The 72,089-nt window shown below is 48.1% G+C and overlaps 1 protein-coding gene across 1 annotated transcript; it reads right to left on the bottom strand.

Moving 5' to 3' along the window:
* Positions 1-62,894: 62,894 nt before the first annotated feature.
* LOC123446316 (pentatricopeptide repeat-containing protein At1g09190-like) lies at positions 62,895-65,091 on the bottom strand. The gene has a single exon (XM_045122981.1). It carries the CDS (start codon positions 65,041-65,043, stop codon positions 63,469-63,471), a length of 1,575 nt encoding a protein of 524 aa, XP_044978916.1. The 5' UTR covers positions 65,044-65,091; the 3' UTR covers positions 62,895-63,468.
* Positions 65,092-72,089: the final 6,998 nt, after the last annotated feature.

Here is a 72,089-nt window from a genome sequence, read left to right as displayed (position 1 = left end):
TTTTACTATTAAGTTTTGTGTGGGGTTTTAGCCGAAGCGACGAACAAGTGATTGCTAGCATTTGTGTTCATCAACAGCTCTCTTAAATTTCATGCCTTAAGGTGGGCTGTAGCTATTTAATTACTCTGAGTAAAGTGGTAATATGCTGGATGTGGACAGATTGTGTGCTATAATGTTTTGGTCTTTGTGTGTGCTATGTTTGATCGATTTGTGTGTTATTTAGATCTATTCCACCTGGAATGTGTTTCTTGTTCTAGTGGCAACCTTGGAATGCCAAGTGGACTCCCATAGCTACTCGTATTTTGCTATTATATCTCAGTAGCCCTCGTAACTTGTTTTGTAGTTTCTGAGATCTGCGTAACTCGGTTCGGGACGTTCTTTATATGCTTTTCCACTGTCTTCGCGTGTTGCATTCATTCCTGCCATGTTCATGCATGTCTAAATAAGATAACTTGGGGTCCTGTCCAGAATAGTAATAAATCAAGTAATGCATGAAAGATGACTAGTGTAGAAATTCCATGCTTCCTTTCATGCCACACATGCATCATATTGCTTGTAGAATTGTCATTTGCTTGTGTTTATTTGCTGCTTATTTCTTTTCGAAGCATCAGGAGCTGAGAACGAGTTCGAGGGTTCGGTTGAGTACGTTCAGGAAGATCAAGAGCAGTTCCAGTCTGAAGATCTCACACGCAAGATGATCGTGACCTTCACACCGTTTCGAGCTTTCTTATGCCTAGTTGAATCGTTTCTGTCGTTATTCATTGCTTCCTACCACCTGATAATTAGGCCTCCAAACATTTCCATGAAACCTCTAACCCTTCACCTCCTAGCAAATATTGTTTGTCTAAGTTAGTGCTTGCTCAAACACTTGATAGTTTTGCTAGTTGCAGGTGCAAGCTGGTCCATGTGATAACTTGGGCAATTTGATTATCATCTTCTTTAAATGCTATTTAATTAATGCACCTATATACTTGGTAAAAGGCAGAAGGCCTGGCCTTTTGCCGAGTTATTTGTTCCGCTTTTGCCGCCTTAGTTTCGGCTATCGGTGTTTTATTCCATAACTGAGCGCTCCTAACACGTTCAAGGTTGTTATGGGGACCCCCTTGGTAAATCGTTTAGTGTTAAGGCTTGTCTGGAAAGATCCAACTTTGGTGTTTATTTGTTAATAACTCAGTAATAAAATCATAGGGAATAGCTACCCTGAGGAGACTTAGTCAACAACCCGGGCAAGTGCTCCTCGTGAGTGTTGGTCCAAACTAGAGCACCATGCGGGGCCAACTCGGGGCAACTCGGGAGATTTCTAGCAGGCCACCGTACGCTTCGCTTATCCGGCGTGTCCTGAGACTAAGATACGCGGCTCTTATCAGGGTCGTCACCACGTCGGGTGGTCTTGCTGGACTTGTCTTACCTTAATGATATATCTTGTGCATTGGGATTCCGGTGAGACTTTGGGTCTTCTCAGAGGAGGTTTTCCACTAAGGAATACGATGAGATCGTACGTTTTGTGATCGCGGATTTCTATGCGGCATGTGGTAATTGGTGTTGGATTAGTTGGAGCACCCCTACAGGGTTAAATCTTTCGGAAAGACGTGCCCACGGTTATGTGGCAAACATGGAAACTTTGCTAACATCCAGTTCAAGATAACTTGAACTAACTTAATTAAAACCTACCAACTGTATGCGTAACCATGATTGTCTCCTTTAGAGTTCTTTCTCTGATCGAGAACATGGTGGTGTTATGACTAATGTAAGTAGGTGTTTAGGATCACTTAGTGATTATCCTTAGTTAACGAATGTCATGCGTAGACCACCATATATTTAATTCTTGTTCAACATAAGTTAGGCACCCTAAATGCTTAGGTTGGTACAACTCAAACACATACCCCATCCTCACCTAATGACTTAGTTAGATTCAATACCAAGTTCATGAGATTGCTGAGTCCTTGTGGCTCACAGATTACTACAACCACCCACATGTACACGTACCCCAGATACATATGCTTCCGAGAATACCAGCTGAAGTGGGAGTTTGACGAGGACAGTGGCAGGCTATACGTGATCGTGGGCCTAACAAGACAAGATAACATTAGCTTTTGTCATTTCTCTTGTTCATAGTCGGACCCTGTTTTCTATTTGATTAATGAATGACTGTGTGGATCTGTAACTTAGCTTGTGGCGAGCATAAGCCAAATCTTATTACTCTTCCATCTATTATGTATTGCAATGTTTATCCTTCTTGTGAAACGCTTAGGTGCGACTCTTTCCCCTTTTGAGGCCTCACCCCCAAATAAGGAAAGTGACGCATCTTAGACGTTACACTACTATTTTTAAAGATGCTCGTAAGTATGTCCTTTCATGTGATGAATATCGAAGAATTGGTAACATCGGTAGACGTCAGGAAATGCCTATGAATTACTCACTTCCTATTGAACCATTTGATGTTTAGGGTTTTGATTATATGGGACCTTTTCCTTCCTCGAATGGGTATACTCATATTTTAGTTGCTATTGATTACATTACTAAGTTGGGAGAAGCTATTCCAACTAGTAGTGTCGATCACAACACTTCTATTAAAATGCTTAAAGATGTTATTTTCCCGAGGTTTGGTGTCCCTAGATATTTAACGACTAATGGTGGTCACATTTTATTCATGGTGCTTTCCGTATACTTCTAGATAAATATGATGATAATCATAGAATTGCATCACCTTATCACCCTCAGTCCAGCGGTCAAGTTGAGTTGAGTAACTCAGAAATGAAATTGATCTTGCAAAAGACTGCTAATAGATCTAAATAGAATTTGCCTAAGAAACTTTATGTTGTTTTATGGGCTTATATAACTCCTTAAAAAAATCATGTGGGAATGTCCCCATATAAAATGGTCTATGGAAAAGTGTGTCATTTACCTCTTGAGATAGAACATAAAGCTTATTGGGAAATTAAAGAACTTGATTATGATTTCAAACTTTCTGGTGAAAAGAGGTTATTTAATATTAGCTCCTTGGATGCATGGAGGCAACAAGCTTATGGACATGGCCAGTTGTCTAAAGAAAATGTTAAAAGATGTCATGACAATAGAATCCAAAAACGGGAATTCAATGTAGGAGACCTGGTTCTTTTGTACAATTCTTGATTCAGATTACTTTCAGGTAAGATTCTCCCCAAATGAGAAGGACCTTATATCGTCGAATAGGTTTATCACTCTAGTGCTATTAAGATCATTAATGACGAATGCACAAACCCGAGAGTGGTAAATGGGCAAAGAATTAAACATTACATCTCAGGTACGCTCATTAATATTGAAACTAGTATTACTCAAGTGATGGCACCGAAAGAAGACAGAAGAGAGATGTTCCGTAACACTCCAGAAACCTAAAAAGGGGGTAGGTATGTGATACCGTAAGTAAACCGACTCGAAAAATTCCATAAAAATATTTTCTGTTGGTTTTGGTATTTTTGAAAAAATATAAAAATAAAAATCACCAAGGGGGACCCACGAGGGACTCCCAAGCGAGCAGGGCGCGGCCACCCCCCCCCCCCACCCCCTGGAGCACCCTAATGGCTTGCCAGCACCTCGTGTGCCTCCCGGACTCTTTTTTTCTTCCTGGACAAGTATTTCGACCTTGAAAAAATCATTATATATACCCCCTTAATTTTGAACACTGCATCGCAAGTTTCTCCTTTGTTCTTGTTTCGAGCTATTTTTCGACAGATTTCGCAAGGTGTGAAATCTATGTGATCGTCCTCCTCCAACAACATTGAGGACGAGGCTTGGCTGCTACATATGGAGCACGAATGAGAGGGAACTAAGGAAGTCATCACGGGACATGAACCTATTGATTCCATGTAAGTCTATCCCCGTGCCTCGGAGCGCGGTGGTTAACTCCCCCAACGTCCCCCTAGGGGCATGCGGTTTGTGCTTTGCTTCGAGAGAGCTAACAGAGGACACAATAATTATATGAGTTCTTTGTGACTAATGTGATTTCGTGGATTGTAAGAACTTCCATCCTTACCGTATTTTGCTAGCCTCTTCTGTACAGTGCATTGCCCGTTCTCACCTCGAGATTTGGCACCTACTTCGCCATTGCATCCAAAACCTTTGATATACGCGCTATCACACATAAGCCTTATTATACATTCCTCAAAAAAATCCACCATACCAACCTATCATTGTATTTCCATAGCCATTTTGAGATATATTGACATGCAACTTCCACCATCATCATATACATGACTTGTGTTCATTGTCATATTTCTTTGCATAATTGTAAGATCGCTAGCATGGCATTTTCATGGCTTGTTCGTTTTGTGGTATCTTCATTACACTAGATCATTGCACATATGGTACACTACCAAATGCATTCTATGTAGTCATAGGATTTTTTTAGTTTTATTGAGTTGTAAGTAAATAGAAATGTTATGATCAACATTATTAGAGCATTTCCCGGGTGGGGAAAAGGATGATGAGACTAATGATTTCTCCAAAGAATGAGGATGATGTTCCGGAATTAAAAAAAGAGGCAAAACATGAAAAAAAGAAGAAAAAAGGAGAGAGAAAGAGAGAAGGGACATGACACTATCATTTTGTCACACTTGTGCTTCAAAGTAGCACCATGTTCTTTGTGCTGAGAGTCTTCATCATTTTTCACTTTCATGTACTAGTGGGAATTTTTACATTATATAACTTGGATTGTATATTCCGATGACGGGATTCCTGAAATACCCGAGGCTTCACAACCAAGCAAGTTCGATGCACACACACTTAGTTTTAGAGGGAGCTTTCATACACCTATAGATCAAGTGCATCCGTTGCATGACAATCCTACTCCTCACACCGATATCGAGTGAAAGCCATCTCCATAGCCTAATGATCCACCTAGTTGGTGTGAGACCATACTTATTTTTATATTCTCCTATGAATCCCTACCATCATTCTATTCCACCTAACGTGTTGAAAGTTCATGGCTCATGCTCATGTATTGATTAAAGTTAAACATGTTGAAGCACGTATGAACAAGTCAAGTGCTTGGTTTGGCACCGGGGTGCTCATGATTTGTACTTTATGCTAGGAGCACTAAGCATGATAGGACATATGATTTTATAGAAATAGTGTTTTTTAGCATCCATTATTTTGAAGGGAGTGATTGTCGGCGTTCGGGGAATGGTGATACCCAGACCTACCTGCATGTGGACTAGGGTCGGCACACTTCATTAAAAAACCAACGGGCTCGGCGCCACTCAAGGAAAGGCCCTCGTGAGGGGCTAAGCCTCACGAGGAGGAACAGCATCAAGACCCGCAGGGGGCCTCCTCAGGACCCCTCCCGAGCGGCACATATTCTGAGGTGAGGCTCGGTCTCAGGAGTCAAGGGTGACGCAAGGGAAGGACAGGCGAGCACCAGACAGGAGGGCGGTGCGGTTTCCCCTTTAGTGCAAAGTGGGCAAGGACGTACTGGGGCTACCAATCCATCTTCCAAAGTTTCCTTTTTGGAGCAACAAGGCCATCGCCGCCCGCCAGTACGACAGATGTCATCCCCGGGCCCGGCCCTGCAGCGCGGGTAGCCACTTTGCAGGCGAAGACCACCTTTGGGCAGGGGGAGCATGTTCCCGTGTTCCCCTTCAAAATGGGCCGATGTGGGATCCCTTCCAGCTAAAACGATAAGAAGAGGACCCGGGCCACCACTACAAATGGAGGATAGGTTTCCTCGTAGAAGGGGATCCGATCATCGAACCATTCATTCACCCACTAGGACCACGCAAGGTCACCCAGCCATCGGAGGCGCCCAAGCAGTGTACTAGTTCATCCACCAACCTCCGTGAGAGGCAATCCACCAAAGCAGGAGTAGGGTTTTGCACCTCACAGCGGCCCAAACCTGGGTAAACTGCTGAGTTGTGTGTTTCCCTCACCATCGAGTGAGTTTCTTGCCATCCGAAGCGAGTAGCAAGCTAGGTGAGGCGGATCAGTGAGAGCTCTTCGTACACGCCCCTGAGTTTGAATCTTGCCTGAATATTGAGCCCCAAATCCGACAGTGATTGTTTGTTAGTATGCCTGAATATTGATGTCTTTATATCAAAAGATAGACTATTTCCTTGAATCATTTCTATCTTAATAGTCATGTCATGTTTATATTATCTGATCAAGATTGAGATAGGTAGCATTCCACATCAAAACGTATCTTGTTTTACCATTTGCCTACTTGACGGCGAGCAAGAATTAAGCTTGGAGATGCTGATACGTCTCTGTCATATCTATATTATTGATTGTTCATGCCGATATTTCACAACTTTCATATTCTTTTGGCAACAATTTATATTATTTTTCAACTTTCATATACTTTTGGCAACAATTATATTATTTTTGGGGCTAACGTATTGATCTAGTACCCAGTGTCAGTTTCTCTTTTTTTGCATGATTTTGTATTTACAGGAAATTCATATCAAACAAATTCCAAATGCGATAAAATGGTATGGAATTCTTTTGGTAATATATGTGATTTTTGGAAAAAGAATCAATACAAGACGATGCTTGAGGGGTCCACAAGCCCACACGATGCACCACTACCCTAGGGCGCACCGGATGAGCTTGTGGCCACCTCGTAAGTCGCTTAGGACTCTCCTTTGGTTGCAAGGAAGCTAATATCCGAGAAAAATCGTGTTGAAATTTCAGCCCAATCAGAGTGATAGATCTTGAGATATTAAGACATGGTGAAGGGTTAGAAAACAGGATCTCGAAACAGACAAGAAACAGAGTGAGAGACCCCATCTTGGAGGGGTTCCTCCCATCCGGAGCCATGGCGCCCAAGGACCAGAGGGGAAACCCTTCTCCCATCTAGGGATAAGGCCAATGAAGAGTAATAAGGAGGGGCCCTCTTCCCCTCTCTCCCGGTGGAGTTGTATCACCGCCAGGGGAACCATCATGACATCGATCTATACCAACAACTTTGTCGTGGTCACCACCAACTCTCTCCCCCTCTATGAAGTAGTGTAACCTTCTTGTCCCTCTACAATCTCTACTTAAACATGATTCTTTATGCTTCATACTATTATCCAATGATGTGTTACCATCCTATGATGTTTGACTAGATTTATTTTGTCTTATGGGTTGATTGAAGATCGTGATTGGTTTGACTTGCATTTTTATTATGGTGCTATCCTATCGTGCCTTCCGTGCCACGCACACGAGGGGGGTTACCGCCATAAGGTTCTACAATATTTTCATGACTTTCTAATTGTGAGGGTTACGTGAGTGACAGAAACACAAACTCGGATAAGTGGGTTGTTGCATATGGGATAAAGGGGACTTTATACTTTAAGCTATGGTTGGGTGTTACCTTAATGATTTTTAGTAGTCGCAGATGCTTTCTAGAGTTCCAATCATAAGTCCATGTGCTCGAAGTACGAAAAGTGGGTTAGCTTATGCCTCTCCCTTAGATAAAATTGCAACGACGATGACCAATCACTAGTAGGAGAAAGCCTACTATTAGCGCTAGCTTCACCCCTACCAGTAGCGCTGGTGGCAGTGCTACTGCTAACTTGCTATAGCTAAGTTTATAGCAGTAGCGCTTTTCAAGCCAGCGCTACTGGTAAGTGTAGTCAGCAGTAGCGCTTTTCCAACCAGCGCTACTACTAACTATTTGTAGCGCTTCTCTATAAAAAGCGTTGCTGATAACCAGCGCTGCTACTAAACCCCAACCAGCGCTACTGCTAAGGTTTCCTGATTTCAGATTTTATTCCTCCTCTACATATTTGTGCATGCTCTATACAGTAGTTTCATCATATCATAGTAAACATACATTGTTCTCATCATATCATACAGATACAATACTTTCGTCAAACCATCATCATTATCCAACACAAATATCATCACTTCTCGAAAATAGCGATACACAAGTTATCGCACACCCACAAGTTTCATCATCCCTATCTAAACCATGATGTATAAGAGAAGAGCGATCAGCATGAGCAAGAGTTCGCCTATGTAGCACTTATTGAGGCACCGGTTTTGCTCCCTCTCTTGTCGTAGCATCCACCTCAAGTAACTATTTTCCGCTTCGGCTCTGCTGTCGAACCCTCTGTGGCTAGCCCCCGGGTACCTGTCCACCTCGACCTGAGCGTCTGGCCAGTGGTCGTACACTCCTGGAACCCTCCCAATGAATACGACCTAGCAGTCCTTCGCCATCTCCAATCAATGTACTTGCATCGTAAGTTGATGAATTGAACGAAAATATGCAACATAATGTACTTGAGAAACACAAAGAGGCATAGTTAGCAAAATACAAGCAACCTATAGTAAACATAAAAACGAAGTTCCTCATATACAAGCTAATTAACTAGAGTGATGTATAAGCTAGTTCATAGAAAGCTGGCAGTACTAATTATAAACACACATTGTCATCGTCCATCACTCCTCCATGTTGGCCTCCCAATCTTCATAGTCAGGGATGAATGACCCGAGCTTGTTGAAACGATTCAGGTGCAGACGCTGAGCTTGTAGGAATTCTCGGACATTCTCTCACCTCATTGGCCCATGGAAGAACATCCCTGTTTGTTCGACCACCTCCTTCATGATCACTTCGGCAAGTTCACACTGTATGTGATAAAACTCAACTCGGATTCGATGATCCAGTGTCCTTCCTATGCTTGTGGCCCAGCTGAAAATCTCGGCATCGCTGAAAGAAGCTGACATGCGAAGGCGTTATATATCCCTTCTATACTCAATCATGTGATGTGTGAGGTAGAATCCATCAGCCTTACTAACGTTCGGTTGCTGGATGCAGCAGAAGTCGACGCTTGATTCCTATACTTTTTGACCTGGATATATCCACCAATAAGGTTGAAGGTTAAAATGGCAATATCGAGAACACTCTTTATGTGCGTGTAATATTTTTTCTTGATGTTCTTCGATGAGTCCAAGTACAGAGGATGGGAGTATTGTGGGTACAGACATATGAGGACGCCCCCCCCCCCCCCCGTGCGCACTATGCAAAATGGGTACACCTCCAATTAGCATAAATGTTTCCAAAGGAATGATCAAAACTTACAAAAGGATATCCATGGATGACTTACGTGGGATGATAAGGCAGGAGAATCGTTTCCTTGTCCTTATTAGCGATCATGAAATCGGATATGTACTTGCTCGCATAGTCACGGTGCTCTTTGCAGACTACCAAGAAGCTCTCGTGCATATAGTACGGATCTGCGATGCAGATATATTCTATGTTCTCGCGCCTGATGATGTAGTTGAGATATTGCGCATACGGGCGGATGCAGTGAAAATCTAGCTTGGTCATGTGGAACATGTCGTAGATGTAGTTAAATCGCAGGATGAACTTATTCGCGGGCCATCTGTCAACGTATGACATTACACCCATAACCTGAGCCGCGTAAAGCGGGTATCCTCGTTTTTCCGTGCTGAGAAGTCTTCTCTCTATGGCCGGCACATCATCATGAAATCTCCTTAGATCATTGTTCGATATGTTTTCTAGCGCTTTCTGAGTTAGGATCGGGTGGCCGACGACAAAGAAATGATTCCTGCCTACGATAGGTATTATGTCTACCTCCCGGGGCTTCAGAGGCGGCTGACTGCTTGAAATAGCTCTCGCGCCTTTAGAGCCTTTCTTCTCCGCTCTCCTCCTTTGCTTCTTGGCGGGTGGCGGCAGTGAGCCCACCATACCTTCCCTAACCACCACCCTCAGCGTCGTCGAGCTAATTACCAGTGGACGGCCCCCGTGTTGTTCTTGCTGGGTAGATACGGCATCTAGAGGCGTCTCCTGCGAGCATCGCATGAAGAGAGACTTTTTGCAATCAGCCATAGGACGTTGCGGCTCCGGCAATTCATCCATCATCAAGTCATCTCCATGCTCATAGTGTGAGTCATATTCCCCAGCATCGTCATAGTCGGTATTTATATAGTGGTTAGGGTCATCAGCATCCTCCTCCATGACATCATCAGCATTCGCGTCTTCGATGGGGGCGACGTCAGCTGGCAATAATGGACGCTCTCCCTTGCCGTGTCGACCGCTATCAACCACCACGACAGGTGGAGGTAATTGGGTAGGTGGGGTGGCGTACGTACCTTATTGAGGAGTTGTCGTTGGTGTGCTACCCGGCGCCTCGACACGAAGGTGAGTCTTCGGCCAAGGCAAGATCTAGCTCTTGCATGTGGCAATCTATTTAGGGGTCTCATCATTGTCGACTCGTGTCGAAAGAGGCAAATCTGCAAAGCCTTCTTTCACACTGGCCACGCAAAATTTGAAGAAGCCATGGGGCATCTATCGGTTGTGGAGCATGCGGTCATTCGGCTTCATGAAAGTGTGTTATATCGACTAGAGGGGGTGAATAGGAGATTTTTAGAAATTCATCACTGAGGAAATTCCTTTTGAGGAAATTCCTCACTGATGACAAAACTTGCAGCGGAAACAGCAAAGGATGAGGAGTGCAAAGTTTCACTACAGTAGTTTGCACAGTATGCACGCACACAGAAAACAGGTGAATAATAACTCGCGTGAAGAATTTGGGGTTGAGGAATTTCAGAGAAAGTCTTCAGTAAATTCTTCAAACAGTGACAATGAAAATCTTGAACATACAATATGAGGAATTGAAAGAGTTGAAGAAATAGGACCCGTTTCACAGTGAAGACAGTGGTTGATGACCCAGTTCCAACTGCTGTGACAGTTGTACATATGGTTTGGAGCGGCTTGGTATTGAAACCAAAAGACACACAGTCCCTGCCGTATTCTCCTTGGGCTAACAACACACAGTCCTCGCCCAACACTCGTGGTAAGTCTTCAGGGCAGACTTCCAAACCCTCACAAACTTGGTCACCTGGGGATCCACAATCGACTGCTGGATTGCTCTACACCATGACGCCTAACCGTCTGGAGGATGCACAGTCCTCAAAGGTAAAAGGCTTCAGTCCCACACAGGAAAAACTTCTTCACTGATGCTCAATCACTTGGTTTTGGTTTGTGGTTTGGTGTTATGGGTATTTCCTCAGTGATGAATTACTCTCGAAGACTCTGAGGAATTTGAGTTGCTCTTATGACAAGTGTCAGTTTCTAACGGAGCAGCCAACCAACAAATGGTTGTGGGGGGCTATTTATAGCCTCGGAGCATCCCGACATGATTTGACATTAATGCCCTTAAATAACACGACCTTTGGTGTGGATAAGATCAGTGATGTGGCGCGACCTGCGGTAACGATCGGGACCCTCAACTGTAAGAGTCCTCATGTCTCTCATATTCCTCACTTGAGGCTTTTGGTAGGGTTAGGCTTGGGTTGAGCACCATGAGGAAATTCATATCGACGTGTTACTTTGACCCCCTTTAACAGTATGGTGTTCCTATGACTCAAGAGTGAATAAAATAAAATAAAATTAAATTAAACAGTATGGGTTGAGCATCATGAGGAAATTCATATCTTCATGAGGAATATCAATTTCATCGCATTTTCTTCGCAATTCATTTCTTCAGCTTCAGACAAATTTCTTCAGCCGAAGATATACATATTTAGGGGTGGATATTCATCGAATATTTCAAACTCCTCAACGACTTATAGATCATGTGTACACTCATGAACACATTAGATACTTAACCTATAAGTCTTCAAACCACCAAAATCACTAAGGGGCACTAGATGCACTTACAATCTCCCCCTTTTTGGTGGTTGATGACAATTAGGTTAAGTCTTCAACGGGGATAAAAATATGAATTGTAAATACTCATTTGAGGTTTTTGAAATCTAGATCCAGAGAGACTCCCCCTGAAGATGTGCATATCTTTGAGGATTATGCTTTTCACAACAAATGCACATTGATGATTTATATCATGGAGATCTCCCCCTGAGTCTTGTAAATCATGCATACATATGACATATAGTATGAAGAAATTGAGAATGCATGATGACAAATGGTATCTGATGAATTCCAGCCTGCGTGCATTAATATTTTGAGGAATAAGCATGTGAAGAAAAACGTTCAAAAGCGTCAGAGTACCATCGGGCTTAAGTTACAACTCATTACATAAAACACTTCAGAAGAGCCAAGAGTTTGTAACTTAATAAATTTCATAAGCCCCCAAAATATATCCCGCGTGAAGACTAACTCTCGGATTTCTCCCCCTTTGTCATCGGGTGACAAAAAGGGACAAAACTGAGGAATAACGCCGAGTGAAGACTTTCACTTCTTGGCAGTTGAGGAAGACGCGTGAGGATTCTTGGGAGCAGGCTTCGTCCTTGGACCAATGGAGTGTCTTGTTGGTCTTCATCTGATTCTCCAGTGCGGAATGAAAAAAAGAACTGTCCTCAAGGTCTGGAACTGGAATTGGCCGGAATTTCTTCTTTGGTGGCCATGACCAGCCGAAGTCCTGTGTAAACTCCAATTCTTCAAGTTCAGCTCGAGTCTTCAAATGAGCCAGTGTGGCCCAGGTGCGATCAAAAACCTCATGAAGATAGTGATGATTAATCTTCACTGCATTCTGAGTCTCATTGAAGGTTTTCACAATGGCGTCGAACTGGCATTTGACCCACTTGTGATTGCGATCTACCTTTTGATGAAGACTAGGACTAGCTCTCTGGTATTCATGACCCTTGCAGCAACGGGACTTGGCGGCAGGGTTTCAGTATCATCCCATGAAGAATATGCATCTGGCCCACGAAACTGGCCATCAAGGGTCCAACTGCCTTCATCGATCACAGACTTGCCTTTTCCTTCAACTGGCTCGAATGTCTTCTTGTTGACTCTGGTCAGAGGCATATATCCAAGGTGATTACTGAAATCAGCATGATAGTTGATGCTTGACATGCATCTCATGAATCTCATGATCCATGGACCGTAAATCTTCAAGTCAAACGGTGACATGGCATTGTCAGCCAGAGTCCTCAAGAAGAAATCATGAAGGTTTATGGGGATGCCATGGATGATGTTGAAGAGGATATTATTCATGATGCCTACGACATCTTCTTCATCATCATGGCCCTTGATTGGAGCAAGGACACTGCAGAGGATTCTGTAAACTGTCCTGGGTTCATACTTCAGTTCATGGACCAAGAAAGTTGTTCTTGGTGGTTGGTCCTTGGCCAAAGGCTTCATGAGGACTTCCATGAGCTTATTGGGCAGCTCCCGTTCATCATACATCTTCACGGCCTGTTCTGAAGGAATTGACACAGGAAGTTCTCGCAACAGCTTATTCGTAGGGGCCTTGAAGTGTGTGTGCTGCGTCATCCAATCCAGCACCCAAGTGTTGATATCTGTTGGATCTCCTGAGATATGTAGAGTGGCATAGAATTGAAGAACAATGTCACTGTTCCAATCGTAGATATCAAAGCACAGGGGGAGCAGTCCTGCTTCATGAAGGACGTTGAGGACTGGGGCGAAGCAAGGAATTTCTTCAAGCTCAACATGAGCAATATGCATGTGCTGAAATTTTTTGTTTCTTCCACAAAGCACAGATGCATAATAGTTGAGCTGAGTCCTGGTCCAAAACTTCATGTGCCATATGCGAGGCTTGTCATAAGTATTTTCTCTGATTAAATACATGCGTTCTTCATAGAACGCTTCCTTTTGAAACTTTAGCCGCTTGGAGAACGGCTGACGCTGCATGGGCTGAAGGTTTTGCTTCTTCCCTTGAGGAGAGACAATCATTGCAGTCTCCGGATTGACAATTGTCGTGGGTATAAGTCTGACAGTAGAAGTACGGGGTACGAAAGTATATGGGCAGAGCCTTAGCTACGGCGAGGATGTATGAGTTCAGGCCCCTCTATGGTGGAGGTAAAAGCCCTACGTCTCATTGCTCTTGTGAGCTTTGTGTCGAGTGAATAAAGGGATTACAGCAAGTGTCGACCCCTGTACCAGTGGTGAAGGGCGGCTTATATAGAGTGCGCTGCCCTTCATAATGGTCCGGTGGACAGGGGTGGAGTAGTGGCGAGTAAACGCTGGCGTTACTGGTAACGTAAGCCTTAAATGCTAGTTGTGGTGTATGAAAACGTATGACCGTTGCCCTCCTGGGAGGTTACGACGTTACAGAGTGGATTCCAGTCGGTACGTTAGATATCCTCCGAGTGGATCGTCGCCGACTGGATGATGGGGGCGTCCTTAGTTCAGTCGGAACTGTCTAAGGGCCTTGTCCTCTATGAAGGGTAGTCTTGGGTAGGACCTATAGGGCAGACCTATGACCCTACCCCGGGACTATAACCCCATCATTAGTCCCCGAATGGAGTGGGGTTGCAACGATGAAGTGATGTCCGGAGTTTGGAGCCGACTGGTATTGAGGTGATCTTAGCGTTGTCTGCCTCGATCCATTTTATCTTTGCGGCTAGTGATTCGAGTGAATATGCAAGCGAAACGAACCGTGAGGGACCGATTGCTTCCATGGAATCTTTCGACGTGACCGGTCATACTGACAGCGCCAGATTTTCCGGGATTCTCAAATTTCGGTTGCCATGCGCTCAGCGGGGATGACGACATCGCCATCGAGTAGATTTCGCCTCCTTGATTACCGTGTCGCGATCTTCTCCACTAATCTTGCAGCAACCGGTTGGGAGGATAAGATCTTGGGCCCACCTGTAGGTGACTCGGTCGGAGGCCTATTAAAGCCTTCCCGGCGGTCCTTCCTATTGCGCTGCTCTTCTTCCTCCCATCGATCTCGCCCCCCCCCCCCCCCCCCCCCGCGCGCAACTCCCTACACACCTCTAGCCACCTCCTTCCCCTCCTCCTCTGCGGATCCGCCGCCCTCCCCATGACGAAGGGGTAGACCAGCAAGCTTGAGGCGAAGAAGAAGAAGAAGGGGGCAGCCTCCACTCAGCGGCGGCAGCGGGCGTTGTCGTCGGGCTGGATCAAGGGGGACTTCCTCCCCTCCACGGTGAGGGAGAACGACGTGCTGGAGCTGGTGGAGCATGGCATAGTCGTCAACAAGTCTTGGAGGCTGCCGAAAGGTGAGATGGAGCCGGCGTCGAAGGAGGGGGAGCGTGTTCTGCTGCTCAGCCACGTGACCAGAGGTTTCTCCCTGCCTCCCCATCCTTTCTTCCGAGGTATCATGAATTACTTCGGGGCGCAGCTCCATCACTTTCCGCCGAATGTGATAGCTCATCTTTCCGCATTCATCACCCTCGGCGAATGCTTCATAGGATGTCCTCCCCACTGGGGCTCTTCAAATATGTTTTCTCTGCTAGATCTCAAACAGTTAAGAAGCTTAGCCAGTCTGATGATAAGACACACATCCTCCAGCTCTGCGGGGGTTTAGGATTTCAGAAGAAAACGAAAAGTAGTTATCCCTCCCTTCAGCTATCCGAGTCGGTTAGGAACTGGCAATCGTCCTGGTTCTATTGCCAGGACATTGCCTGCCCGAATGCTTCGAGTGGGTTACCACCCTTTAGTTTAGACCGTCCGGGCCCTCCGAGGAAGCTAGCGCTCTCTAAGGGAGAAAAAACCCAGATACAGCCTTTGGTCGACGCGTTGATAGCCGTCGTCCGGAAGGGAGCCACCGGCCTGGACCTGTTGGAGACCTTTCTAGGCCGACGCATCCAGGCCCGAGACCACGCAATGTGGCATTACACGAGGCCTTCGTATACCACTCGGTCCCATCCTGAAGACGTGAGCGAGGAGACCGTGGGTGCGTGGGTTCGCAGCATCACGGGCACATGTGATAACCCCGTGGGAGCTCGGCGGGTGAAGGCCTTCCGTGCCCAAAATCCTCCTCCGAATGAGGTGAGTACATGTTGTCGAGTGCTTTTAACCTTCTTAGTTTTATTGCTTTTCTTGTCTCGCCGACTGACGTTGCCGACTGTGTTTTGTGCAGGAGTGGACGAACTGGCATTCTGCAGTCTCAGGTGGGGATCCGGTCGAGGAAGAAGAAGGCAGCATGGAGGGTAGCACAGGTAGTGCTGAGTACGTCTCTGACAGCAGGGAGACGGAGGAGGAAACAGAAGAGGAGGAGGAGGAGAGTGAAGAGTAGAGCTCGTCACCCTCACCACCAGAACACCAAACCAAGCACCGTCATGACCTCACTGTTACGCCGGCTCCTCCCGTGGCCCCGAGTGCTCGGAGTGTGAAGAGAACCAGGGGTTCTTCTGCCGAGCCCGTGGATCAGCCGTCCAAGGTGGCTAAACCCAGCGGGTCTAAACCTCAGAAAGCTTTGCCCCGGATGAGGATCGTTGTTCCGGTCGCCTCAGCGTAAGTATCTTTGCTCTTCCAACTTCCTTTAGTATCCGATTGGACTCTTCTTTTTGGGAATTCATGTTTACCCGTCGAATGGATTTCACTCAACAGAGCAGCTACCTCCGCCACCTCTCTGCCGCGTCAGGGTGACGATCCCATGGACACTGATAACGCCACCATGTCCCAGCAAGGTACGTTGTCACGACTCTGAGAGTTGTATTACCGTTTCGCGAGTGCTGTCTTTGATCTTGATATTTTTCTGTATTTTTATTTTGTTCAGTCGGGCTTCCTTCGGAGGTGATCCATCTGGACGACGACGACCAAAGGAGGTCGGAACCAGCTTTGGCGCCTGTCCCTGGGGTTATCCAACCTGCTGCCAACCCCATCATGATTGTGCCGCCGACTGAGACGGTGGCCTTCACGGCGGAACCGACTGGAGCGGAGCTCGGCATGCCCAGGGAGCTCGGGATACCTAGGGCGCCTTCTGCCACGCCGGGTCCTTCGACTGTTCACTATGCTGCCCGGCGCATCCCAGAAGATCAAGTAGGAGCCGCCAAGGACGCCATGGTACAAGTGGAGCTGATGGTGGGCGAAGCCAAGGGAGCATATGACTCCATCGCGTCCCCGTACAAGAAGAGCTTGGAGCTTCGGGACGATATCCAAGTAAGTGCACTAGTAAGTGTTTACATTCCTCTTGGTGCCCACTGGGGGTTTTGGCGAGATACTCGGATACAGTAGGTTAATTTTCCAGTGGGTTCACTCCGAGTAAACCCAGTGGGTGTAGTCCCCGAGACTTCTGCCGAGTGTTTGCACCGGCAGTTGTCTTTATATGTATTTTCCATAATCTCTACAGATCAGAGTTGATCTGCCCGAATGGTACCAGTGGGGGCACGCCGAGTGCACCCACTGCGTGTAGTCTCCGAGAGTAGTGTTACTCGGGTCGAGTAATAGTAGTCTCATAGTGTTGTTGGTTTGCTATGGAGCTCAACGGGATCGATCTGTTCGAGCTTCATACCAGTGGGGTCACTCTCAGTGTACCCACTAGGTGTAGTCCCCGAGACTGCTGTCGATTGCTTGCATCGGCAGGGGTCTGAAGAATCTTGAGTTTTGATTGTTTTGTCATATCTGTCGAGACTTTTTCCTTGTTGAATCTGGCTGATCCTCCCTTGGTGTCTCTTTGATAGAAGACTTGTGAAGTGGGATCGGCCTATAATGCTCTGATGGCTGAGAAGACTCAACTTGCTGCCGACTTGGAGGTAGCTGCGAATGATATGGCTGGCATGAAGAAGGCTCTCTCTGAACGAGAAAAATCTTTGGAGGAATCTCGGGAGACTAACAAGGCACTGTTAGCCGAGTTAGAAAATATGAAGAAGGAGAGATCTGATTGGGTGGGCTAGCTGAAGTCAATGAACGCTCGGTGCAAAGCGCAGGAGAATTACGTCGGCGACTGGGCGAAGAAGATGGTCGCACTGCTTGGTGTTAAGTTTCTTGCCGAGTGCTCTTTGACTTTGGAGTTCACTCTGCGCTTATTCTCTCCCTGTCTTTTCTTTGCAGATTTCTGTCGAGACGTTGAAGCCGAGACCGCCGAAATTGAACCGGCGCTTGGGCAACGGAATGTTCCACTCAGTGATGAAGCTAACCGGGACATGTTCCGACTGAATACCCGCCTTAACAAGGTGGGTCCTTTCGATGGTCGCCTGAGAGAAGTTGTCGGCCGAATTGACAAAGAGTTGTGGCCTGAAGATGACTCTCGGAATGAGATAGAGGGGTTGATGACTCAACTGGAGGATGTTCCAAGCAGAGTGCAGGCATGGAAGAAGTCTGCCGCTCGGTGTGGCGCGGATGTGGCGTTGTCTCTGGTCCGAGTGCATTGTAAGGAAGCCCGTGAAGACAAGCTGAAGACGTTGCAGGTCGCCAACACCAAGAAGCTTCGATTTGAAGACTTCATGGAGACCTTCCTCGACACGTCCACTCGGATTGCAGATGGAATCGACCTCGACACCTTCGTGGAGCCTGCCAGCCCTGGCGATGCTTGATCGACCTTATGCTGAACGCGCATTTACCTCGGTATGCCGAGTGGAGTTTGTATTAAACTTTGGCCACTGCTATTGGCCGGTACATTCGTGGCTCAGTGTAGATAAACTTGATTCACACCGAGCCGACTGATCGTTGAACTCAATTTGAATTCGAACTTTCGCTGAGTTTTTTTTGACACGATTTTGGCTCGTGGTTTTTGTTTAGGCGACTCAGCTAAGCCTCCGAGTGTAACTTGTGTGCCCACTCGGAGGAAGCTCTTTACTTAGGTAACTCTGGTTCGCAGCTAATTCCCCGAGTGTGACTTTTGGTACACACTCGGAGCGAGTTGTTTACTTAGGCGACTCTGGGTCGCAGCTAAGTCTCCGAGTGTGACTTTTGGTGCACACTCGGAGCAAGTTGTTTACTTAGGCGACTCCGGGTCGCAGCTCAGTCCCCGGGTCTGACTTTTGGCGCACACTCGGAGCAAGTTGTTTACTTAGGCGACTCTGGGTCGCAGCTAAGTCCCCGAGTGTGACTTTTGGTGCACACTCGGAGCGAGTTGTTTACTTAGGCGACTCTGGGTCGCAGCTAAGTCTCCGAGTTTGACTTTTGGTGCACACTCGGAGCGAGTTGTTTACTTAGGCGACTCTGGGTCGCAGCTAAGTCCCCGAGTGTGACTTTTGGTGCACACTCGGAGCAAGTTGTTTACTTAGGCGACTCTGGGTCGCAGCTAAGTCCCCGAGTGTGACTTTTGGTGCACACTCAGAGCGAGTTGTTTACTTAGGCGACTCTGGGTCGCAGCTAAGTCCCCGAGTGTGACTTTTGGTGCACACTTGGAGCGAGTTGTTTACTTAGGCGACTCTGGGTCGCAGCTAAGTCCCCGAGTGTGACTTTTGGTGCACACTCGGAGCAAGTTGTTTACTTAGGCGACTCTGGGTCACAGCTAAGTCCCCGAGTGTGACTTTTGGTGCACACTCGGAGCAAGTTGTTTACTTAGGCGACTCTGGGTCGCAGCTAAGTCCCCGAGTGTGACTTTTGGTGCACACTTGGAGCAAGTTCTTTACTTAGGCGACTCTGGGTCGCAGCTAAGTCCCCGAGTGTGACTTTTGGTGCACACTCGGAGCAAGTTGTTTACTTAGGCGACTCTGGGTCGCAGCTAAGTCCCCGAGTGTGACTTTTGGTGCACACTCGGAGCAAGTTGTTTACTTAGGCGACTCTGGGTCACAGCTAAGTCCCCGAGTGTGACTTTTGGTGCACACTCGGAGCCAGTTGTTTACTTAGGCGACTCAGGGTCGCAGCTAAGTCCCCGAGTGTGACTTTTGGTGCACACTCGGAGCAAGTTTTTTAGACCGGAGTCTGCAAACGCGGAAGAATTTTGAATCGGCAAGAAATTAATCCGGTTTGTATTACTTCGATGACATTTGTTCTTGACATTGTCTCTGTCAGCGATTATGTGTAGAAGCGCTTCAGTAGATCTCCATTCCATGCTCGCAGCTCGTCCGTCTCCCTGTAGAGGTTGTAGAGTCGATACGCTCCGTTGTTCAGCACCTTAGAAATGATGAACGGTCCTTCCTAGGCGGGAGCCAACTTGTGTGGTCTCTGTTGATCCACTCGGAGCACCAGGTCGCCTGGCTGGAACGTGCGGCTCCTGACGTGCCGCACATGAAATCGCTGCAGATCTTGCTGATAAATTGTTGAATGGATCAATGCCATCTCGCGCTCTTCTTCTAAAAGGTCTACTCCGTCTTTCCTGGCTTGCTCTGCTTCGGCTTCGGAGAAGAGTTCGACTCGTGGAGAGTTGTGAAGCAAGTCACTCGGAAGGACTGCCTCTGCTCCATAAACGAGGAAAAACGGGATCGTCCTGTCGATCTATTCGGAGTCGTTCGGAGGCCCCACAGCACCGAAGGCAGCTCGGTGACCCATGCGCCAGCGGCATGTCCAACTTCCCGCAGGAGTCGAGGCTTCAACCCTTGAAGAATGAGTCCATTCGCCCGCTCCGCTTGTCCATTTGTTAGGGGGTGCGCAAGGGATGAAAAATCCACTCGGATACCTTGGCCTGCGCAAAAACCTTTGAACCTGTCCGAGTCAAAGTTTGTGCCATTGTCGGTGATTAAGCTGTGTAGAACCCCGTATCTGGCGATGATGTCTCTGATAAATTTGATGGTCGTAAGGGCATCAAGCTTCTTGATTGGCTTGGCTTCAATCCACTTGGTAAATTTGTCGACTTCTACCAGCAGATGGGTGAATCCTCCTTGGTTTGTTCTGAATGGTCCGACTATATCTAATCCCCACACGACGAATGGCCAAGAAAGGGGAATTGTCTTCAGCGCGGACGTTGGCTTGTGGGACTTGTTTGAATAGAACTGACAACCTTCGCAATGGTCGACTATATCTTTTGCCATTTCATTCACCCGCAACCAGAAGAAACCAGCTCTGAATGCTTTGGCGACGATTGCCCTTGAGGAGGCATGATGGCCGCAGGTTCCCGAGTGAATTTCTTCCAAAATTAACTGATCCTCCTCAGGAGAGATACACCGTTGAAGGACGCCTGAAACACTTTCTCTGAATAACTGGTCATCAACAACGGTGAAGGACTTCGACCTACGAACGATCTGCCTAGCTTGGACCTCGTCTTCTGGTAACTCTTGCCTCAGGATGTGCGCAATGAATGGCACAGTCCATTCGGGAATGACAGCTAGAATCTCCATGACCAGGTCAACCACAGCGGGAACCTCGACTTCAGTCCGATCTGTTGAGCTCTTCGGTTGCACAGGTTCCTCTGTGAAAGGATCTTCCTTTACCGAGGGGAGGTGTAGGTGCTCGAGGCAGACATCACTCGGGACAGGTCTCCGTGTGGATCCAAGTTTTGCCAATTCATCTGCTGCTTGGTTTTTCAGTCCAGGAACATGGTGAAGTTCCAGACCTTCGAACTTCTTTTCGAGCTTTCTTATTGCGTTGCAGTATGCAATAATGGTGGGGTTCCTTACATCCCACTCCTTCATTACTTGATTAACCACTAGATCTGAGTCGACATAGACCATCAGGCAACGGACGCCGAGTGTGATGGCCATGCGCAACCCGTAAAGGAGAGCTTCGTACTCTGCTTCGTTGTTGGAAGAATCAAAATGGATCTGCAACACATACTTGAGTTTATCACCTTTGGGGGATATGAGCACTACGCCGGCGCCGGAGCCATTCAACATCTTGGACCCATCGAAGAACATGGTCCAATGAGCCAAGTAGATGTGAGTCGGTTGCTGTTGTTCTACCCATTCTGCTATGAAGTCAGCAAGAGCTTGAGACTTTATAGCTTTCTTGGCTTCGAACTTGATGTCGCAGTATAGCATCTCCATTTCCCACTTTGCCACTCGGCCTGATGCGTCCCGATTGTGGAGAATTTCCGACAACGGAGCATCAGATATGATAGATACCGAGTGATCTTGGAAATAATGAGCCACCTTCTTTGCAGTCATGTAGATCCCATAAATAAGCTTCTGATAATGGGGATACCTCTGCTTGGAAGGAGTCAGGATTTCGGAAACAAAATATACTGGCCGCTGAACCTTGTACGCTTTGCCTTCTTCTTCGCGTTCGACTGTCAGAACGGTGCTGACGACTTGATTTGTAGCCGCGATGTACAGAAGAAGGGGTTCTTTACTGAGCAGGGCAGTAAGAACCGGCTGGGTGGAAAGCAGGGCTTTGAGGTCGTCGAATGTGATTTGGGCTTCGTCTGTCCACTCGAAGGTATCTCACTTCTTCATGAGTCGGTACAGAGGTAACGCCTTCTCGCCGAGTCGAGCGATAAACCTGCTCAAAGCCGCTAGGCAACCTGTGAGCTTTTGTACGTCATGTACTCTTACCGGCCGCTCCATTCGAACAATGGTCCCGATCTTTTCGGGGTTGACATCGATCCCTCGTTCGGTAACAAACAAACCGAGTAACTTCCCGCTGGGAACGCCAAATGAACACTTGGCTGGGTTGAGCTTGATATCGTACCTACTTAGGTTGGCGAATGTTTCTGCCAAGTTAGTCAGCAGGTCAGAACCTTTGCGTGACTTGACTACGATATCGTCCATATATGCCTCCACATTTCGACCAATCTGGTCTAGGAGGCATTTTTGGATCATTCGCATAAAAGTTGCTCCTGAATTTTTCAAACCGAATGGCATAGTCATGTAACAGAAGCACCGGAATGGGGTGATGAAAGATGTTTTTAATTCATCTGGACCATACAGACGGATCCGATGATAGCCCGAATAGGCATCAAGGAAGGATAAGCGCTCGCAACCCGCAGTCGAATCAACGATTTGATCAATGCGGTGGAGCGGGAAGTGGTCTTTCAGACAGACCTTATTAAGGTGCTTGAAATCGATGCACATGCGGAGAGACTTGTCCTTCTTGGGCACCATGACAACATTAGCGAGCTACTCGGAGTGGTGTACCTCGCGAATGAAGTTGGCTGCCAGAAGTTTAGACACCTCCTCTCCGATTGCTTTCCTCTTGTGCGCGGCGGACCGACGCACGCGTTCTCGGACGGGCCGAGCGGCAGGATCCACATGTAGTCGGTGCTCAGCCAACTCCCTGGGTACAGCTGGCATGTCAGCAGGCTTCCATGCAAAAATGTCCCAGTTCTCACGGAGGAATTGGATGAGCTCGTCTTCCTATTTTGGATCAAGGGTGGTGGAGATGTTTGTTGGGGCGGTGGTGGCATCCGTCGGGTGGATGCTTACTTTCTTCGTGTCTACCGCCAACTGGAATGCGTACTCGGAAGCTGGCTTCTTTGAACACATCAGGTCGGCGGGGTCGGTAATCTTCTTGTACTCATCCAACTCGAGCACAGCTATCTGATGGTCTGCAATTCTCGACCCCTGCTGCAGACACTCTTCGGCCCGCTGCCGATTGCCTGTGACGGTAATCACGCCTTTGGGACCAGGCATCTTCAGCTTCAAATATACGTAACATGGACGGGCCATGAAACGTACGTATGTCGGACGGCCCAGAATGGCATGGTATGCACTCTGGAAGTCTACCACCTCAAATGTTAACTTCTCTTTGCGTGGGACGACTCCATGGAATTGTATATTGCTCTCGCTAAGTCTGGACATCGGAATGCCCATTCCCTTGAGAGTATCGGCATACATGATATTGAAGCCGCTGCCGCCGTCCATGAGGATTTTGCGCAACCTAACTCCTTCCACCACCGGATTGACGACCAGAGCTTGCCTCCCTGGGGTGGGTACGTGTGCTGGGTGGTCTGACTGATCAAAAGTGATTGCAGTCTATGACCACTTGAGGAACGTGGGAGTGGATGGGGTTGCCATGTTTACCTCCCTGTTGACCAGCTTCAGTCGACTTTTGCTTTCTACATCAGCAAAAATCATTAACGTTGCATGGAGTTGAGGGAACGGATCCTCCTTATCCTCATCATCTTGCTCGGTGTCTTTCTCACTCGGTTGTCCTTCACCGAATCCTTGGATCAGGAGGCAACATTGCCGAGTGGTATGCTTCGGCAATATGACATAGCCTTCTTCATCCGTCTTTGTGTGGATTGGACACGGTTGATCTAGGATGGAATTTCCTGACTGTTTCTTCTTGGGGGTGTACTGTAGTTTCCCCTTGCGTTTGAACTTAGCGTTTGTAACGACTGCCGCCTCTGCTTGCGGAGTGGACTGGGCTTTCTGTTTCTGCTTCCGACTGCTGCTCCCATCTCCGTCGGCGACTGGCTTATGCTTGCCGCTACGTATGCGGTCCTCCTCTTCGCCATTTGCATAGCGCACGGCTATCTCCATCATCTTGCTCATGGAAATGTCGCTTATCCAACCAAACTTCAGGTATAGATCTCTGTACCGAACGCCTGCCTTGAAGGCGCAGACTGCTTGGTGTTGTGTAACATTCTCCACCGTGTGGTAGAGGGTTGTCCAGCGCTGGATGAAATTGCGCAAGGGCTCGTTTTGCTTCTGGACACAGTGTTGAAGCTCTGTGAGACCAGCAGGGCGTTTGCACGTACCCTCGAAGGTCCTGATGAAGACTCGGGACAGATCTGCCCAACTGTAAATGCTTGATGGAGCTAACTGGTTTAGCCAAGCTCGAGCCGAACCGTCGAGCATCAGTGGGAGATGTTTCATGGCGACATGGTCATCTCCGCCACCTATCTGGACCGCCACTCTGTAGTCGTCTAACCAAGTTTCTGGTTTGGACTCTCTTGTCAATTTGCTGATTCCCGTCGCCAATCGGAAGTTGGGAGGGATGTCAGCCGAGCGAATGGCCCGACTGAAACACTCGGGACCAGAAACAACGGTCATGCTTCCACTCGGATGATCTCTATCGTGACCATCACGGTGGGCTCGGCTTCTATCAACCTTCTTCTGAGTGATATACCCTCTTGCATCAAGCCTTTGATCATCGTAATGCCGGGGTCCGTAAGGCCCACTCCGCGGGGGAGTACGCGAACGGCGACGATCTTCGGGATGAGACCGAATGGAAAGAGGATTCTGACTCCGGTCCCTGGAACGATCATTCCAGAGGCTGCCCCCTCTTCGACGCTGGTGAGAGCTGGGGCTGAAAACCGACCGATGTGTGTTCGCTTGAACGGAACTGTTGTGGATCTTGTTGTGCGACTCGGAGACCGCCGAATTTTGTTGTTGCGCCGTATGTAACAAGGCACGGATCTGCTCGATTCCTCTACCAGCCTCCGAATCAGTCGGCTGGAGAGAATTAGCGATCTTCGCGGCTGCAGCCAAGTTGAGGATGGGTGTGCGGAACACCTCAACGTTGCTCTGGCGAGCGCGTCGACCGGAAGAACGAGGGTGCTGACGACGAGCGTCGGATGATTCTCCGATCTCACCCTTGTTCCGACCAGTCCCGGAGGGACTTTCGTGGGAATCGGCCATGAGTACTTCGGCTGCAGGCCCGTGACCCTGATACTCGGAAGGTAGTTCAATCGGAACTGACTCCAAGCACTAGGATGACTGTGGGACCACAACCGATTCGAGCACCGCCACTTGAGAGGACATGTTTTGTCGCGCTAGGGCGTGTCGCACCCAACGCTGGAGCCGCGAACGACCGGGTCGCTTGTTGCGGCGCGTGACGGGGGCGAAGATCGACACCGGGGTCGATGGCTGGAGAAGAAGAACACCGCAGGAACTGGCACGGAAGTGCGTAGCCCCGCGACTTGGAAGCGTCTCGATGTCGAGGGGCGCATCCTGAAGCCATGCTGAATCATCGGCGATGAAGGAGAGTGCACCGAAGAGGATCTCATGGCCCATGCATAGATCTCCGCCGGATGACATGACGAAAATATGAAATCGCAAAATCGCCGGAAGTCGCTTAGACGCCTGCCCCACGGTGGGCGCCAACTATCGTGGGTATAAGTCTGACAATAGAAATATGGGGTATGAAAGTATATGGGCAGAGCCTTAGCTACGGCGAGGATGTATGAGTTCAGGCCCCTCTACGGTGGAGGTAAAAGCCCTACGTCTCAGTGCTCTTGGGAGCTTTGTGTCGAGTGTGTCAAGAGATTACAGCCAGTGCCAACCCCTGTACCAGTGGTGAAGGGCGGCTTATATAGAGTGCGCTGCCCTTCATAATGGTTCGGTGGACAGGGGTGGAGTAGTGGCGAGTAAACGCTGGCGTTACTGGTAACGTAAGCCCTAAATGCTACTTATGGTGTATGAAAACGTATGATCGTTGCCCTCCTGGGAGGTTACGACGTTACAGAGTGAATTCCAGATGGTACGTTAGATATGCTCCGAGTGGATCGTCGCCGACTGGATGATGGGGGCGTCCTTAGTTCAGTCGGAACTGTCTAAGGGACTTGTCCTCTATGAAGGGTAGTCCTTGGGTAGGACCTATAGGGCAGACCTATGACCCTACCCTGGGACTATAACCCCATCAACAACTACAAGAGCAGTCTCTGTATTTGGCGCACGGGCATTATCTTCAGCATGTTCCTCAGGATGAGGAATTTCATCTACCTGTGCCTCAGGTTGAGGATCTTGCTCCGGGTGAGAATTTTCTTCGGCCTGAGCCTCTGGTTGAGGGTTTTTGTCAGGAGGAGGAATCTCTTCATCCTGCGCCTTAGGTTGAGGGTTTTTCTCAGGATTTGGATTTTCTTCAGGCTGAGGATCTTCTCCTTGGTTTTCCTCAGCTTGAGGAGTTTGCTTGGTGGAGGAGCCAAATTCTTCAGCTGGTGCAGCTGATCCTCGAGCAGGTTCTTCATGAGCAATGAATGTCTGAGGACTGTCATCAATTTGAATTTTCTCATCAATGTGTTCCTCAGACTCAGCATTCTTCATTTCCTCATCAGTCCTATGCTCCTTGTCTTCGCTTTCGAAGGGAATCATCTCATAGGATGGAGCAATCTTGAGAGGCACACGATCCAACGAAGCATTTTCATCAAGAGATTTGAGGCGCTTGGCCTCAGTTGATTCTTCTCTTGAGGAAGCTTTTCTTTTCTTAGCTTCCTTTTCTGCAGCCCTAGTTTTCTTCACGTCTGATGCAGACGGAGTCATTTTCTTCACCTTTGAAGATTTTGGTGAAGCTATTTTCTCTTCAGGAGGCAGAGTCGTATCCGTCCTGGCAGTTTCCTCAGCTGGTGCAGATTCATCAGTTGGTTTAGACGCATCAGCTGGAGCAGATTCATGAGCTGGCTTAGATGCATCAGCTGGGGAAGATTCATGAGCTCGCTTAGATGCATCAGCTGGAATTTCCTTGACTATTTCCTCAATAGCCGGTGCATCAGCACGGCTTTCTTGAGGCATTTCCTCAGCATGGGTGGGTTGTTCTTCCTCTATATTAGGCTACTATGTTGTTGCTGGAGGGCAGCCTTCTTGTTGGAATCATCAACTGAATTGGTAGCAAACTTGATGAAATTGTTCTTGAGCCTTTGATGATCAGATAGCTTGGCGTACTTGTATGTGAAAGTCTTCAATTTTGCGTGGGTTGACACAATAGCATCAGGCATCAGGCTGAGGAGATTTTCTTTGAGGAATTTCTCCTTTTTCAGCTTCGCAACCTTTGCTTGTTTGGCTTGCGTCTCCTTCCAGTTGGCCTCATTGATGAAAGTGGCCACCATGTGGCTGATGCCTGGGGGAAGCTTTAAGTCATCAATAGGTGTGTTGGGGTCATCATACCATACATTGATGTAGTCCAAAAGGACTTTTGGGTCCATGGCCAGAGGAATGGCGCTGCCTGAAGCTTGTGCAACCCTCTCCTGCTCGTTTTTGATGATTGCCTGTAGAGTCTCATCATCATATTCATCACTGCCTTCTAATGTAGAAGGGACTTTGATGAATTTACCTCGGCTGGGTATGGTTCCTCTTCCAGTAGTCACCTTAGTCTTCATTGGAGTTGGTGAAGACTTTGTCTCCGAGCTCGTTGTAGAAGGAACAGAGGAGCTGGAGACAGTAGGCAGTTTCATCACAATCTGCTTGGGTTCAGGCTTTGAAGCTTTGGTGTTGCTGAGGGTATTGGCGCAGATGCAGGTGCAGCCTTCTGAAGCAATTTTTCTTGAGGCTTTGAAGCCTTAGATTTCTGTGGCACGGACTTCACTTGAGGAATGGCCATGCCAGAAGTTTCAGTGGCAGAGGAGGTGGCTGCGGTAGCAGCAGCAGCAGATTCTTCATTAAATTTCCTCACCGTGGCTTCTGCTTGCTTCTGAAGCTTTGACAAGTGTTTTGTCTTTTCCTTAGGATAGTCATCAATCGTCTTGAGGCTTGAAGGATGGGCATACAAATAATCCTCGAGAGGAGGCCGTTTGCTAGGTGGCTTAAGAGAAAATTTCTTCGCGTACTTTGGAGTGACGAATCTGTATTCTTTCCATTCCTTAGCCCGCCGGTGTTCTATCTTTTGAAGCCTTATTTTCCTCTTGGGCATTGTTTCTTGCTCATCTGGTGTGCAGTATTCCAAGTATATATCATCAGGGATATCGATGGCAGTGTTCTGTCCGAGCTTCTTGCCACCCTTTTTGCTTCCTTTCATCTTCCATTTTCTTGAGCTGAGACTTCTGCTGAGGAAATTGAACTCTTGAGGATTCTGATGACACCTGCAGATTTTCTTCAAGAAACGCTGCAAATCAGTTAAGTTGATGAGAACCTAGAGATTCATCAGCTGACATTTTTGTACGTGTGAACAGAGTATAGTTGCGAGGAATGTGGAGAGGTCATATGCGTTCTCGGATTTGAAGAAATTGAAAAATTTGAAGTTGAGGAATCTGACTAGTGGGTTGAGGAATTAGTCTAGGCAGTCTGATCTTGGGTTCCAGAGTTGTACAGATTCGAAAATTTGCACAATTGTGGAATCTCGTGAGGACTTTAGATGCTTACTGAAATCCATCAACAGTTGAGGAATAAGCAGTGTTTGAGGAATAGATACTAATAGACACTTGAGGAAAAAACAGATTTCACGAATCTAAGGTAAAATAGTAGATTGAAAGGGAGTGTAAAAATAGGGTTTTATTTACCCTATATAGCGCGCACGAAGAACAGACGAAGAAGCAGCAGTAGATGCTCTTCGGTGCGCGTCCACTGCGCCCTAACTTGGCAACTGAGAACAGCTACAGCGGCAGTGGACGAAGACGTTCCGGTTCCGGCGTGATTTCGACGACGGAGAGGTCGAGGCAGTAAAGCTTTTCCTCGCCGACAACGAAAATTCTAGCAGTGGCGCTAGGGCTTTGTTGTAGCAGAGAGGAGGTTGAGAGATAGAACAAAGAGTTTTGACCGAAGGGGGTAAGGACATATTTATAGCCCAGGTGAAAACTGTCCGGCCGATTCTTTCGGACCGAACTACCCCTGCCCTTTCGTCTCCGCGGGACACGTGTGGCAACCGTTTAAAGCGGTGGAGATCGTGCTTATCTGATCGTGGGAAGTGGGGTTGAGTTACTGTGTAACAATATAAAAATCATTTTTGAGAATTTGAGGATTTTGTTACAAAATCATCAGCTGACAAGGACGCGGTGAGGATTTTGAACAAAGTTTCAAGTAGAACGCATATGAAGAATTGAATAGACTGGGTGAGTATAGCATAGAGGGGAAGTAGGGTCCGATCACATTCACTTAGATGAAATATCAAATTGAAGAAATAGCTATAAGTGAATGTTGTTCAGGACTTTGAAATCACAGTCTATATATATATAGGCAAATGAAAATCATCAAGTGTTTTTGAAGATTTTGATTAACTTGAGGATTTTGTGACAAAGCATTATGTTGATGAATTTCATCTTTGAAGAAAACCATTTTGAAGAACAGCTTTGAAGAAATTCAACTTGCGGAGTTTCAAGTTGGGTGGTGGCGTGACCCACCGTATAAGAATGTGATTTCAGACGCCACGTACAATTGTCGTAGGGCCCTCAGAATCAATTTCTTCGTTAATTTCTTCACACTAAGAGTGATATTCTTCATTGGTTGAAGAAAATCGATTCTTCGTGTGATGCACATCTAAGTCATCAATTTTGCATAAGTGTTAGGATGTGTGCATGTTTTTACAAAACATTTTAAGATTCTAAGATATTTAGCTCACACCGCAACTTGCATTACCTTTTCTCATCCAAGGGCTTAGTGAAGATATCTGCTAGTTTATCGTCAGTCTTCACATGGTCGATGAGGATATTGCCCTTGAGGACATGGTCCCGAAGAAAATGATGACGAATCTGGATGTGCTTAGTCTTCGAGTGATGTACTGGGTTGTATGCAATCTTGATTGCACTCTCATTCTCGCAGTAGAGAGGCACATTCTTCATGTTGATGCCGTGGTCCTTGAGGGTTTGCTTCACATAGCAATTGAGCATAGCATGAACCAGCAGCAATGTACTCAGCTTCAGCAGTGGAGAGTGAAACGCGGTTCTGCTTCTTTGAGGACCAGCACACTAGTGATCTTCCGAGGAAATGACATGTGCCAGAAGTTGACTTGCGATCCACATAGTCACCAGCATAGTCGGAATCAGAATATCCCACAAGATGAAGATTTGAGCCCTTGGGGTACCATAATCCTAGTGTTGGTGTGTGAGCTAAGTATCGAAGAATATGCTTCAGAGCCTTATGGTGTGATTCCTTCGGTTTTTCTTGAAAATGTGCACACATGCAAACACTAAGCATTATATCTGGCCTAGATGCACACAAATACAGTAAAGAGCCAATCATGGAGCGATATACCTGCTGATCGAATTCTTTACCATTTTCGTTAGTGCAGAGGTGGCCGTTGGTAGGCATTGGAGTCTTGGCACCTTTGCATTCATGCATGTCGAATTTCCTCATAATATCCTTAAGGTATTTCTCCTGTGAAATGAAGATCCCATTGCGTTGTTGACGAAGTTGAAGACCTAAGAAGAATTTCAGCTCCCCCATCATGGACATCTGATATTCTTCACTCATCATGTAAGCAAATTCATCACTGTATCGTTTGTCAGTACAGCCAAATATGATGTCATCGACATATATCTGGCACACAAATAGTTCATTATCATAGGATTTAGTGAAAAGAGTTGGATCGAGTGAACCAGGTTTGAAGCCTTTCTTCATGAGAAATTCCTTCAATGTATCGTACCACGCCCGAGGGGCTTGCTTGAGACCATAGAGCGTCTTTTTGAGTCTGAATACTTTGTCTGGATTCTTTGGATCCTCAAAACCTGGGGTCTGAGCAACATATACTTCTTCCTCAAGATTACCATTGAGGAATGCACTTTTCACATCCATTTGATATAAGGTAATGTTATGATGATTAGCATAAGCAAGTAGTATTCGAATAGCTTCAAGTCTAGCAACAGGTGCAAAAGTTTCATCGAAATCAATTCCTTCAACCTGTGTGTAGCCTTGGGCTACAAGTTGTGCCTTTTTCCTCACCACTTGACCATCCTCATCTTGCTTTTTTTAGAAAATCCACTTGGTGTTGATGATATTGTGCTTGCGAGGATCTGGTCATTTGACGAGCTCCCATACGTCATTCAGCTTGAATTGAAGAAGTTCGTCTTGCATGGCTTATATCCACTCTGGTTCCATGAAAGCCTCAGCAACTTTTGAAGGTTTTGTGATAGACACAAAGGAATAATGCCCACAAAAGTTAACTAAGTGTGAAGCTTTTGAGCGAGTGAGAGGACCTGGCGCGTTGATGTCATGGAGGATTTTGGCAAGTTCTACTTCATTTGCAATCCTCGAATGAGCTGGTTGAGGATTTCGTCTGGGCTGAGGAATTAGTTCTGGAGCAATTTCCTCAGGAGCATCTTCTTGACTTTCATCAGTGCTGGGAATGATTTCTTCATCAATTTCCTCAGTGGGAACAATGTCTTCAGTAGCTTTGAGCTTTATTGCTTCCTCAGGAGAGAACTTATCTGGATCAGGAGGCAATTGCTCACTTTGCGAGCCATTAGTTTCATCGAACCGCACATCTACAGTTTCAACAACCTTGTTGTGATAGGTTTTGAAGACTCTGTAGGTGTGCGAGTCCTTTCCATAACCAAGCATAAAACCCTCATGTGCCTTAGGAGCAAACTTTGAGCTATGGTGAGGATCTGTAATCCAGCATTTTGCACCAAAGACTTTGAAAATAATTTACATTGGGTTTCTTGTCTGTGAGGAGTTCATATGAGGTTTTCTTGACGAATTTGTGAAGATATACCCTGTTGATGATATGGCATGCAGTATTGATTGCTTCGGGCCAGAAATGACGAGGAGTCTGATATTCTTCAAGCATGTTTCTTGCCATCTCAACCAGAGTTTTGTTCTTTCCTTCTACGACACCATTCTGTTGAGGAGTATAAGGACCAGACAATTCATGAGTAATACCAAGTTCATCAAGATAATTATCAAGAGCAGTGTTTTCAAACTCTGTAACATTATCACTCCTGATGTGTTTGATCTTGACGCCGAAGTTCGTCGAGGCCCTTGAGGAAAATCGTTTGAAGACTTCCTGCACTTCAGTTTTATACAAAATGATATGCACCCAAGTGTATCTGGAATAATCATCAACTATGACAAAGCCATATAAAGATGTTGCATTTGTTAGAGTGGCATAATGAGTAGGTCCAAATAGATCCATGTGAAGCAATTCCAATGGACGAGTAGTGGTCATGATGGTCTTCGAGGGGTGCTTGGATCTGGTCATTTTCCCAGACTCACAAGCACCGCAGAGGTGGTCCTTGAGGAATTTGACTGATTCGATGCCGATGACATGCTTCTTCTTCGCAAGAGTGTGCAAATTTCTTATGCCTGCATGACCAAGTCTTTGATGCCACAACCACCCTTTTGAGGTTTTTGCTAGTAAGCAAGTGGCTGGTTAAGGACCTGTAGAGAAATCAACAATGTACAAATCAACTCTTCTAACACCTTCGAAGACTTTGGATCTGTCAGATTCCATGATGACAACACATCTATATCTTTGAAAGATAACAATCATATCAAGATCACAAAGCATTGAGACTGACATGAGGTTAAACCCAAGGGATTCAACAAGCATCACTTTGTCCATGTGTCTGTCCTTGGAAATAGCCACCTTGCCAAGTCTCAATACCTTGCTTTTACCTTTGTCAGCATGAGTGATTTGGTTCAGGGGTGATGGAGTTAGTGGCATATTCATCAGCAATCTTTTGTCACCAGTCATGTGATGTGTGCAACCACTATCAAGAACCCACTCAGTGTTCTTGGGTTTGTCATCCTGCAGATGAATTAGTACAGCTTACCATCTCATATGCTTCAGACTTGAAGAATATGATGTCAACTTCATCAGATAGGAATTTCATCATAAATAGTAATTATGCGGACGTGTGAAATACTTTTCATTTCATCAATGATAGCTTGCGTCTCATCAAGCATTTTCCTCAGGTCCCGAGCAAATTCTTCAGATGATGATTTTCATCTGGAGGCCTGGCCTGCAGAAGTGATTAGTTCAATTTCTTCACCACCCATATCTGAAGGGGTGGTAAAGCATCCATCATCCTGCAAGCACCAGATGAGAAAGGGGGCATTGAAGCTAATGCACTTCTTTTAACAGTCGGGGGGTTAAAGTACTAAAATGAATATGCAGAGAATTTCTTTGAGGATTTATGAACATAATAATTTGAAGAATAACGCTCATCAATACTTATACTAATTATGGACTCTCTAGAAATTCTCACGTTAATTAGAAAATAAGAGCCGTTTATTTGGTGGGGTCAAATTATTACGATGTAGATTTAGCCATATAAAGTTTTTTTTCAATATTAGTAACAGATTGATCTATGTAATACAGTTATCTTGACCCTGCGGCTCAAAGTCAACCTGACCCAATATGCACGCAAACCGGAGCCTTGCATGCACGTAATTAGCATTAGAAAATCTCAGGTTACTCGGAGAAAAAACAAAATATGAACCATCTATGCGGTGGGACCATCGAACTCAGGAGGAAAAGTAGTCCGTGACACTCATGACATACTCCATGACACAATCTCCGTTTAAAAAAACTAATTACGTCCAAAAAAACATGTCCAGTAATAAGAAGCAAAGTACGGCTCAGTAATAGAACGTCCATACTAATATACTACTACAAAGATAATTCATCTGTGGGAATGATCTCATGCGAACACACAATTATCTAATATGTAACTTTATGCCCATGTGTAGTGGTTATGGAAACAGATTGTTTGGAGATGGTACAGCTATGGCACTAGCGACGCTTTTCGCGCTCTATTGTAGCGCCGTTACTTTTAGAAATTGATGAGCTAGCCTTATCCTTTCTTTCCTTTGATATTCAACATGTAATAAGAAGTGCCAACCTGCCGGCCCACTTGTGTGCGAAACATGCAAGCACACTTGGGGTTACCGACTGTTGGATGGACTCCCCGCCAGGTTTCCTCATGACCAGTGTGATGGCTGGTCGTGTTGGTGCCATTGTTGTTAAATAAAGCTCATAGTTTCCCGCAAAAAAAATGACTAAAAACTAGGATCTCCAATCGCCTTATTTCTTATAGGAATTTCATCATTGATAGAAATAAATAATCCATGTCATCTAATGTAGTTTAATGGAAAAATCTAAGAAAAAAAGAACACTCTCTTCTCGCATATACCGATGAGACGTCAATTAGGGTGGGTCAGCATATTTTCTTTTTTGCACCCAAAGAATATGTCTTATTATATTTTACTAATCTATATCTAATCCATACAATATTCACGAGACAGCTGATCATGCTGATTTAAGTCAGTGAAAAATAATTTGTGTTTGGATGTCCGCACACATATAGTATGTTTGTGCTCCATCATGTGGTGATAACTTTTAGATGGAGTTGTAACTTATTACAAAAAATGAAATATCGAGACTTATCATGTGCATATATTACTATTAAGATTCATATATTAGATGTTGAACCAACTATATAGATATGAAAAAGTTACGGTGAAAGTCGTCTATTACAAATCCATGTTATTCTCTAAAACAAAATGTGGTGGAGTTTTGCACAATCACGACAGCATGTACCATTAGTTTATGTGTATCAATTTCTTAAACTATCTTGCATCTGCAATATTACCATATTTTATATTCTCCAAGCTAGCTTATTATAAAATATAGGACTTTCCAACGTAAAGTTAAAGGTTTACATGACAAATGCTAGCCAAGACATGAGAAACAAGCATACGACTAAAAAAGCTTATTTCACGAAATTGTTAAACAAAATGTAATGATCATGGATATAATTACTGGTGTATCTATAATAGTTTTAATCACACAAATTACATGTATAATATCACAAGAAATTAGATAGCTAGATTTTTCCGGGAAAAAGTGAATATAGATGAATGGTCCTAATAAACGCGTGTTCTTGAAATAGCACACATATACATATCTTACTATAGATTTATTCAGTATGGACTTTTTATTTATTTTAGTTAATCTTATTATCAGTATCTACTGATGAATTTTTACCGCAATTCATATTGCCTTGGTTTTTTAATGTTAGAGCATATATCTCCATATGTGGTTTTGGTAATTGATGACAATTTCTATGGACTAATGGTTGCCTTAAGTTATATTTATAAGATTTGTCCATAGGCACTTCTTGAAGTCCATCTGTAGGGTTCAAGGAGTTTATATGATGACCAAGATGGTATTCAAGGTATTATCCAAAGAATGGTCATAGAGACACAAGGTTGCTCAAGATCTCAGACAAAGAGTAAATCAAGATGATCAACACACAAAGCGTACAAGATGTACCGAGAGGGATCAAGTGATCCCATGGTATGGTAAGCATTATCCATTACGTGTTTGTGTACTAACCCATGGTCTTTGTGAGAGTTCTATGTAGGGGTTAGGTGTGCTTCCATGGGCTTGCGTTAAAAGGAAGATGTCATACAACCCATGAAGGATGACGTCAAGTGGTGATCGTCATCAAGATTGCAGAGTGCAAGTTCAAGTGGATCAGCACAAATATATCATGCTTGATGCTTGCCGCCCATTGTGGTGGCAATGGACTTGTGAAGATATGCTGAAGAGCGGCTCACCATAGTGTGTATGGGGGAGCAATCAACTAGTCTTCATCAAGCCAACGCAATCAAGAAAGGTGGTCCATCTTGAGGAAGCCAAGATCATCGTCATCTAGCTCAATAGGACGAGGTGCAAGGTATAGGTTTTCCCTTGATAGGTTTTCTATTTTAGGATAGATTGCCGTACTGTTAGGGGGGGCTCTCAAGTGAGTAGCTTGATCATATCATTCGTTGAGAGCTCAAACCATTTGCATCCTTGCATCATACACCTTGGTTCTTGTTTGGTGTTTCTCTTTGTGAGTTTTAGAGCTTATGTTCATCTTCATGACAAGCTCGAGTTCATCGAAAACGGAGTCCATATGCATCTTCTATGATGTTTTCGATGTTAGGAGTTTTTACCGGTCTTATCCGAAGAAGGATTCTCACCATTTTCTTATGGGACTTTTCTCACTTGATTCTTATTGGTATTTCTATCAAGATTGTGTTAGCCCATGTCGTTAGCTTTCCAACACACTTGGTTTCGTTGAATTCGGAGTCCGTATGCGAAAGTTATGGCAGTTTCAGTATCCAGCGGTAGTACCGCTCCGTCGGACTGTTTTTTGCATACTTCTTGGCCTCACCATGGTTGGTGAACCTATCGAGCGGTAGTACCGCTCTGTGCGGGCTGTGAGGCTTAACGGTTGGATTTTTCCCCACCTATAAAAGGGGGTCTTCTTCCCCATTGAACCTTATCTCTTTAGCTCGTGTTCTTCCCCCATTGTTGACCTTCTTCGAGCTTGCTAACTCTCAATCCCTCCAATGATTCTTGCTAGTTCTTGAGGGAAAAGAGAGAGGAGATCTAGATCCACATTTCCACCAATCACTTTCTCCTCTAAGTGAGGGGAACCCCTTGGGTCTAGTTCTTGGAGTTCTTCGTGTTCTTCTTCGTTCTTCCTCTCATTTTCCTCCCTAGCATTAGTTGCTTTGGTGGGATTTGGGAGAGAAGGACTTGGGCACTCTGTGTGCCCTTACCGTTGCATTAGTTGCATCGTTTGAGTTCTCCACGGTGATACGTGGAAGTGAAGTTTGAGAAGCTTATTACCTTTGGTACTTAGTACCCTAGATATTGTTCTTCGTGGATGCTTTGGCGTCCTAGACGCTTGGTGGTGTCTCGGAGCTCAATCATTGTGGTGTAAAGCTCCGGGCAAGCGTCAGGGTCTCCAATTAGGTCTCTCTTTATTATGTTTAATCACCTAGAGAGTAAGGATGTTGACTAGGGGTTTAGGATTCACTAACAGTCTTAGTTTCGATGGCACAAATTTTGATGTTTGGGTAATTCGCATGCTTAATCACTTTAGGGTCATGGACCCAAATTTAGAGTGAATTGTAGATATGGGTTTTTCTCCTCCAAAGGATTCCCAAAATCTATCTTTTGAGGATGAGAAAAACTCTTATCTCAATGCTCAAGCTTCTAATGTGCTTTTTGATGCTTTGAGCAATGTAGTTATATTTCAACTCATGCCATTCCGGGATGCTCATGAGTTGTGGACAAAGCTTCAAGATAAATATGGTATGTCCAAGATTTGTGGGAATAATTGTTCTCCCTCCACCTCCGGTCGTGTGGTCTTCTCAATTTCATCTACTTCACCTACATATGGATTTCCACAAGGTAATGATATGGTGAGTAGTGGAGATCATTCCAATGATGATAGTGGGCTTATTGTTGATGATCCTTCATCACTATATTATTGCAATTATTCATCTTTAGGCATTAACACTTCGAGCACTCTAAATGTTTTACATGTTTGTGTTGATAGTCCTTGCGTATCATGTAAAAACTGCTTGACTAAATCTCATGATGATATGCTTCCTATATCTTGTTGCCGTGATAAAAATGTATAGATTTCCTCGAGTTGTTGTGCTGACAATGTAGAGGAAATTCATCACTCCATGGAACAAGATGTGGCCTTGAGTGATGCTTCAAGGGATCCTACATCATCATCTATTGTGACTCACTTTTGCCTTATGGCTACAGCTTCAAAGGTATCTCCTACTTTGAATCCCAATATATCTCATGATGATGATGTTGATGATAATGGGGATGACGATAATGATGAAGACAGTGATAATATTGCATCCTTAAAAATTAAGGATGAAATCATTTTTAAATCTCTTTATAAGAATAAACTTGCTTGTTCCAACTTCTTGAAAATCATGTATATTACCACTGAGGGCAAGAAATACATTGAGGAGTTGGAAGCTCATCTTGAGGAGCATGAGGCCACCATTGAGACAATGAGCGTGATTACGCTAATGAGATCGCAGAGCTATCTCAAGCTCTTGAAAATGAACAAACCACCAGGGAATCTCTTGAGGAAACCTTTGCTCTAGAATTATCTAGATTAAAGGGATCCCATGATAGAGCTCTCGAAGTGGCTAATGATTTTAGAACTACAAATGATAAGCTTGGAGTTGCACATGCTAAACTCCTTGAGGACTATGAGCACCTCGAAAATGGCTCAAGGGCTATTAAGAGTTCGCTCATCGAACTCACCGAGTCTCATGCTCAACTTGAAGCTTCATATGCTAAAGAGCTTGCCAAGGTGCCTTCTCCTCTTATTGCTAATGATGATGCTTGTGCTACTAACTCTACTTCTTGTGAAGCATCCATTTTAAAGGAGAATGTTGAGCTAAGGGCTCAACTTGAGTTGCTATCTAGCAATTATGGGAAATTGGAAGAAAGTCATGTAATGCTCACAAGCTCTCATGATGATCTTCTAGCATCCCATAATGCACTAAAATTAGCTCATGAGGCTATTACTACCAAGGTAACATCAAGTGAGCCTCATGTGGACAATGGCACTACTTCTAGTCAAAATGATATATTTCCATGTGCTAGTCCTCGTAATTCTTCTACTCATAATGTTGCTACCTCTTGTGATGAATTACTTTCCTTGCCTTGTTGCTCTAACAATGAAGCTTATACTTCCTCTAATACTTGTGTTGATACTAACCATGTAGAGGAAATCAAAGATCTCAAGGCCCAAGTCAATTCCTTGAAGAAAGACTTGGAAAAGAGTCATGAAGGAATGTCCACACTCAACAATGTCTTGTGTGGGCAAAAATCCCCAAATGACAAATATGGATTTGGATTCAACTCCAACAAGAAGAATAAGTCCAAAAGCTTCAAGAAGAAGGGCCAAGAACAAGTCAAGAATTCGGCCAAGATTATTTGCTTCAAGTGCAAAATTGAAGGGAACCATGTTAGATCTTGCCCACTAAAGAAGAAGCCCCAAAGTCACAAGCAACAACGGAAGAGGCCACAAGTGCACTCACATACTCAACTACAAGTTGAAGAAAGGCCCCTTCCCAAGAAGACGCAAGCCAACACTCCTCATGTTGAGAAATCAATAGGGAAGAAATTAAAGGGTAGATGTTGCTACTTATGTCGTGAGAAGGGTCACTTCGCTTCTTCTTGCACGAGAGGTAATTTATCCAACCCAATCATTATTGATGATATCTATTCACTTGGGAAGGATAAGGTTGGCAATGTGTTTGCCAAGTTTGTTGGTACTCAAAGTGGTGTCAAGAAAAGTACCATTTGGGTTGCCAAGCCTATTGTGACTAACCTCTTAGGACCCAACGTGGTTGGGGACCAACAATCTCAAAGTTGATCAATAGGTGTTTGTGGAGGACATTGGAGACTTGGATACATAATGAAGAATTAAGGGGTCTTCATCATTCATATTATCTCAAGCCAAGTCATTTGGATTATCGACTTTCTATCTCATATCCAATGTGCCTCCTTACGGTAACTTGTACTTAAATTGTTTACATTGTTAGTTACTTGTCCCTTTGCATGTTGTGGTTTTGTACCTTGCATGTGTTTGTATATGTTGTGCTTCCAACTTGCTTATCTTGCGTAATCAAGTATGTGTATGTTGGTTTGCACATCATGTACATGTGAGTCTTGTAGTGAGTCTTTTTGCATCTTGTTTGTATCTTTGTTGGCTCTTGTGAGAGATTAATGGATTATCCCATTGTGGGGGAGTGATGTGCTTTGCACACCTCACAATCCTATAAATGTGTATACATGGGGAATACCACTTAGTATTGATATTTCAAGATTATCTAGTTTCTATGTGGTATGTCTTACTCATGAGAAATTCAAATTCTATATGGTACATTAATTATCTCTTGTTGGTTTTAATTTTCCACTTGTTAATATTGTTGGGTTATCACATTATGGGGAAGTAATATGCTATGTGCATATTACAAGTCTAGAAAATGTGTACATTTGAGTTACTGCCACTTAGTGTTGATATTATAAATTATCTTGTTCCTAGGTGGCATGTTAGCTGTACAAGTGTCATTTGCTTGCATTTTAGGGCTAAAGATGATGTTGGATATATTTGCGATCTACCAATGAGTATTATTTCCAAAATACTTCTTGTCCTTGACAATTGGTATTCCCGTCATGTGGTAGGAATTGCTAATCGTCTTTACATTGGATTTTGTGTTTCGTTTGTCTTCCTTGCCTCTTGTGGATCTATTTTAACATGTCTAGTGTTTTTATAGATATAGAGAAAGTGATGATCCCATCTTGTGCATTTTGTATTTAAATGCAAATTCTATATAATGCGCGTCCCTTGGGGGGAGCTATCCTATTTTGTTTAGAACACTCTCTTTATTCACCCATCATAAAATCTTTTGATCCCCATTAAGTGTGTGTTGATGGGAGGCAAGTCTTGCTCTTTATGATGCTTTGTGCCATCATGAAAATTTGTCGAGGGTTTGGTTTGTTGGAACCTAGCTCTCTTTTGAAAATTAGATACCTCGTGTTTGTTTTCCTTCAATTGGTATCTTGTTTCCTTTTATTCGGCATGTGTCAATTGATATCTCATTCCTTGAGGTATCTTTTAATTGATATCCTTCAAGTGATAGTTTTTTGTTTGTGATCTTATTATCACTTGATACCTTGTCTTTTGATGACTTATCAACTTTGTGTTGAGTTGATTCTTGAGAGTCTTGAGCATGCATATCTACTATATACAGCTTCTTTTGCTTGCACTCTTTCTATGACCCAATATATAGGGGAAACTCCACCTTGTCATAAATTGGCTAAAGTGTGCATGAAATTCAAATTCCTATCTATATGCACATATGTATGTGGAGTTTGTCCTATGTATTGTTTGTATTCTAACTCGATGGTCTCAATGAGTTTAGGCACCATTTTGCTTGTTTTGCTGTTCCAAGAACAACTGGAGATGCATTGGATGCTCGGCTCGCCTATAAGGAAGGTGTTGAGACCATGTGATTATTTGAGCCAAGTTAGGATGAACAAAGAACAACTATCTACTACATTAATCCAATGTTGTCTCGGTAACAAGTATCCACTTCTCGGTAACAACTATCTACTACAAATCGCACGATGATCAATTCTGATCAACCGTAACGACATGCAAGGTGTTAAACATAAATAATATCTTTAAGCATGTTAATAATTTATTTATTTGTGTTCACATTTTATTATTAGGGCATGTTTGACTACTCGCATCACCCCATGCAAGATCTCACGAGGAATATTTGGCCCGGTTGGCCAGCTTGGCCTGCACAAACCTCAGAGCACCGGTCAACACGGCGTTGAAGGGACACCCAAATCGACAATTTCTAAGGAACTAGGATCGTCTTGTGTAGAAAGGAGGAATGCCATGACATCAAGATCGTGTGAGAGGGGAGACAGTGCGAGCTCACGCGCGTCCCAAAAAATCAGCGGGAGTAATTTCACCACATCTTGACGATGCCTCCGCCAATCTACACCCCCTTCGACTCATCACCTAAACATATGCGACCATCCCCCTTCACCCATTCAAGCTCTCAGTTCTATGAAGATTCCTCAACGACGAGCAGGTAAGCGGTGCCATCTTGACCTATTGGATGTGGTCAGTGATGGCAATTCTTCTACCTTATCCTCTCCGAGATTTTTCACCTCCTCGCTCCTCCGATGGATGTAGGTTAGATCACACCCTACTTGTTGTAGCTTAGATCTCTAAGCATGAGGTGGATTAGAGTAGATCTGCAGGTAGTATGGTAGGGTATATAAGTATTGCATCATGATGTTGTGTGAGGATGTGGTAGATCAGATGGTAGTGGTGTCATTTCGGTAGCATGGTAGGTTTTTCTTGTCGGTACTGATGATGTTCATGGTGTTGTGGTATATCAATGCTTATGTGTTACTATTATATGATCTCTGTAAGGGCATTCTCCTACTAAAGTGTTTTGGTGATGATGACAACTCACTATGTTATCTAACCGGGTGTCAAGTATGTAGGTATCATTTGTTAAGACACAAGATGGTTAGGTATTCCCTCCAAACGGAAAAGATCGAAGATGTGTTCCCTACATGTTTATTCTCTTTGGTCGTAGGGATCCCGTACTATTAAGAGGGAATCCACATTGGAAGTCCATGGGTGAATCAATTATTCTCACACACTGTTGACCCATCGTGTTCCATCGCATCACTAAGAGAGAGGAACCCCTATTTTTCTAACTGACCGGTTGTACCGCTCAGCTGCTAGGCGGTTGTACCGGCCCTGCAATGGTCCACAACCGGTCACGGTTCTGTTCCACTGCGGTAGTTGAGCGGTGGTGATCCTATTGTACCGCTATATTAATTATACCCAGTACTATCGGTGTTCCAAGCAGTTGTACCGCTTGGGACTTAGCCACGCCCAGCGGCCATGGCTGGTGACACCTCTGGGCCAACTTTCTGTTTTGGCCTGGTTGTAGGGTAGTGGTTGAGAGTTCCCTACCGATGTTTTGGCCTGGTAGCCGGACCGGTACAACCGGGTCTAGATCTACACTTCCACCAAAGGAAAATTGATTCCCCCCAATTTATTGTGTGGATTTTGTTACTCTTGGGTGTTTGAGCACCCTATACGGAAGAGGTCACCTCGGAGCCACATTCCATTGTGGTGAAGCTCAGTGGTCTTGTTGGGAGCCTCCAATTAAGTTGTGGAAAGAGCCCCAACCTTGTGGTAAAGGTTTGGTTGCCACCTTCAAGGGCACCACTTAGTGGAATCACGGCACCTCGCATTGTGTGAGGGCGTGAGGAGAATTCGGTGCCCTTAGTGGCATCTTGGGGAGCATTGTGCCTCCACACGCTCCAACGGAGACGTACTTCCCTTCAAATGGAAGGAACATCGGGAACACATCCTCGTCTTTATGAGTTCCACTTTTGGTTATTTCTTACCTTTACTTGTATTTACTCTTTGCTTATTATTGTTGTTGCTAGCATCATATAGGTTGCTCACCTAGTTGCATATCTAGACAACCTATTTGTTGCTAAACCTAATTTGTTTAAAGAAGAGATTAAAATTTGTTAGTTGCCTAATCACCCCGCCCCCTCTAGTCAACCATATCGATCCTTTCAAATGGTATCAGAGCCTCGTCTCTTTATTAAGGGTATTACCACCCAAAGAGTATGACTGACGACGGGGAACGGGTTGATGAGGTGCCCGAGGGAGCTGCTGTAAATTCGGTCACTCGAGAGGAATTGAATGAGGTCATGTCCACATTCAAATCCTCTATGTCTATCGAAGTCAAAAACATGCTTAAGGATTTCCTTGATATTTACAAGCCGTCTACCGACCCATTGTTGGTGGCGAATCCCACTTCTTTGGATTAAGGAAGCAATTCCGAAAAGGGAAATGCTAGTAGTGAAAAGGGTAAAGCGCCTCAAGGAACAAGTGGGGCTAATGCCTTTACCGATGTTCCTCCTCCCATGGTATATGGAGGACCAGTTCACCCACCGCATATTATTAATCTATGTCCTCCACCAAAGCTTGTTAATAATGATTTTGCTAACTGGGTTTTTCGTATCAAGTCTTATTTGAACCACATATCAACACAACTTTGGAGAATCATTGAGCAGGGATACTAACCACATGATCCAAGAAATCTCACGCCAAGAGAAGAGGCCGACAATCAACTCAACCACTCCGCCTTTTTCATTCTTCAAGCAGTGGTACCTGTTGAAGACCTTCCTCACTTGCATACCTTCACGCGTGCCAAAGATTGTTGGGACCACATCATCTCCATGTACAAGGAAAGCTCTAGCATTCAGCGGTCCAACTATGAAGCGGTTCTCCATGAGGCCGATGAATTTGCTATGTTCGAGGATGAGGGCCCTCGTAAGCTATATCGAAGAGTTACAACTCTTGTTGTGGATCTTCAGGATAATGGAAGCAAAAAATGTGGATGACACATGGATTAAGCGCAAGTTTCTCATGGCCATCATGCCAGGCTTTCATTCCTTGTCCTCAAGTGATGTGTTGGATGAGTTTATAGCCATGAACATTTTAAACAAAACCGCTGGCAATGCTCTAGCCTGAGTTCAACGGTCAATAAAAGACTCTCCCAACCTTGCTTTGAAGGGCAAGGATGCTTTAGAGGAAGATGAGGAAGACGAAGAAGAATCTTGTCATGAAGACACCAAGTATGCTTACCATGAGCATATGGCTCTTGCATCAAGGCAGTTTTGGGGCAAGAAAAACTCAAGGCCCAACTTCTCCAAGAACAACTCAAGCAGGTTTAAGGGAAAGCAACGTGTAAGAACTTGCTACAATTGTGAAATGTGAGTCACTTTGTGGCAGATTGTACCTATGAGCAGAGGAAAGACGAGGGTGGCAAGCTCATTCGCAAAGACAAGACCAAGTCTTTCCCAAACAAGATGCCCCGTAAGGGGTTGGTGGATCAAGAAGAGTACCCCACCGATGAGGATGATGACGATGAGACAAGTGGTGAAACAATGGGAATGGCCATGGTGGCCATTCCATCTTCTTCTCGAAGCAAGGTGTCTCTCTTCAAGGCCCCAAGCGAGAACCGGCATTACCAAGTCTCTGATGACCAAGGCATCCAAAAAGGTAACATCTAACGCTCAAACTTCCAACATCAAAGCTACCATTTCTGCTACCATTGATAGCGGAGATGAAAAGGAAGAGGTAGAGGAGGAGGAAAACTCCTTCGCTAAATTCATGAGAAATCTCAAGGGTAAATCCAAGAAGCATGTTGTTGCTCTCTTGGAACAAATCGATGAGGCCAATGACAATATTCAATCTTATGAAGATACCATCTCTGCCCTACAAGGTCATAGTCGTGATTATGCCGATGAGATTGCGGATCTTTCCAATGCTATCGAAAAGGAGCAAGGACTTTGTTTAATTCTTGAGGAGTCATCTAACAATGACATTGCTAAGCTAAAGAAAGATCTTGATCATGCTCTTGTTCTTACTGGTGTGCTTCAATCCAAAAAGAATGCACTTGGACTTGATCATGTTAGACTCAAGAAAGAGCTTGCAACACTTGACAAGGCTCACAAAGCCTAGAAGAGTGTTCATGTCTCTTTAAAAGAGTCTCATGCTCAACTCGAAGTAAAACTCACTAAGGAAATAGCCACCTGCTCTCCGTTTGTTGTAATTGATAATGTCCATGCTACTAACCCCTGTTGTGAGCATGCACATCTTGTGAAGGAGAACTCCAAATTAAGAGAGCAGCTTGAGAAAGACCTTGTGACATGCATCCAAGGTGAAAAGAATCTTATTGATCTTCTAAGCACTCAAAAGGAAGTGGTTGCAAAGGAAGGACTTGGGTTTGCGCCCAAGTCTAAGAAGAAGAACAAAAAGACCAAGAATAAGAAGAAGAAGACCAAGCAACCTCCCTAGCTGATGGAAACCTTTGTTAAATCTAGGGAGAATACTCATGGCAGGAAAAATAACCAAGCTAAGGGTGGTAATGCAGTGAAGGGAATACCCCTCTACCCAACATAGACGGCGAATTTAGCCCCTCCTATGTGTTGTGCCGTGTGAATGATGGAAATGTCTTTGCCAAGTTTGTTGGCTCTTATGATGAGTACATTGCATGGTCTATTTGGGTTCCTAAGACCCTTGTTACTAATATAAGAGGACCTATTAAAGAATGGGTACCTAAATCCAAGCATTGAGCTTTTGCAGGAGTTTGCTTCCGGTGGGGTGTCTTGGTTGCTTGATAGTGGAGCAGCAAATCATATGACCAAAAGCAAGGACTTGGTGGTGGACGTTCATCCAGACTCATCCATTGCCACCCAAGTCACCTTTGGTGATGACGCGATTTCAAAGGTATTTGGTCTCGGCAAGGTGGTAATTTCTCCGGAACTTACCATTGAAAAGGTTATGCTTGTTGACACCCTTGCATACAATTTACTTTCCATTCATCAACTTGCACTCATGGGCTTTAGTACTTTCTTTGGCATTGACTCGGTGGCCCTTTTGTGGAGCAAGACTCTTAAATTAGCCTTTGTTGGGCATGTCGAGAACGGTCTCTATGTGGTTAACTTTTCAAAGCAACCCACACGGACCGGAACTTGCCTAATGGCTAAAGTTGATGTGGGATGGCTTTGGCATCGTCGGCTAGCCCATGTCAATATGATCACTTTGCAAAGTCTCCTCAAATGGGATTACGTTCTCAGACTAACAAATGTGGGTTTTGCTAGAGATCGTGCTTTCGGTGCATGTATTGAAGGAAAGATTCATGAGACATCTCACCGACCCACGACTACAATCTACTAAAAAAGGATCTTGGAGCTCCTCCACATGGATCTCTTCGGTCCTCCATCCTATGATAGACTTGGGGGATTTAAGTATTGCTTGGTGATAGTGGACGATTACTCAAGATATACGTGGGTATACTTCTTCAAGAGAAAGAGTGAGACTCAACAAACCGTCATCAACTTTGCTAATGAAGCTCAACGCCAACACAATGCAAAGATATTGATGATCAGAAGTGACAGTGGCACCGATCTCAAGAACTACACCCTAAATGAATTTTTGAGTGATGAAGGAATCAAGCTGTCGGATTTCGGGATCCGCAAAACCCTAAGGATTCGGACACAGGGGCGTGTACAGCGATCTCTCTCGGCTCGACCTTACCTAGCCCGCTACGTCGCTAGGATCCAGTCTCGCACATTTCCCGACTGTTGTTACATGGGATCGAGTGAACGGATGTAGCCACGGGGTCAGGCCCTGCCTCCCCCGATAACGACCGGATCACCAAGGACGTTGTCGAGGGCGGCAGGTGGCCTTGCGACCGGTAAGGCCCCTGAAGCGCCATGCTCTGAAGCCCCCTTTTGACGTTCAAGTAGCTTTGTTTCGCCAGGACCCGGTCCCGCACATTTCCCGACCGCCGCTACTTGCCACCGAATGAACGATCTCAGCTATGGGGTCAGGCCCTGCCACCCTGATAACGACCGGATCACCGAGGACGATATTAAGAGCGGTAGGTGGCCTTGTGACCGGTAAGGCCCCTGAGATGCGATGCTCAGGAGCCCCCTTGACGCTCGAGCGACTCTGATTTTATCCTGTCGATTGTTATCCTGAGGAGCCGTGAGGCTTCCCCAATCTTCGCGTTGGGATGATGCGTAGCGGCCGGTGCCCCCGAGCGAGGGAGGTGGGTCGCCAAAATATGCAAGAAAGGCAGTGTGTCAGATCGCCAAGTGGATGCAATGGAAATTGTAAAAGATTGCGCAAATGGTACGACATGCAGAAGTATGCCCCAAATAGTTGAAGTCCCTGCAGTCAGCAGACACTTCTTAAGGCAGTACATCCAAAAAATTGCCTCGAATAGCTCGCTTGTGCGTGAGGAGCGCCTTGTGAGCCTGGCCCCCGACGCCCACGCATGCATCGTGGTCGTCGCGGGTGATTCGTGCCACGTGCATCTCGTCACGGCATTCGACTTGTCCTCCCGAGGCACGTAGCTTTGGCCTTATGTAGTTCTTCCGCGGGGAAGGCGGGTGGCGCCGCACCCCACGGCTTGAGGGCGCCTCCCTGCCCGCGCCTCTTGGGCCCAGCTCAAGGAGGGGCCCCAAATGTTCCTCACTCCTGTGGAGGATAGGCGCTCAGGGGGCACGCCTGAAGCTCTTCCTCGTCGGGAGGGTCAGGTAGTGCCGCATACTCCGGCACGTACAGTTCCATGTAGGCGCTCGACCATCCCCCGTGGCCGGTCGGCAGTGCGACGGTGGCGGTCCCCCTTGGTGGCGGAGCGGGGTCTTCCCGACCGTATTGCTCGAAGTTCTTCCTATGAAAGGCCTCCGCGCGAAGTCGCTTGTTCCTGTTGCCGCCGTTGGCTGGTCCCGGTGCCGCCCGGTGTTGACTCCCTCATTGGTGTCCTGTCATGTCTCCGTCATCGTAGTTCGTATGTGCCATCGCCTCCGCCCTCTGCTGGCTACGCCGGAGGGAGCGCTACTGTCTAGCCGCCCGGGGTTGTCGAGGGCCGACTTGGTCTTGGTGATGTGCGCCAGCGTGTGCGTCGCTCGTCCCGCCATTCTCCTCGCGTCCCTGGTGGTTGTCGACATGGTGCGCCTTGGGGCGGGTCGCTGGGGTCTGGAGAAGGTGGAGGGCAGCGCGAAGCGCGTCTCTCTCGGTCCCGCCCGGAGAGGGCAGGGCCTCGAAGCTTGCGGGCCCGGGGACCGGCACGCGGTGCGATCCCACGGCGCCCGATGCCTGTGGCCTTGAGGACGCACCGGGTTAGATGGTCTTATGGGTGATGGCGATCAGCTCCATGATGTGGTCCGCCCAGGCGTCGTAGCCCCGTGCTGTCGGTCGTTGGCGGAGCATCTCTCTTGCCATCCGCAATGTGTCATGTGCGCTGAGGTCTCCCAGGTTGATGCGGCGCACTAAGGGTGCGTGGGCCGCTGCCCAGCCGCCATGCGCCTGGGTGGCACGGGTGGCCTCCACGGTGGCGACGATGTTGATGACCTGGTACGAGCCTCCTGGTACCGCGACGCTGGCATGCGCGTTTCCAGCCATTGTGATGTGGCAGTCGGAAACCAACACGACGAGGCTTGGAGAAGCTGGTTGGTCGCCGACCATCGATGTAGCGGCCTGGCAAGGAGAGAGCTAGGAGAAGACCTTCACACACCCCCTACCTGGCGCGCCAAATGTCGGATTTCGGGCTCCGCAAAACCCTAAGGATTTGAACACAGGGGCGTGTACGGCGATTTCTCCCGGGTCGACCTTACCTAGCCCGCTACTCGATGGAAACGACGAAGAACCCACTCGATGGTGAGCGGAACACAGAACACAACAGTTTACCCAGGTTCGGGCCGCTTCGAAGCGTAAAACCCTACTCCTGCTTTTGCTGGATTGCCTCTCGCGGAGGTTGGTGGATGAACTAGTACAGTGCTCTCGAGCCTCCGGAGGCCAAGTGGCTAGGTGTATTGCCCTACGGTTGGAATGAACTCTCCTCGGTCGGTTTGTCCCCTCTCTCAAGTATCCTACCCTCTCCATTTATAGCGGAGGCTCGGGTCCTCTTCCCTCATAGCTTCGGCGGGAAGGGATCCCACAGTGGCCAATTTTCAAGGGGAACAGGGGAACATGCTCCCCAGCCCAAAGGTGGTTTTCGCGTGCAAAGTAACTGCCGGCGCTGCATCGACGGGCCCAGGGATGACGTTTGCCCTACAGGCAGGCGTCGGCGGCTTTGTTGCTCCAGAAGGGAAACCTTTGGAAGATGCCTCTGGAACCCCGGTACGCTCCCGCCTCCTTTGCACCAAAGGGGAAATTGCCCCGTCCTGCCATCTACTGCTCTCCTGTCCTTTCCTGGCGTCACCCTTCACTCGTGAGGCCGGGCCTTGTCTCAGAATATCCGCCTCTCCGGAGGGTTCCTGAGGAGGCCCCTTGCGGGTCTTGACGTTGCTCCTCCTCGTGAGGCCTGGCCCCTCACGAGGGTCATACCCTAAACGGTGTCAGGCCCGTTGGTTTTTTCCAGCGAGGTGGGCCTGCACTGGGCCACAGGCAGACAGGTCTGGGTACCCTCATTCCCAGAACGCCGACAATAGCCCCCGGGCCCGCGGAGTGCTCTTGTTGGCTTCGGGGCGGAGCCTCCGGGGGCAGCATGAGGCGCTCTGGGCCCTCAAATGCATGTGGGCTAGGCCGACGCGAGTCACGCGGCTGGTGCCGCGTCCTCCTTGTCCTCTATCTCTGCCCCCATTATTAGGTGCCCTGCGTGTAGCTTCAGTGCCTTATTGCTTTCCTTGTCCCATAGTCGCCTTTCCTCTTTGGTCTCCGACTCCAACCGGCGCCTCCCAGATCCAGCGCCGCATAGTTCCTTGCCAGTTCAGCAATGGCGCCCGCCGGCAAGCAGAAGCCAGATGGGCATGGTCCGGCCCCGGCTTCTCCGCTCCTGGACTGCATCCTCTCCAAGGACGCGCATCTCATTCCCATGCTTCCACGGACCGCGGCCGAGTCCAGCGAGCACGGGCAAACCGTGATCTGGCCCGGCGTCGTAGAGGATCGGCCCGCGTCCGGGGCGGTATACCCCTTCTTCCTTCACAATATTTACACTGGGTTGGTGCCGCCTTTCTCCCGGTTCTTCACCGCTGTCTTCGACCACTATGGGATCCAAGCCCTTCATCTCCAGCCCAACTCCATCTTGCTTCTGTCCCTCTTTGCTTTATACTGCGAGGCTTTCGTTGGAGTGCAGCCTTCGGTTGCCCTCCTCCGCCACTTCTTTAGCTTGCGTCTGCACGATGGCGCTCATTTGTCGGCGTGTGTCTCCTTCCTGGCGGCCCAGAGCCGCAACGTGCTCTTGAAGGCCGGGGAGAAGGTGGACAACTTCAGGCACCGCTGGGTCCTCATGTGCCTCAAGGATCCCACAGAGGACCTGAGTAGGGCCGTGGCGATCTTGCTGGGCGGCGACCCTGGCAACCTTCCCAAGGTCGTGGGTCCGTTATACCGTCGTGACGACCGGGCCGACCTGGTCGCTGCGATGCCTGTCTTCAACGAGCGGGGGCTCCTCCCGGCTGAGGGCTCGGTGGAGGTGTCATCCGGAGATACCTCCAGTGAAGGAGACTCAGAGAAGACCGTCGACGACCGTGCAGCGAGTGTGCCTCTCCCGTCGCAATCCATCCTTCTACGCGAGCTCGAGGATGATGACGCCACTGGTGATACCTCCACCGGGACCCCCTCGCGCCAGGCCAGGGCCTCCAGGGGGCCCATGTCGACCTCGCGTGCCATGCGGTCTGCATGCGTGCTTGCTACCCGGAATCTCAGGGCTGAACCGTCCCCGACGCACCCCGCCTCTGCCTGCGGGAGATCCAAGGCGCCGAGCTCACCTCCCTCCGTGAGGGGCCCTGTCACCTCTATTGTCGCTGGGGCGGAGAGGAGGAAGAGATGGCGCGATGTCCAAGAGTAAGTTACTTGCTTGGGCATGCCTTGTGCGTCTATTGTCCGTGCTTGGCTGATTTTTCCGTTTTTACTTGACGTCCAGGGAAGTTGTTCCCCGGGGGCGAAAAGGAAGAAGACGATCGTCAAGCCGAAGGCGTCTCCCGACGCCCCGCCTGCTCTTGTCGGTGCGTCGCCGACTACATGTGGGGAAGAGGAGGCTCGTGGGGCGGTCTCCCCGGCCTTGATCGTCAAGCCCCCCCCCCCCAGCCCACGAAGCATCCTGAAGCGACCGTGTGGATATCGTTGCCCGGGGGGCAGGCCTGCGAGGGCCCTCAGGCTCCCGAGGTGTCGATGTCCGTGATTGTTGAGCAGTCTTCGGGGGCCCCTGTTCTTCACGGCGCTGCCCCTCTGGCGGCACCACCCGCGCCTGCGCTGGAGACTCTTCAGGAGGAGGTCTAGAAGAGCTCGGTGTTCACCCAAGGTGTCTTGAATGCGGCCTTCACAGCCCTGGGTGATGTAGCTGCCGAGATGAGCAAGGTCGAGAAGGAGGCTGAGGCCGCCCGCGCCGCGCGTGAGAAGGCGCTGAAGGAAGCCAAGGCGGCTGTCGAACGTTGTGGAGAGGTGGAAGCCCGCCTGAACGATCTCCAAGGAGAACAAGCCAAGCTGGCCGAGCAGCGCCGCCTGCAGGCGGATGAATTTATGTCCCTCGAGACCAAGCTCAGGCTTCGCACGGCGCTCCGCTCCCTCCGTCGGGACGAGTATGACGAGCCTCTGGCCACCCCGGAGGACGGCTTTGCCGCGCTCGCAAAGGGGCTCGTCGTGGCGCTGGAGATTGTCGTCATGCAGGTGGACAAGATCTTGGACAGCAAGTGCCACGACCTCTTCTTTGCGGCTGCGACTCGCTTCTTCGGCCACCTTCATCTTCGTGGCCCCGGGTTCAATCTAAGCTATGTGATCGTGCCGGTCCCCACTGAGGCCCGCGACCGCGCCGCGGAGGCGTTGAAGGCCATGTGGAGGCGTTGATGAGGAGGTTCGCCCGCGTCGCAGCTCCTTCGTCTCCAGGTGCCGCTGGAGCCGATGATGGGGAAGACGATGCCTCTGACGTCGACGACTAGCCCCCTGCGGAGGGGGCGACCGGCGGTGGCTCCTCCTGATTTCTTTTCCCTGTTATTTTCCTGCAATGCACATCGTGCCTCGCGGAGGCGTTAAACTTATTTGCGTTTTTATGAACTTGGTCACGGTTTGTATTAATTGAATGCTTGAATGTTTTCCTCGCCTTGTTCATGTCATGTTTGTTGTGTTACTCTACGTCGCCAGAGCCCATCCTGCGCGTACCTTCCCACGATTGAACCGACCGGAAACCAAGGACGGCCCAGAAGGGGAAGGGGCTACGAGCGCATTTAGGCTCCTGAGTCGCGATGCTCAGGAGGCCCCCTTGACGCACGAGTTGCCCTCATGAGGAGAACGCGGCAAAGATTTTGAAACTTGGGACATCTTCAGCACTACGCGTCAACAGGGCCCGCCCAGCGCGTACCTTCCCGTGATTGAACCGACGAGAAACCAAGGATGGACCAAAGGCGGAAGGGGCTACGAGCGCAGTTAGGCCCCTGAGTCGCGATGCTCATGGGGTCCCCCTTGACGTATGAGTGACTCCAGTGTTCCTCCTAAGAAGCCAATAATTTGAGACTCTCGAACTCCTTCAGCACTCTACGTCGGCAGGGCCCACCCCGCGCGTACCTCCCCGCGGTTGAACCCACCGGAAAGGGCGGCTCAAAATGGAAAGGGATGCTCGGGACCCCCCCCCCCCCTTGACGTACGAGTGACTCCAGTGTTCTTCCTAAGGGATCCAAAGTGATTTGTCGAGCACACTAGGCTCTGCGTCAGCAGGGCCCGCCCCGCGCGTACCTTGCTGCGATTGAACCGACCAAGGACGGCCCAAAGGGGGAAGGGGCTACGAGCACAGTTAGGCCCCTGAGTCGCGATGCTCAGGGGTCCCCCTTGACGTGCGAGCGGCTCCGTACCTTCAGCTGTTTGCCCCACGTACTTGGCATGGGCGAAGTCGAGTGTAGACTGTGTTGATCTCCTTGCCGGCCGAGGGTGCAACCACTGACGGGTTGTGTTGGTGCCAGCTGTGGGCACAGTCATTGGCGGACTGCATTGGTGCCAGCTGAGGGCATAGTCATTGGCTTACTATGTTGATTGCCCCTATCTGTACCCAGTGCGGAGCATAGGTCTTCCACTAGGCCTGGCGTGGACCCCTCTGCGTCCTCGGGGGGCCTGGGCGTATACAGCCTCGGCTCGTTATTACGTGAGAGTGTCACGGTGGGGGTGTATATGGGAGCTCGCGAGGACGCTTTGGCCTCTCGAGTGTCCCTACCCCCGAGTCATTGGTGCACTGAGCTTCTCCCCAGCGTGGAGCATAGGGCTTCCACTAGGCGTGGGATGGACCCCTCCGCATCCTCGGGGGGGGGGGGGGGGGGGGGGCCTGGGCATATATTGCCTCAGCTCGTTATTACGTGAGAGTGTCACGGTGGGGGTGCATATGGGAGGTTGCGAGGACGCTATGGCCTCGCGAGTGTCCCTACGCCCGAGTCATTGGTGGACTGAGTTGATTTTGTTTGGGTCATTGGTAAACCTTGCCGACTTCTTCTTTGGCAGAGAGGCTACGTATCTGCATGGACAAACTTCGACCAGAGCCCCCAAACGGGGGGGCCGACCGCCCGACAATATAAGCAAGACAGAACGTTAGGATTCTGAACGGGTGAAATTGAACAACCAAACGATGCATAAACGAAAGTAGCAGCCGGAGGAGTGTCCTCAGCTCGAGGAGGCCGTGTGGCCCCGGGGGCGTCCTTAGACGGGGTGATCCAAAAAGTTATCTGGCAGCAGCAAACATAAAGTCACCCGGCGGCCATGTCGCTGAAGTACCGACGGCACCGTCGTCGCCTGATCTCATGTCTCCACGATCGCGACCCTCACGGGTCCGCCGCCTCCCGAGGCTCGGGGTCTTTGCTTGGCCCGAGCACCTCCTCCTCTTCCTCGCGGCGCCCCAGCAGGCGGGATACGACCATGGCCCGCTGGAGCCTCTGGTAGATGGCAGCCGCGTTCCCAGTCCGAAGGGCATGAAGGCATTGGCGTCCGGGTACTCCCACCGGTAGCTAGCCAGCGTAGGCCAGAAGGGGCCATATGCCGCGGCTATGTTGGTTGCGGGCACGTTGATGCAGATGCGGGGTCGGTCAACCGTGCCAACGACGGCGACTGCGATTGATGGTGCGGGGCAGTCACCGCGTCACATGGCCTGAACCTCTCGAAGTTCTCGGATTGCTCTCATGACGGATTCACGGGAGCTGGGTGGACGTGCTCTGGAGCGCATCCTCGGGATGTGCTCGAACGCCGACCCCGCCTCACTTGCCAGACCAGGGACCTCCCCGATGGGAGCCCCCAGCCCAGACCCAAGGGGGCGCCGAGCGCGCATTCCTACGCGATGGGGGGCATGGCATCGTCCCCCGGCATGGAGCCCGAAGCCCTAGGCGCTCCGTGGGGAGGAGCTCCTTCTTCTTGCGTGGTTCCTCGCGAGGCAGCTCGTCTTCTTCGTCATCCAAGCATTCTGCCGCCGCCGCGCGGCAGGCGCGCTCCAGTGTACAGACGACATCCTTCTCGTCGCAGGGGATGGTGATGACGTCGTCGCTCCCTGGCAACTTGAGGACATTGTAACCATGGAGGATCACTGCCATGAACTTGGCGAGCGTCGGGTATTTGAGGATTTCGCTGTATGGTAGGTGAATGTGCGTGATGTCGAAGATGATGATCTCAGTGTGGTAGTTCTTGCGCTCGCCGAAGGTGACGGGCAAATGCACGTGCCCAATGGGCAAGGTGGACCCCTCTGTTACTCCTGAAAAGGGTTTGGTCGGCATGAGTTGTTCGTATGGCAATTGGAGTTTCTCGAAGATCTCGACTGAGAGGACGTTGAGCCCTGCTCAACTGTCAATGAGGGTCTTGGTGATGAGGATGTTGCTGATGGTTGGGGTGCACATCATTGGGAGTTTGTCGTTCATGAACGAGCACCTGAGCTGGTCGCTTGGGTCTAAGGTGATGGTGGTCTGGGACCAGTTGAGGGGGCGCATTTCTTCTGGCCTCAGGAGGGCGGCATTCACCTCCCGGGTAAACTTCTTGAAGACGCAGTTGGAGGCTGGGGTCTGGGCGTCGACCAGGATGGAAGCCATCGCCCTGGCCTCCTGGAACCCCCCCCCCCCAACCTCGTTGTCCTATCTGTCTTCATCCCTCCTCCTGGGTGGCGGAGGCAACGGGGACAACCCGGTCTCCCGAGGGCGAGCCTCACGAGGCTGACCGCGTCGTTGCCCCTCCTGAGGGTTATCACGCCAACGTTCCTCCTGAGGCTGGACACGCCAGGGGTGCTCCTGAGGTTGTTCACGCCACCCTTGGCGCGGCTCTCGGTCATCCCAGCGGCCCTCATTGCGGCCTCCTCCGTGCATGGGGCTTCTGTCGAACCGTCCGGGGAGCATGTTCAAGTGTTCGGCACGGACCAGACGGAGTTCTTGACATTCGGAGGTATCATGGTCGCTGGTGCCATGGAAGATGCACGTTGCCCCCCTCCGGACAGGCGCTCTTCCCCTCGGACATGCTTCGCCTCGGGCTCGGCGGTGAGCACCACCGGGGCCTTGTGCTTCACCTCCTTGGCTTTGGCTTTCTTCTCTTCTGGGTTCGCTGCCTGGGGCCCGAGGAGCGACAGTCGTCCTTCTTCAGCCTTGGCGCATTTGCTTGCCAAGTTGAACATCTCCAGTCTGGTGCTCATTTCATCGTCATGGCGAGCTCCTCCTTCATCTTGAGGTCGGTGACTTCGTCGGAGAAAGCCGAGATGACGGCTTCGTCCGACGCCTTGGGGATCTTGAGGCGCATGACCGTGAAGCGATGTATGAACTTGTGCAGGGTCTCTCCCTCCTGATACTTGACGCGCCGCAGGTCGTTCATGGTGGGGGCGCAGTCGCGGGTGCCCTGGAAGTTGGCGATGAAGCGCTCACGCAGGCCGTCCCAGGAGGTGATGGACGCCTTCAAGAGGTTGAGGAGCCAAGAGAACGCGCCACCCTTGAGCGCCATGGGGAACCAACACGCCATGATTCTGACGCCTCCTCCTGCCGCCCTGATGCTCAGCGTGTAGAGTTGTAGGAACTCAGCCGGGTCTTGGGTGCCATTGTAACGCGGGGGTAGGTCGGGCTTGAACTTGCAGGGCCACGCAACGGGGTAGAGCTCGGGGGCGATAGCGAGGCACCCCACCGATCCAACGGGTATGGTACGCGCGGGAGCCGCCGGGTCTTATTGCTCCACGGGGTCTACTTCGAGCGGGGCATGCTCATGACGTGGAATTTGTAGCGCCGAGGGCGCGCATACATCGGCGCAGGGTCGGGGGACCACCTGGCAGCTTGCTTCAACTCCGGGTCTCGCCCTGGGCTCACGAGGCCGGGCACGGCGTCGCGCTTCTTGCCTGGGGACGGGGTCCGCAACGCGTCGCGTGGGTGGGGGTGGCGCGTCTTTCTCCTCGTCGTTTTCCAGGGACAGCCGGGGTCGGAGCGAGCAGGAGAGCGCCGCTGAGTCACCGACGGCGGTGATGAGCTCCTCGATGCATTGGAGCGAGTCATCGTGGCGGTCAGGAGCAGGCCGATAGCGAAGCAGCTCGGTGGCCATGGCAAGCGCACGCCGGCTGTGGGGCATCTCTAGTCGGGCGCGCTATGCCGATCCCGAAGGCCTGACGAGTGCGTAGTGGCGGTGCAGCCATCGGCCTGCTTGGTCACCGGCTGGGAGGAACCTTGTTGCTCTTGAACTTCGGGGCCGGTGGCAGCGTTCACCACGGGGGCCTCCTCAGGACCCCTCGGGAGGGGTGGACATTCCGAGGCAAGGTCCAACCTCAGGAGTCAAGGGTGACGCAGGAGGCGGACAGGCGAACCATAGATGGCAGAGCAGTGCAGCTCCCCCTTTGGTGCAAAGGGGAGCCAAGACGTACGCAGGACCCGAAGGCATCTTCCAAAGGTTTCCACTTTCGTGTAACCAAGCCACCGCGGCCCACCAGCAGGGCGGACGTCAGCCCTGCTGTGCGAGCAGCCACTTTGAAGGCGAAGACCACCTTTGAACAGGGGAGCACGTTCCCCTGTCCCCCTTCAAAATTGTCCATTATTGGATCCCTTCCCGCTGAAACGATAAAGGAAGAGGACCGTGGCCGCCACTATATATAGAGGATAGGTCGCTTCGTAGAGAGGGATGGGAACCCTAACCATCATCTTACTCACCATCGCACCGCTGAGGCCACCCAACCTCAGGAGGCCGGAGAACACTATACTGGTTGACTCACCAACCTCCAGAGAGGCAAGCAGGAGTAGGGTTTTAAGCTTCCCAGCGGCCCGAACTTGGGTAAACTGCCTCGTCCCCTGTCTTACTCACCATCGATTGGGTCCTTAGCCTTGCTCACCGAGTGTCGGGTCTGGTGACTCGAATCTGTTAGATGGCCTCCGCGCGCGCCCCTGTGTTCGAATCCTTGGGGTTTGCGGAGCCCGAAATCCGACATTTGGCACGCGAGGTAGGGGTGCATGCCGGAGCCTCCACGCCAGCAGTAGGAACCAAATCTCGAGTCGGTGACGCCATGGCAAGTACAACCATTGACGACCGTCGGTCCGCGGCGGTGGATGGGTCCGCCACGGTGGACGGCGTCCGACAAAGCAGGGCCGCCCCTGCGGTCGCTTGTATTCTCGACGGACCGCAGGCACCACCCTCTGGCCGCCACGTCAAGCGTTTCCTGCAGCGCGGGGGGACGGCTCGCCTAAGGCCTGAGCCCCCAGAACGCCGCGTGTGGCGAGAGGTCAACATCACCTTCGGCCCCGACGGCCACCCTAAAGCCACGACGGCTGCCGAGGCGCTTCCCATGTTGTGCACGCCGACCATCTCCGGTGTGGCTGTCTCCAAGACCCTCATCGATGGCAGCGCGGGCCTCAACATCATCTCAATGGAGGCCTTCGACGTGTTGCGGTTACCCCGAGAGCAGCTCGCGCCCTCGAAGCCCTTTTCTGGGGTAGTGGCGGGATTCGTCGTTCCCGTAGGACGGATCCGTCTCCCTGTCACGTTCGGCACCCGCTCCAACTTCCGCACCGAGTAGATCGACTTCGACGTCGCTCACATCCACCTTCCGTACAATGCAATACTCGGCTACCCCGCCCTCGCGTAGTTCATGGCGGCGACGCACCCGGGCTACAACGTCGTCAAGATGCCAGGGAGCGGTGGTGTGCTTACCGTTGTGGGGGACATCAAGGACGCCTCACGGGTGCTCGGGCTATCCCATAAGGTCGCGGCCGTAGCGCGTGCCAACTCTGAGGGTGAGGCGCGCACCGCGAAGGACCCAGGAGACGTCCACGACATCGCGTCCGTGAAGAAGAAGCAGTTGTTGTCCCAGGACCGGGCGGAGACGAAGCAAGTGCCGGTGGACGAAGAAAGCCTGGCCCTCACCTTCACCATCGGCGTGAACCTCCCCCAAGACCAAGAGAACGCATTGGTGGATTTCCTTAGGGAGAACAAGGGCGCGTTCGCTTGGAGCGCCTTCGATCTTGTGGGGGTTCCGAGGGACGTAATCAAGCACCACCTCATCGTGTGCCCACACGTGCGTCCGGTGAAGCAGAAGGCAAGGAGGCAAGCCCCAGAGAAGCAGGCGTTCATCGCTTAGGAGGTGCGCAAGTTGAAGGAAGCAGGGGTCATAAGGGAGGTGCGCTACCCAGAATAGGTGGCCAACCCAGTGGTTGTCCCGAAGAAGTGTGGGAAGGAGCGCATGTGCATCGACTTCACGAACCTTAACAAGGCTTGCACTCAGGACACGTCCCCGCTGCCACGCATTGACCAGATCGTGGACTCCACCGCGGAGTGCGACCTCCTGTGCTTGTTGGACGCATTCTTGGGAAAAGGCAAAGGTAAAGGCAAGCCACAAGGTCGTGGTAAGGCTGACCGATCTAAAGGACGGAAGCAACGGAACTTGGATATGTCCGAGGTCAAGTGCTATAACTGCAACGAGATGGGTCACTTTGCAAAGGATTGTCCAGAGCGTAACAAGCGAGAGATCAAGGCAAATTTGGCAAAGGAGGAAGACGAAGGTCCAGGTCTTCTAATGGCCGAAGTTTGTGATCTCGCTGAAACAGTGCTTGTGAAACCAAGCCGGAAGGTGCTACTTCATGAGAAGAATGTGACACCTAAGTTATCCGGGGATCACAACGTGTCGTGGTATCTCGACACGGGTGCCAGTAACCACATGACGGGATGCAAGGAGAAATTTCTCGAGCTGGAATATGATGTTGAAGGCTCGGTCAAGTTTGGTGATGGTTCAAATGTGGAGATTTGTGGGCAAGGATCTGTCCTCTTCGAGGGTCTCACAGGCGAACATCGCATACTCACCGGAGTGTACTACATCCCACGGCTTCGCAACAACATCATCTCTATTGGGAAGCTTGACGAGAATGGATGCAAGGTGGGTATCGAGAACGGAGTGATGACGAACTTCGACAACCTCCGAAACGTGCTAGCTCGTATTACTCGCACACGAAACAGGATCTATATCCTCAACCTTGATCAATCTCAACCGGAGTGTTGGCTCGCCAAGAGTGATGATGATTCGTGGTTATGGCATGCTAGATTTGGACATGTTAACTTCTACGCCTTGAAGAAGATGTCAAAGATGGAGATGGTATCCGGGATGTCAGTTATCGACCATGTTGATCGAGTATGTGACAGGTGCTTGGTTGGAAAACAGCACTGCGGGCCGTTCCCTGCTCAGTCAACCTATCGTGCAAGTGATGCACTCGAGCTGCTCCATGGTGATCTATGTGGCCCTATCACCCCGGCAACTCATGGAGGAAAGAAATACTTCTTCCTTGTGGTAGATGACTACTCGAGATATATGTGGGTCGTTCTCCTACGATCTAAAGATGAGGCGTTTGAAGCGTTCAAGAAGCTAAAGGCTGCAACGGAGATGGAACACAAGTTGAAGGTTCGCGCTCTATGGATAGATCGCGGCGGAGAGTTTACGTCGAACGAGTTCAACGACTACTGCGAGAAGATTGGCATAAAAAGGTTCCTCACGACACCTTATACGCCACAGCATAACGGGGTCGTTGAAAGGCGCAATCGTACCGTCGTTGACATGGCAAGGAGTTTACTCAAGAGCAAGAACCTGCCGGGAACTTTTTGGGGAGAAGCTGTCTCGACGGCAGTCTATCTTCTCAACCGGGCTCCAACTAAGGCGGTGATCGGCAAGACTCCGTATGAAGCAATTTACGGACGTAAGCCGAATGTGTCTCGTCTACGGACGTTCGGGTGCGTGGCACATGTGAAGGCGGTGGAGCCGCACCTCTCAAAGTTTGCCGATCGTAGCACCAAGATGGTGTTCATCGGATACGAGAGGAGTTCCGGCACCAAGGCATACCGCTTCTATGATCCACAAACCAAGCGTCTATGGATTTCAGCGACATCGTGTTTGAAGAAAACCAAGCGTGGAATTGGAGCGCCGCGACCGATGATGCTCCAAACAGTAACATATTCACGGTTGAATTTCCAACTGATGATGATGCAGGGGAGGATGTCCAGATGGTTGGTAAGACGCCCAACCGAGGTGACCACAATCATGGTGCCGACACCGACGATGACATGCATAGGTCGCAAGGAGATAGCGACAACGAAGCGCACGATACGGGTGGAGATCTCGACGACAACATCAGCAACAAAGCGCATAGCAACGAAGCGCACGATACGGGTGGAGATCCCGATGACACGCTCGGGACTCAGCCGTCTTCCTCAAGTGCATCAACATCGACACAATTTGTGTCACCTCCTTCGCAAGCTACAACGGACTCCTCGGGGCCTCGTCGCTACAAGACGCTCAAGAAAGTCTACAAGTACACAAAGCCAGTTACGCTCGAGTACTCCGGACTATGTCTGCTTGGAGTTGAGGAGCCGGCAAACTTCGTAGAGGCGAGCAAAAGTCCTAGTTGGACGCACGCCATGGATGAGGAGATGAAGGCGATTGAGAGCAATGGCACGTGGACTTTGGTAACCCGACCTCCAAACCAAAAGGCGATAGGTTTGAAGTGGGTTTACAAGTTAAAGAAGGGCACGAAGGGTGCCATTGTGAAGTACAAGGCAAGACTCGTTGCAAAGGGCTACGTACAACGTCAAGGAGTTGACTATGATGAGGTGTTTGCACCAGTTGCTCGACTCGAGACGGTGAGAGTGCTCCTAGCTTTGACAGCACAAGAGGATTGGAAGGTTCATCATATGGATGTTAAATCCGCTTTCCTCAACGGTGATCTCACAGAAGAAGTGTACGCAGAACAACCCCTCAGCTACGAGAACAAAGACGAACAAGCGAAGGTTGACAAGCTCAAGAAGGCACTTTACGGGCTGATGCAAGCGCCAAGAGGTTGGAATTCAAAGTTAGACCAAAGTATGGTCACGCTCGGGTTCAAAAGATGTGCCCTAGATGATCCGAAGGACAGTCTACAAAGCACCAAAGAAGAGGTGAAGATTGAAGACACGACCAAAAAGGAGTGTTGTCATCAAGCTACGGACGAGTCGACGACAGTAAAGACGGTCCATGAAATGTTGCAAGGGACGGCAAAGGCCATGCCGATGATAACAGTTATGAAAAGCAGCAATCATGTTTGGGACCCAGGTCGAAAGTAAGGACATCATGATTAGGGGGTGAATGTGAGTTAATCTAGGATTAGAAAAAAAGTCAAACCGAGTCCTAGTAGTATTAGGATGCCTAGTCCTAGTCTATTTCCATAGTCCCTTGTGGGTGTATATAAAAGGCACCCTAGGGGTGGTGCTTGTAACACCAGATCAGATAGCAAAGCAATACAAAGTATTACGACAGGCTCGACACGAGCCTGTGGCCATCAACGATTCAGTGCCTTCACGTTTTTACGTTCTTGTTGAGAGAGACGAGTTGATCCGTTGTCGCGTGATTGATCCAATCAACCGAAGCTAGCCGGCTGAAGCGTATTCATATGCAAGTCTCTGGCTAGTTGCACGTACGTGTGTACAAGGGCTAATCGATCAAGCTGCTAGTGTGCTTGTTCGTGTTAGCTTTGCACGTACATATACGTTGTGCTCCTGGGTGTTTTGATCTATGGTTTAAAAGCCAACAAATGTTTGGCTAGAAACTACTTTTGGACGTCGATAGGACAGTCATTGAGGCGTTGCGCTCTAAGTTGACAACGTGGGGTCGTCTCTGACATAAAATCTGATAAAGCCGTGAGCGATTGCAAGAGCCATGACTCGTTTGGTGTCGTGTCATTGTTCCGGTTGGTAGGAAGTGTGCAAGTAAATAATTCAGCCACGACTCTTTCGTTGATCAGTCGAATCTGGTGTGATTGCTGAACCCTAAATTTAGCATGTGTTTTTGCTTGATGAAACAACGTTTATATATATTGTTGTGATGAGTTGTTATGTGATCTCATGGTATTGTTAACTGCTACTGTGTTGAGCTAGATCTGACGGTATAGTTAAATGCTACTGTGTTCAGCTAGCGTCTTGTAGTTTCACCACAGTTTTCTGTCAAAAGTGTTCCTGATGGGAGGGAGTAACCGAACAGAATTTAAGACGAAAGGATATGTGGTGAGGGTGTTGGCGGGGGGTGGGTGACATAAGGGGACTCACCCAATCCCTGCAGGGTTGGTTCCCAGTGTGGAAGGAAACCTCAACAACCGAACGAAGCCTCAAGGAGCACGATCATGGGATTCTACTTTGCCCAAAATCAGACAAACTATTGAAAAAATACAGTGGGAACAAGAGGGAGTACTGATACAGTGGGACAAATGACATTATGAAGTTCAACATATTAGACATTTAGTATTGTCTCTTTCTTTTATTAAACTGAATTCTGGGTGCTTCAGTACGGCAGAAATCCACTCTTATATTATATATGCAAAATCTGTTTGAAACATTTAAAATGCACCTTTATTTCAGTGCAACAAATTCTGAAATCCTGCTTCTGTTTGCTTTCAAAAGATGGGCTAGTTAGACACTTTGAAAAGCAGTAACACTTAAATAAACGAAAAGAAAGCAATACACACCGGGTTCATTCAAATTTCCAATTGATGCATGGCTTAATTTAACATTTGGTAAAAGTAATCAGAATATGCCCATGAAGAGGATGATTTCACCTTACCAAAGTAAGGACTTGATTCTGCTACAAAATGTTCAGAATATAAATTAAAATAGATGTACTGGTACTACCCATCATTATCACCGCTGATAGTTGCAAACTACATGTATACCATTTCAAACATAGAATAACTTGGCGAACCAGTCTCCAGGACAGAAGCCTTACTCACATTTCTAAGTTCTTGTCAGCAATATTGTAGGATCTCCAATTTTTAGTAAGACATTTGATTCAGAGCAGGACATGAATAACACAAATGTATCGTATGAAATCAGGTGTCTAGTGCCTAAATTGCTCTTGAACTGACCATAAAAACGAATTTCATATTGGGTATAAGTCTATATGAAACAAGAAGACAATTGAAGTGATTACCTGCAATACCAGTCTGTGACCTCTTGATAAGATTTGGCAATGCATAGAGCATTAGAGCTTCCCACTATATGTCCTATTTGCAGTTTCCCCCTCCCCGTTGTAGGTGTATTTCCAGAGTTAAGTCACAATGTGATCATGTATTTGCCAGCTTGAACTTGGTTCTTCAATTAGGCTCTGCCCTGGTGCCTTTTGCACACTCATCCTCCTCATCAGTTTCCTCACATCACCTGCCTCGTCCCAACGTTGTGTTTCCGCATAAAGATTGGCCAACAGCATATAGTTCCCTGAATTCCAAGGTTCCAGACTAATAAGCTCTTTGAGAGCCACCTCGGCAATGCCAAGCCCAGCATGGGCACGGCAGGCGCTTAAAAGTGATCCCCATATTGCAGAATTAGGGCTCATTCGCATCCCTTGAATCAGCGCATGTGCCTCTTCGAGAAGGCCGGACCTTCCAAGTAAATCTACCATACACCCATAATGTTCAATTCCCGCCTCTATCCCATGCTCTGACTGCATAGTCTGGAAGATCAGCTGCCCAGTATCTACTGCCCCAGCATGGGCACAGCAACCAAGCACCCCCAGGAAAGTCACTGAATTAGGCTCCCCACCAGACCTCACCATCTGCCGGAACAGCTCAATCCCCTTAATCCCTTGCCCATTCAACGAAAATCCAGAGATCATTGTGTTCCAGCTCACCACACTCCGCTGTTGCATCCCTTCGAACACCTCTCTAGCGCTGTTCACAACGCCACACTTGCAATACATATCCACCACCGCGTTAGCAACATGCACTGAGATGTCTAAGATACCCTTCTTACATGCATACTCGTGCGCCCACCTCCCGGCACCAGCATTCCCTATCCTCCCACAAGCAGGCAGCACCGCGGCAAGGGTCCCATCATCTGGCGCCACCTTGCCCTCCCTCACCATGTCTTGGAAATACCGTACTGCCATGTCATCCCTCCCACACCACGTACACCCTGAGATCATAGCATTCCAGGAAACCATGCTTCTCCTGGAGCGCTTGAACCGCTGCATTTCATCAAACAGATGGCGTGCAGTGAAAATATCCTTGGCTTTCACATAGGCGGTGATGAGTGTGTTGTAGGCGATGGTGCACTTTCTCTGCTGAGGCATTTCGTCAAACAGGATTCGTACGTGGGGCAGACGATATGGCCTGAGGAGGGCGAGGGAGATGGCGTGGTGGGAGAGGAAGCCGAGGCGGAGGAGGAGGCCATGGAAGGCTGAGAGAAGCGGCAACGAGGAGGTTGGCCCGAGCAGCGGGAGAAAGGACAGGCGATCAGGGGCATGAAGGCGGCGAAGGGAGGACAGGAGGCGGAACGCGAGGGGTGGAGATGAGGCGCAGAGGGACTTGAGGGCGGCGTTGAGGAGTGGGAGGGGAGGCGGAGGTTCAGGAGGGAGGAGGCTGAGAAGAGAGAGAGCGGGAGGCGGAGGGGAGGAGAGGAGGAGGAGCGCGGCGAGGAAATGGTGGTGTGGGGAGGGCGGGGAGGAATGCAGGCAATGGCGGACGGCGAAGGCGAGGAGCTCGAGCGGGCGTCGCCGGGCGCGGGAGGAGTGATGCAGGAGATGGAGCAGGCGGCGCTCCGTTGTGCGAGGGTGCCACCCGTCGGGGGTGGTCACGGCGTGGGGGGGCGACGGGGAGGGCTCGCTTGCGGCGGCGGTGGACGGCATCGGCAAGAGCGCCAGACAACTCGGCTTCGGTTGAATTTTTCGTTTTGTTTTTCCAAATGGCATCGTTTTCTGTTTTCCTTGAGGTAATGGGCAGCCCTTCATGGAACGTTTTCCACGCGGGGCGCACGACGATCCTGCGATCTCCTCTCATCCGGACCGAACGATTTTTGCGCGTGGTGGGGCGCATGGACGCGGTCACCCGCATCGCCAGTTCCTGGCGGCCGTCCGCATCGTCGGATCCAGCTTTCGCTCATCGTTCTCGTCGCCTGTCGTCATGGTCGGACCATGTGTATACAAATGTTGCAAACATCACTCAAAATTGCTGCAACGGCTATTTGAAAAAGCTTCAAATCCAGATGAAAAAGCTTTAACCGGGCATATAAAAAGCTGCAAGCGGTCATTGTCATGACGGAATGCTATAATCGTTGACATAAAATGCTACAACCATTGATGGAAAAAGCTGCAACCAGACATATAAAAAGCTGCAAGCGGTCATTGCCATGGCGGAATGCTAAATCGTTTGACATAAAATGATACAACCATTGATGAAAAAAGCTACAACGGACGACCGGCAAGGTGCTCGCTTTTGTTGGCTCTACAAGGACGGCGACGAGGACGTCCGGCAAGAGGGGCGACGGAGAAGGACCCCTCGACCGCCGGGGGGCAGGGGGAGAGGGGAGGGGTGGGGAGCGTCGTTGCATGTTGGACGAGGATGGCCGGCGAGGCGCTCGCGTTCGTGGCTCGAGGTTGAGGACGAGAGAGAAGATCTGACAGTCAAAGGATCCCCAATCTGATGGTTGCGCTGTGACCGGCGCGAGTGTTCGGGCCGGCGCGTCGGCGCCCAGTACTGCCCTTCATTTATTCATGAACTTGTTCATTACAGAAAATGATGCTGATGCAAATCAATCCGTGGTTGGATGATTAGGAGGACTGTGATATCCCTTGCCCACCGGAGTTCAAATCTCAGATTTGACACTGGTGCTGGCATTTTCTTGGATTTATTCCAGGTCTTCCGGCGATGTGTGTTCAGTGGGAGGAGACGTTCCCGTCGACTACGAAGGCGTGTGTGGCGATTTCGTCAACCTCAAGATGATGTACCGGCTTAGTCTTTCGAATGTGCTCATGGGGGTAGGGTGTGTGTGCGTGTGTTCATAGGGGTGAGTGTATGCTCGTGTATATCAGCGACTTCAATTGTACTCTGCTCAAAAAAATGGTGATGAGTACGAAGCACCGATACGGAAGAAACTTGTGTATCAGCGTACCAAACGTTGCTGATATAATGATACAGTTGCCATGTTCCTGTCTCGGTTGACCAAAATCTTCTCCGACGTTGTCGCCAATCGCCACCAAGAGCGAGGTAAAATAGATTCAGTGAACTTTACTGCTCTCTAGTTGTCTATCCATTCATGTTAATTTCCTCAATGCTCTGCTGCTACTTCCTAAGTTCCTATTGCTTGCTTTGTTTGCTATTATTTTCCATTTGTTGTTTATGTTGTTGTTATTGTCTACATTAAAGAGGGAAACATGACATGTCATCTGGGAATAGGCAAATTCACCATGATGAATGGGACAATATTTTGATCTCATCTTGTGTTTTTTTATTACATGTAATTTTATAATTATTTATATATATTTGTTGTATCGATGTATTGTTGTTTCTAAAAATTATCACCCCATATCGTCGTACTCGTAACGCCATATCCGTGTTGCCGTATCGGTGCTTCATAGTTGGTTACATGAGAAACCTCATTAAACCAAGATGATCTAACCTCATACTCTGTTGATTTGGTGAGAGTATGAACTGCCTCATTACAAGCATGATTAACATGGATAAAAGTACAATATGCAAATTTCGTGGCCCACTTCTTGATGCCATAGACTATGGCTCGTGTAAGGGTTCTGTCCAAGTTTGAATCGTTGATCTTGTTAACTAGTGACAAACAGTCTGATGCCACCATCATCATTTCCATATTTGTGTCTCCTACAAGGATTAAAGCTTGACGAAGTGCCATGGCTTCTGCAATTTATGGGTTTTGAATTCGATCAAAGTACCCCTTGCTTGCTGCATGCACCCTCCACTGGTGATCATGTATCACCACATCAAAGCCTGCTTGTTTAGACTAAGAGAATGTCGTTGCATCCGTGTTGGCAAACATTGACCCTTCCGATGGTGGAGACCAGTTTTGATTTGACTTCAGAGTCTCACATGTGATTGAGATGGTCGAACTGAAAAAGTGCAGATTGATAAACTCCATGTATATCTTGATCTTTCCCACAACACTAAGAGGATGAACTAAGGCCTCACCATTACGGCGGGTATTCCTAAGCTCCCAAATGTGCCAAACAGCTACAACCATAAGCATAGCATGAAAATTTGTACCATTCGTTATCCATTCTAACATTCATTGTCGGATATGGGTAAGACTCTTCAAATTTAGACAAATTCCATAATATTTTTTATGTTCTTTCCAGATTTCTTTAATGTAATGAGTTAATGATAATGCAAAAAAATAATATTCAACAGTTCCCCCATTGCAAAAGTAATAATCATACCTTGTTGGTATTGATCTGATTTGAAGTTGGTATCCTATAGGGAGACAATCATGGGCCAACCTCCATAACACTACTTTCATTTTATTAGGACACTGGATTGCCCATAATTTCTTCCAGGTTTTCTCCAAGGATTTCAGTTATGATGTAGCTCCTTTACCATCTGCACTTTGATCTCCCCAAAAATTCAGTATTCTTACTAGATTGTAGGCTAATTTGACTATAGAGGCGCCCCTTTTGTATGGACCACAAGGCAAAGTCCATACAACCTTCACTGCTTAATTGAATGCTAAGGATTTTTGCTGCTATACCCTCTGAGAATTTACTTTTTATGAGCACTTCATTCCATTGTGGTTCTCCCTTCGTTATCAGGGGGCACACTAGTTGATTATTATTTGTTGGTTGAGGGGTTCAAGGAATCACATCAGGGATCCAACTATCTTCGCATACGTGGATTTGTTTGACATCTCCTACCCTCCACATTAGGCCCTTTGTAGTAGTTTCTTCCAATACATCAGACTGTTGTTAGAAATATCCCCTAAAGGCAATAATAAATTGGTTATTATTATATTTCCTTGTTCATGATAACCATTTATTATGCATGCTATAATTGTATTGATAATCATTTATTATCCATATTATCATATTTCCTTTTTCATGATAATCATTTATTATCCATATTATCATATTTCCTTGTTCATGATAATCATTTATCCATGCTATAAATTGGTCATTATCATATTTCCTTGTTCATGGTAATTATGTCTTGGAGGTCATGTTGTTGGACAATAGTGAACCTACGAGCTATGGAGAAGCGATGGTTGGCCCGGATCCCAGCAAATTGCCAGAGGCCACGCAATCTGAGATAGGATCCATGTATGAAAACAAAGTATAGACTCGGGAAGAATTACCTGATGGTTGTAAGGCTATTTAGAACAAATGGATCTTTAAGAAAAAGACAGATGTGGATGGTAATTTCACCATCTATAAAGTTAGACTTGTCGCAAAGAATTTTTTGACAAGTTCAAGGAGTTGACTACGATGAGACTTTCTCACCCGTAGCAATGCTAATGTCTGTTGGGATTATGTTAGCAGTTGCTCCATTTTGTTATGTATGTTGGTGACTGAATGTTGTTCGAAATCCCAGATGAGATCCCGGACGTCACGAGGAGCTCCGGAATGGTTTTGAGGTAAAGATTTATATATGGGAAGTCATATTTGCTACCGAAAAAGTTTTGGGTTTTTCTGGTATTATACTAGGAAGCTTCTAGAAGGTTCCAAAAACTTTCGTAGGAGTGTGTGTTAGAGCATATATCTCCATATGTGGTTTTGGTAATTGATGACAATTCCTATGGACTAATGGATGCCTTAAGTTATATTTATAGGATTTGTCCATAGGCACTTCTTGAAGTCCGTCTGTTGGGTTCAAGGAGTTTATATGATGACCAAGGTGGTATTCAAGGTATTATCCAAAGAATGGTTATAGAGACACAAGGTTGATCAAGATCTCAGACAAAGAGTAAATCAAGATGATCAACACACAAAGCGTACAAGATGTACCGAGAGGGATCAAGTGATCCCATGGTATGGTAAGCATTGTCCATTACGTGTTTGTGTACTAACCCATGGTCTTTGTGAGAGTTCTATGTGGGGGTTAGGTGTGTTTCCATGGGCTTGCGTCAAAAGTAAGATCTCATACAACCCACGAAAGATGACGTCAAGTGGTGATCGTCATCAAGATTGCCCTGTGCAAGTTCAAGTGGATCATCACGAAAAGATCATGCTTGAAGCTTGCCGTCCATTGTGGTGGCAATGGACTTGTGAAGATATGCTGAAGAGTGGCTCAGCCATAGTGAGTATGGGGGAGCAATCAACTAGTCTTCATCAAGCCAACACAATCAAGAGAGGTGGTCCATCTTGAGGAAGCCAAGATCATCATCATGTAGCTCAAGAGGTCGAGGTGCAAGGTATAGGTTCGCCCTTGATATGTTTTCTGTTTTAGGATAGATTGTTGTACTGTCAAGGGGGCTCTCAAGTGAGTAGCTTGATTGTATCGTTTGTTGAGAGCTCAAACCATTTGCATCCTTGCATCATACTTCTTGGTTCTTATTTGGTGTTTCTCTTTGTGAGTTTTAGAGCTTATGGTAATCTTCATGACAAGCTCGAGTTCATCGAAAACGGAGACCATATGCATCTACTATGATGCTTTTGATGATGGAGTTTTTGCCGGTTCTTCATTCATAGAGGTCTCACATCTCTATAGCATTGGCATTTTCATATCTGTTTGGATAGCTCTTGTCGTCCTGAATCCAAGAAGATTGGGTTTGCTCGATTCGGAGCTCGTATGCAAAAGTTATGGTTATTTCAGTGGCGAGCGGTAGTACCGCTGGACCTAGCGGTAGTACCGCTCGCCCTAGCGGTAGTACCGCTAGAGATGGCGGTAGTACCGCTATCCCAGCGGTAGTACCGCCCCTGGCCAGTGGTGTACCGCTCCAGGACTTTAGTACCGTCATCCTTGCGGCTGTACTACGTCGGACTTTTTGCGAAGACTTTCTTGGCGGTGGTTGGCCCGGTAGTATCTTTGCGCTACCATGGGCTCAGCGGTAGTACCACTGTAGCCAGCGGTAGTACCACTGGAGGGTCAGCGGTAGTACCGCTGCAGCCAGCGGTAGTACCGCTGGGCTCGGGCTATAAGTGGGGGTAACGGTTTGATTCCTTCCCCCACTATATAAAGGGGGTCTTCTTCCCCCTTGGCCTTTTCTTATCTGTTGAGATCATGTTCTTCCCCCATTGTTGACCTTCTTAGAGCTTGCTAACTCTCAATCCCTCCAATGATTCTTGCTTGTTCTTGAGGGAAAAGAGAGAGGAGATCTAGATCCACATCTCCACCAATCACTTTCTCCTCTATGTGAGGGGAACCACTTGGATCTTGATCTTGGAGTTCTTTGTGAGCTCCTTGTTCTTCCTCTCATATTTCTCCATAGCTTTTGTTGTTGTGGAGGGATTTGAGCGTGAGGTACTTGTCCACTTCGTGTGTTCTTGTCATTGCATTAGTTGCATCAATTTGAGTTCTCCACGGTGATACGTGGAAGCGAAGTTTGAGAAGCTTATTACCTTTGGTACTTAGTACCCCAGAGATTGTTCTTCGTGGATGCTTTGGCGTCCTAGAAGCTTGGTGGTGTCTTGGAGCTCAATCATTGTGGTGTAAAGCTCCAGGCAAGCGTCGGGGTCTCCAATTAGGTTGTGGAGATTGCCCCGAGCAATTTGTACGGGTACCGGTGACCGCCCCCAAGGTTTGCCATTTGTACGGGTTCGGTGACCGCCCTCAAGGGTCCCTTAGTGGAATCACTGCATCTTGCATTGTGCGAGGGCGTGAGGAGATTACGGTGGCCTTAGTGGCATCTTGGGGAGCATTGTGCCTCCACACCGCTCCAACGGATATTAGCATCCGCAAGGGTGTGAACTTCGGGATACATCATCGTCTCCGCATGCCTCGGTTATCTCTTACCCGAACCCTTTACTTATGCACTTTACTTTGTGATAGCCATATTGTTTCTTGTCATATATCTTGCTATCATTTGGTTGTTTATCTTGCTTAGCATAAGTTGTTGGTGCACATAAGTGAGCCTAGTTGTTTTAGGTTTTGTGCTTGACATATTAAACGTTAGTTTTATTCCGCATTTGTTCAAGCCTAACCATAACTATTTTAAAGCGCCTATTCACCCCCCCCCTCTAGGCGACATCCACGTCCTTTCAGTGTGTAAGTCCACCAAGGGTTCCACCACATCCCCAGGATTTTCATGGGATGATAGGAGGCACCCTAACCTTATTGGGCTGGGCGCATAAGTCCCTCAAGGCCCATGTGGCTTCGGAGAGGTGGAAAGACCACCTGTGTATGGAAAGGGAGGAAATTGGACTGGAGTCCAACTCCTCCCCCTTGGTTGCACCCTAGGTCTTGGAGGGGGGTTTCCACACGCCCCTCCACCTATATATAGAGGGGAGGGGCCGCCTCAAGTGTACACACCAAGCCCTTGGCGCCGCTCTCTCCCTAGATTGTTTTCTCCTTTGTTCGCGGTTTCGGTAGCGCTCGGCGTAGCCCTGCCGGGATAGCACTATTGGAAATATGCCCTAGAGGCAATAATAAATTGGTTATTATTATATTTCCTTGTTCATGATAATCGTTTATTATCCATGCTAGAATTGTATTGATTGGAAATTCAAATACATGTGTGGATACATAGACAACATACTGTCCCTAGTGAGCCTCTAGTTGACTAGCTCGTTGATCAAAGATGGTCAAGGTTTCCGAGCCATAGACAAGTGTTCTGACTTGATGACACGATCACATAATTAGGAGAATGATGTGATGGACAAGACCCAAACTATAAACGTAGCATATGATCGTGTCAGTTTATTGCTACTGTTTTTCTGCATGTCAATGTATGTGTTCCTATGACCATGAGATCGTGCAACCCCCGGACACCGGAGGAATGCCT

Source organism: Hordeum vulgare, chromosome 4H (genome assembly GCF_904849725.1).
Source record: "Hordeum vulgare subsp. vulgare chromosome 4H, MorexV3_pseudomolecules_assembly, whole genome shotgun sequence".
In the NCBI taxonomy this organism is placed as follows: Eukaryota; Viridiplantae; Streptophyta; class Magnoliopsida; order Poales; family Poaceae; genus Hordeum; species Hordeum vulgare.
This window is presented reverse-complemented; position numbering and strand designations above follow the sequence as displayed.

Bases quoted from the DNA above. Each gene is read 5' to 3' on its own strand.
- LOC123446316 (XM_045122981.1), bottom strand. From the start codon at position 65,043: ATGCCGTCCACCGCCGCCGCAAGCGAGCCCTCCCCGTCGCCCCCCCAC.